At 43.2% G+C, this 59,114-nt stretch overlaps 1 long non-coding RNA gene across 2 annotated transcripts; it reads right to left on the bottom strand.

Moving 5' to 3' along the window:
• Window positions 1-2,078: 2,078 nt before the first annotated feature.
• Window positions 2,079-51,190, bottom strand: LOC117824950. 2 transcript variants are annotated; one of them, XR_004633749.1, is made up of 3 exons: window positions 51,044-51,190; window positions 40,118-40,288; window positions 2,079-2,933 (listed from the first exon to the last, which is right to left on the bottom strand). It is a non-coding gene; the product is annotated as an uncharacterized LOC117824950 (long non-coding RNA). The 2 variants fall into 2 exon arrangements; XR_004633750.1 differs by having other exon boundaries at window positions 2,079-2,566.
• Between the last annotated feature and the right edge of the window lie 7,924 nt (window positions 51,191-59,114).

Here is a 59,114-nt window from a genome sequence, read left to right as displayed (position 1 = left end):
TTTCAGAGTCAGGACAGACACGAGACTGGAGGAGAGGATCGCTGAGAGGAGGACTGAAAAACACAGAACTGTAAAAACCAAAAAATGTGACTGTGATTAATAAAAGTAATCTTGCCAACAGGTCCTTTTGTGTGCTTGTTAATCATGAAGTGACTTCTGTTGGGTTGAATTTGAAGGCATCTTTTGAGCACAAACTTATGCATGCACTGAGATGCCTTGAAAAACCTCACTCATTTCTAAACTTCAGTCCCATCTCATCAAAAAATGTATTATTTGCATGCAGTAAGTTATATTTGGTGGTATGTCTCTGTTCGGGGAGCTCCCTGCCCTTCCACATGCCTACGAGGAATGCCACAGCCTGGGGCGGGGAGAGCACACCTCCCCTCTCTCTCATATGCTAGGAAAACTAAAACTAGGAAGAGGGAGCACATCTCTCCAGCGTTAGCTTCTCTACACTGGCTCCCAATAAAATGTAGAATAGAATTTAAAATCCTTCTTTTAACCTACAAAGCTCTTAAAAATCAGACACCCTCGTATCTTAAAGAGCTCATAGTGCCCTGTTACCCCTCTAGAACTCTACGCTCCCAACATGCAGGCTTGCTAGTTGTACCTAAAGTCTCTAAAAGTAGTATGGGAGGTAGAACCTTCAGTTATCAGGCCCCTCTCCTTTGGAATCATCTACCAGTCAGGGTCCGGGAGGCAGACACCCTCTCTACTTTTAAGAGTAGGCTTCAAACTTTCCTTTTTGATAAAGCTTATAGTTAGAGCTGGATCAGGCTTGGACCAGCTTTTGTCATGCTGCTATAGGCCTAGACTGCTGGGGGAACTGGCACACTGACACACTGGGATCCTAGCTCACCCCCTTCCCCCCAACCCCTTCATCACTTACTTTAACTCTGCCTGTCCCATTAAAGTTACTAACCATAGACCTTTCTGGAGTCCCTGAGCTCCCTTGTCTCGTAGATTCCTCTGAGCTGCCGTAGACGTCCTCCTGCTGCGGACGATCTGGACTCCAGCTGATACGGACGTGCTGGACTCCAGCTGCAACAGCTTCTACTACTCGTCTCATCACTATCACCTCTCTCTCTTACTCCCCTCTATCTGTCTTTCCAGACCCAACTCGATCGAGGCATGATGGCTGTCTAACATGAGTCTGGTCCTGCTGGAGGTTTCTGCCTGTTAAAAGGAAGTTTGTCCTCTCCGCTGTAACTAGCTAAATACTGTGATGTGCAATGCTCATGGTGGATTAAGGTGGGGTCAGACTGAGTCTTACCCTGTCTTGGTGTTGGGTCTCTGTTCATAATTTGACATAGAGTGGTCTAGACCTCCTATGTTTGTAAAAGCGTCTTGAGATAACGTTTGTTGCGATTTGGCGCTATACAAATAAAGATTGATTGATTGATTGATATGCATACATTAGAAGCCAAGGAAGGGAGAGCAGCAGCAAAGACCCCCAGGGTACAGAACAGAACGAGCATCAGTGTTGATACATGTGACACAGCAGAGGAGGAGTTTGGGGTGGAGGAGGGTTGGAAAAAGGTTTGCAGAGGAAGCAGGAAGAGAAGGCAGGCAGAGCAGTTTAAATAGAACACACATTTTAACATCAGCTGATTGGATGGGTAGATGTAATCAGCTGATAGGGGCTGGTGTTAAGAGCAGCTGATGTTCTGCAGGCCGAGCTTGACTTCATGGCCTGTCTAATCTAACATGCATAATTCTGGTTCTGGCCTTGGTTTACAACAGGGCTTCCCAAACTTTTCACCCCGCGACCCCCACTGTCCCTCAAAGTGATTTAATGTGTCTTCATTTAGCTGGTCTGCAGAAAATGACCCTCCCTATATGAGCATGTGTCTGTGTTTCCTGTGCTGTTATGAATGAACCTGCTGCTACTGATGCTTTAGATCATTAACTGTTCACTAACCCTAAACATAGGAGTCATCTGGAAACAAAGAAAGGCAGAAAACTCATTACATTTTCTATTTCAAGGTTTTATTTCAAGTTAGCTACTATTTGTGTCCATATGTTTTACTTTAATGGGTAAAATGTACTATTTTTAGATAACTGAAAAAAATAACAGTCTGGAAGACATCTCATGACCCCCCAGGGGGTCTTGACCCACACTTTGGGAACCCCTGGACAATAAAAAACACTTTGAATAAACTGAAACAGCAGCAGCTTTTGCTCAGACACATTTCCATGATCCACAGTGGACCAAGACCCACTAAGACCCCGTGACCACAAAGCATTATTTCCACACTGAAAAAGCTCCAGTTCCTTTTTTTTTTCTGAACAGGCCGTTTGAAAGCTCTGACTCTCGTGTCTGCCCGCTTTGATAGAGCTATCTGAGAAAGTCAGCACAAGGTTGAAGTCGCACAGCGTTGGAGGACTGGCCTCTGGTTTTTATGTGGATCCGTGAGAGTTTGTGGGTGAGGAGTTCAGCGTTGATGTCGAGTGTGGAGGTTTGTGTTCGGTCACGCCTCTCTCCTCGTACGTGACTGGGCCGCTGTGTGGACAGTGACAGAGGCTTGTGCGGGGGTTTTGAGCCAAGATGAACATTTTTTTTTTACTGTAGGAAATCAGAGGAAAGCAGAACGGGCAATCAGAAGGAAAAACAGACGCTAGCTGGACATCAGCCTCAAAAAATCAACCCACTGAAGGACACAGAAGAAGACAGGGAAGCACAACAGGGTTAAAGAGTTGAGTTGAGCCACTATGGGGACACTTTGTCTCTTCCATTTTGACCATGACCACTGGTAAAAACCAGAACATCTGCATAATGCATCTCCTGGTGTGCTCGCCTTTTCACCAAGACCCCACAGGAGACAGACCCATCGTGGGACACCGCCTCAGGGACATGTTGTCACAGTTTGAGGCGTTTCGTGTGTGAGAGTCCAGAATCTGGGATGGACAGGCTGAGGAGAAGGATGCTGAGGCTGCAGAGATGAGAGCACAGGTAGCAGAGCCAGAGTGTGTGTGTGTGTGTGTGTGGGGGGGGGGGGCTCAAGAAAAAGAGTGTGTGATGGCGAGGGGCTTTGTGTTTACATGGTAGCAGTGTGAGCATGTGTGTGTGTGTGTGTGTGTGTGTCCATCTATTTAATGTGTATCATCTGCTGGCAAGGGGGGATCTGTTTTGCGGCTCAATCCATTTCTGAAGGATTTAGATGCCCCCGTCGGCATCCTGTTGTGTCTGATATGAGTGTGTGTGTGTGTGTGTGTGTGTGTGTGTGTGTGTGTGTGTGTGTGTGTGTGTGTGTGTGTGTGTGTGTGTGTGTGTGTGTGTGAGTGTGTGTGTGTGTGTGTAATGGGATTATTTGGCTGGATGGGATAGCGTCTGTCATCTCTGAGGATCCGAACCGAGGCTGCGGCTGAAATACATAAATTGTAAAGAGGGTGAATCACCTGGGATTGCACAATCATATTTCACAGACACACACACAACAAACACACACATGCCTGCGCACACACACACACACACACACACACACACACACACACACACACACACACACACACATGAAAACACACTAGGCGAAAGAGAGGAGCACATCCTTCACACCACTTTGTAGGTGCATGAAAAACAAAATGGCTGTGAGTTTTTCACTCTCACACATTAACCACACAGTCCCCTTTATTCTCTCTTAATTTGCTCTCACACACACACACACACACACACACACACACACACACACACACACACACACATTCCAGAAGACTCAGTACCTCTGTGCATTGAACCAAAGTACTTCTGCTCCCGCCTGTATTAGAAAGTGTAATAAAAACTGTCAAGAACAAAAAGATGGCTCAATTTTCTCTGAGATTTTGTAACACCCACTTCACATGGTGAACTTCTGGGTTTTTAGAAGTATTGAGAAAGTCTCAGGTGTAGGGTCAGTGACACAGCTTCAGCCCACCACACATCTTCAAATCCCACAAAGAGTGACTCAGAGGCGGGTGATTTCATAACCTCACTGAGATCGTTTGTATTTGGTCATTTACTGTCAGTTTTCATGCTTTCACTTCAGACTTTGCTGTGAAATGTAGATTCAGTGTTTTAATGCCAACTAATGGAAAACTGACTTCCTGTACCTGACTTCATACCTGGCTCAGCGGTGGTTCTCTGAAAGGTAGACCAGGAGCTGTCAGGTACCTCCTGTAACAACATGCATGAATAAGAGAACTGACCGTGACCTATGGCTGCAGTGTGAAGGACAAGCAGCCTCACCTCCTGGATGTGTCTCAATCAATCTTTGTTTTAAACTTAGGTAACCTTGTTGTGAATATTTACCCTCTGGTCTTATTTTTACTCAGCTATTATATGCATGTTATTTTAAGAAACCTTGACGCCTTTCTTTTTTATTTTAACTTACTAAAAGTCTAACGGCCAAATTCCGGTCCGTCTCCGATCCGTCACAGCACCGGATCTGATAGGTTTCTAATCTAGTCAATGTGTTAACTTCAACTGGATCCACTCCGTTGTGTTCCAGCTGCGTCTCTGATCCGGCAGGTCTGAGTCCTCCGGATCAGATACACAAGACTATTTTGGCCGGATGCCGGAGCACGACGCATCAATCTCAACAGAGCAGATGGAGTGGGACAGGAAGTCAGGTTTCACCAAAACAAAATGTAAACATCTGGTTAATTTTCAGAATCAAACACTCTGTGTTATCACCAGATCGTATTTCACTTAACTACAACAACAAACCAAAGTCATGATGAGCGGAGCCAGGACCTGGAGTCAACAGGTCAGAGGTTTTCAGAGGACCAGAAAGACAACATGGATGAGGAGAGGAGGAGGAGGAGGAGGATCCTTGATTCAGTGATTACAGCAGGGAAAACCTCGGTCACATGACTCCAGCTGTCCGGCGCTCCAGCTCTGCGCTGCGTTCTGAAAACACAACCTGTGGGTGTTGTAGACGAGAGAGCACAGAGCCGGACCGGACAGCTGATCGGACAAAACAGATACAGGTCTTGTGGAAGTCCTGTGTTATTATGGACTACAGTTTTGTGCAAGAAGCATATCGACCCTGATCGGCTGTAAGAAGCTTGAGATAGTCTTTACTTTCTGTTCCTTTCTCCTAAATGTCAGATTCACTGACCGTCTATCTTCCATGTTCAAAGAGCATTTCAGCATCTCCTTCATTCTCCTCCAACAAGCCTCACATTACCAACAAACTTAGCTAGCACTCTGTCTCAGTATGCAGCATTAACATGCATCCTGGGTGATTGTATCACAAGTGGATTTAAAGCTCAGCAGACAGTAGAGCTGCTGGTAGCTCATGATGAGCGGAGCCAGGCCGGGAGTCAACAGGTCAGAGGTTTTCAGAGGACCAGAAAGACAACATGGATGAGGAGAGGAGGAGGAGGAGAATCCTTGATTCAGTGATTACCGCGGGGGAAACCTCGGTCACATGACTCCAGCTGTCCGGCGGTCCTGCTCCGTGCTGTGTTCCGAAAACGCAACTTGTGGGTGTTGACGGACGAGGGAACACAGAGCCAGACCACAGCGGATTGGAGATGGACCGGACACGGATCTAGTGGAAGTCCCGTGTAAGTAGGGACAGGAGCTAGAAGCAAGCAATATCTGTTATCATCAGTTACTGCAGCTTGTTTTCAACAGGTAGAAGTTGTACTATGTCATTTGCATCGTCCCAACTATCAAAATAAAATGCATTCATTTAGTTCTAATTCACAATAAATGTTATCTTGAGACACTTTGCAAAAAGAGCAGGTTTAAACTGAGTTTTTCTTCATCCACCTTCAAAATATAACAAGGACAAACTTCCTTCCACAGGCAGAAACCTCGAGTGGAACCAGACATCTGCTATGACCGTTCTGGGCTTGGAAAGAAGGATAGAGGGAGAAACAGAAAGAGAGAGACGGATGGAGACAACAAAAACAACACGGTCTCAGCAGATGTGTGTCTAACATGAGTCTGGTCCTGCTGGAGGTTTCTGCCTGTTAAAGGAAGTTTGTCCTTGCCACTGTAACTTGCTAAATGCTGCAAAGTGCTCTGCTCAGACTGAGTCCTATCCTGTCTTGGTGTTGGGTCTCTGTTCATAATTTAACATAGAGTACGGTCTAGACCTGCTCTGTTTGTAAAAGAGATAAAGACTGATTGATAATTTGAAGAAAGAGTGGATTGCAAAACCGATTGCAGAAAAAGATCCTGCACGATAAGCATTCATTTACAAAAGCAGCCATAACAAAAGCTGTGGTCAGAGACTGAATCAGTCAGACTGCACTGCAGCTGAAGAAGCTAGCAGACTTACGTGACCCTAACGATGCAGACAGAAAAGTTCCCATGGTTGTGAAGTTCTCAGGGAACTCCTCAGTGGATAGTTACTCTTCCAAAAGTCCCCAGAACTGTTTGGTCCAAGCACCTTATGTGACACTTCTGGGCTTCTCCTGGGAACCAAGTCCAGAACATCAGAGTGCTGTGAGCTTCTATGCACTGTGGCAGAGTCTGCAGAAACACAGGCCGATTGAAAATGTCCCTGAGGCTGAATGCATCTTTACTTCAGTGAGCGTGGACGTGGATCAGGACTTCAGACTCATCTGGCTCATGAGTAAAAAAAGAACAAACTGTGGTGCATCTGTTCAGGAAGGGAACAGTCAGGACACAGAAGATCAAAAAGCAAAGTGAGCAGACAAAAGGAGAGGATGACAAACTAAAAGGTGTGTGTGGAATTAATGAAGACCAGCAGGAAGGAGGGATGAGCGAGAGAGGAGATGAAAGGAGAGGAGAGGAGAGGAGAGGGAGAGATAATTTGTGATGTTGTACAGAAAGGTGGCCAGGTGTTGCTGTCTCCTCGCTCAGTGGAACCGGACCCTCCAGCACATCCCTACTGTGTGTGTGTGTTTGTGTGTGTGTGTGTGTGTGTGTGTGTGTGTGTGTGTGAGGCCACTTCTAGCTCTGCTCATTACTCTCTTAATGGAACAGAGACATCTGCTTCATCCCTCTCTCCCTCTGTGTTCATCTCTCCAACTCATTCACTCTCTCCTTCTCTCTCTCTCTCTCTCTCCTCCATCCCTCCCTTGAAACTTTGGAACGAGGGAGTAGAGAGAAGAAGACGATAGAGAGAGAAAGAGAGAGTGTTTAGTGTTTTGCCAGAGTGCAAATGAAGGAAGGGAAAAGACGGATGATGGTGCCAAGAGTTGAGCAGGGACAGTGGTGAAGAGGGGGAGGAGGAGGAGGAGGAGGACAGGGTACCAGAGAGGATGGCAGATGAGGAGAAGAGGAGAACAAGAGAGGAGTGGAAGTGCCAGCTCTCTGCCCCAGGCTGGGTAATAATGATGCTAATGAGTTAGATCAACACAAGGTTTGAGTGCCACACATTAAGATATGTTCTGGCAAACGGCCGTTATGCTGCCACGCTGTAAAAAATGAGACCAAGTTTTGAAAACGAATCAATTCAGAATCATCTTTAGAAACAGAATCTGACATCTGCTCGATGCGTCTTTTACTGCACAAGCTTCATCCTGCAGAGCATGAAATCTATCTATACTGTGCTCCTTGTTAATATATAATGGAAGTCTGTTTACCTGCAAAAGTGCAGGCAGGATGTGAATTAAGATCAGCAGCAGACCTTGACTGAAACACGACAAAGAGGAATCGTGCTGGAGGGTTGAAATGCTGCAACTTCATCTGACACTGCAGAAAGAAAGTTTAACTCCCCAACAAACATCTCTGGTATTTGTATATAAACTCTTTGTCTCTCCTCCCCTCTTGGCATCTCAAACAGAAGCACCCTTTAATAATAATAATAAGGTGAGGGAGAAAAATTGTTGATTAGTTTTGGGGTTTTGTTTGACCCATGATTCAATCCCAACCCCTAACCAAATCAGACAGTAGCAGTCCTACTACCAAGTCACCTGAGATCTAATGCTGGATGGCTTGAGCGGCTCTGTTAAGAGTGGAGTACAGCAAAAGATGTGATTGAATCAGAATGAGTTGTCCAGTGTAGCCAACTGTTCTCAGTAAAGGTGTTTTTCAACCACAGGAACTTTACCCCGGAACTATGTGTGTTCCTACCGGTGGACCCAGGGTCTAAATTTAGTTCAGGGGTAGATAATCTCCCTAAAAAGCCCCTGCTAGGCGAGGTAGTACTTTTCAAAGGGATTTTGGGGGGCGGGGCCTGAAATGCTGAACGTGTCTGATTGGTAGATTAACCTCAGTGTTTTAATTCCACCCTCCGTCCACAATAACATCACACACATCTGTGATTCACTTGATTTCTCTTTCTTTCTTTTGATTTAGCAAGAGAATGTAGAAAGAGTTTACACAGCTGTTGAAACACAGGGTTACCAAGTCAACTTTTTTTTCAATTTTTTTTATTTATTTTTTTTTTCAATTTTTTTTTTTTCAATTTTTTTTTTTCTAAGATTTTTTTTTCACAATTTTTATTTTGTCAAATATCTGTTTTTCAAAAAAAAAAAATTCAATTTTTTTTTTTCAAAATTTTTTTTTTCAATTTTTTTTTTTCAAAATTTGTCTTTTTTTTCAAAATTTGTCTTTTTTTTCATTTTTTTTTAAATTGTTCAAAAAACCATTCACAGTCATTGTTTTTTCCATCTGTGATTCTCTTGATTTCTCTTTCTTTCATTAGTTTTTATTTGTTCTATCTTTTTTGTATGTGTGTGTACTTTTCAAAAGAAGAAGCTGTGATTCTCTTGATTTAGCAGCTTGTAACAGTAGTCTTCTCAGCCCACCGTGAATGCATCTCTCCTCCCGGTGTTCCGGTTTTAAAAGTGACCCTGTAAACTGGAGACCTTTAGCTGAACGTGTCAGTGTTTGTTGAGTTTACACAGCTGATGAAACACAGGCTTCCGGGTCAACTTATTTGTCAATTTTTCTTTTTCAATTTTTTTTTTCAAATTTTTTTTTTTCAAAAAAAAAAAATTCAACTTTTTTTTCCAATTTTTTTTTTCCTTTTTTTATTTTGTCAAATACCTGTTTTTCTTTTTTTTTTTTTTATCATTTTTTTTTTCAAAATTTTTCATTTATTATTTTTTTTTTTTTTCCAAAAACCATTCACAGTCATTGTTTTTTCCATCTGTGATTCTCTTGATTTCTCTTTCTTTCATTAGTTTTTATTTGTTCTATCTTTTTTGTATGTATGTGTACTTTTCAAAAGAAGAAGCTGTGATTCTCTTGATTTAGCAGCTTGTAACAGTAGTCTTCTCTCAGCCCACCGTGAATGCGTCTCTCCCGGTGTTCCGGTTTTAAAAGTGACCCTGTAAACTGGAGACCTTCAGCTGAACGTGTCAGTGTTTGTGGAGTTTACACAGCTGTTGAAACACAGGCTTCCGGGTCAACTTTTTTTTTGTCACTTTTTTTTTTTAAATTTTTTTTTTTTCAAAAAAAAAAATTCAAATTGTTTTTTAAATTTTTTAAAATTTTGTCAAACATCTTTTTTTCAAATTTTTTTTTCAATTCTTTTGTCAAATTTTTTTTTTTCAATTTTTTTTTTTTCAATTTTTTCCAAAAACCATTCAAAGTCATTGTTTTTTCCATCTGTGATTCTCTTGATTTAGCAGCTTGTAACAGTAGTCTTCTCTCAGCCCACCGTGAATTTGTGCGTCCCTCCCAGTGTTCCGGTTTTTAAAGTGTCCCTGTAACCTGGACACCTTCAGCTGAACGTGTCAGTGTTTGTGGAGTTTACACAGCTGTTGAAACACAGAGGATTCTTCTGTAGGTTAGAGGTCAAAGCTGACTGAGTGGTTAGTGCTGTCTGAAGGTTAATGATGAAGTGACCTCCTTGAAGCCATGTTGTGATGTTGATGATGTTGTGATGTTGATGATGTGATGTTCTCTCTCTGTGTTTTGATAATGATAATGTTAATAATGCTTTAGTTTAATGTGAGCTGGTTTCTGCAGACGTTTCCACACAAGCAATGTACTCAGAAATATGTCTGTGGTTGTGGCTCGGTGGTGATGATGGATTTTTCTTCCACTTGACTGAGAACTGTCCCGTTATGCACCCTGCATGGATTGTTTTTCCACCTGGCTGACACAGGAGGAAATCCGATTCCCCTCCAGGTCACTTCCTGACAGACTCACTCCCGTTTTCATCCCTCGGGACACTATTAGCTATTAGACCTCAGCCAGGGGAGATGGCAGATTCCATTCCTATTGTGAATATAAATGTGGACAACTGTTGCAGATAAACACCGACAAACTGCGAGATGGATAATGGGGGCCGTGACAGTTAACAAAACACAGGAAATGAAGTAAACCTGGGAAGTCTGGGAGGGAGAGAGAGGAGAAGCAGAGCCAGGTGAACGCAGAGAGGAGGTGAGCTGAAATTATTCATGCAAACTTAACAAAATAAGGAAGACACCAGGAGGAAAGCAGGAATATGTTTCCATATTTCACGAGTAAAATCATGCAAATGAATTAAAAACATGACTTGAATATCAGCATCAATAAAACGACTCTTCAGGAAGCCGTTCGACAGATGTCACTAACGCTGCGAGCGTCAGGAACAAAAACAAGAGGAGAAAATCAGCGAGGAACAAAAAGAGAGAAATTAAACCAGAGGAAATGACAGGATGGAGAGACGGAGTGGAAAGATGGAAACATTAGACCTGAGGGAGGGAGGGAGGGAGGAGGAGAAATGGGCACAGTGAACAGGTGTTGGATGGACGGATAGAGAGGCAGAGAGAGAGAAGGAGTCATCGGGGAAGCTGAGAGTGACGGGGAAGATGAAGGAGAGAGAAAGAGAGAGAGGGACGAGGTAAAATGAAATACAGAAAAACAGGGAACCCAGAGAGAGAGAGAGGAAAGAGAGAGAGAGAGACGGATTCAGAATAAGAATGAGGTGGATGATCGGCAGCGGCTCTGACACAAACAGAGCAGAAGAAGAGGGAGATCTGGAGCTTTAGTCATGTACATTTTATAGAATCTGTATAATAGGAGAGCCATCATCTGCTCCTCCACGCTTCATACATATGCATATGTATAATTAGCTTCATACGTTCATAACTAATGATTAGACATTATGGTCTGTTTGAAAGGAAAGGTGCAGAGACTGAGATGGGTTTGAAATGCACAGCCTCAGCTCCTGTGATCCATGGGTTTTTGGTGCGGCTGTATATTTGCGTTGTGGATTAATTTGGTCTGTTAAATGTCAAAAGATCCAATTTACTCCTTGTATGGGTTTACCCTCCGCGCCCCTCCAGCTTTTAATAGCTAATAAACTTGGTAAAAAGCTGAAGTATTGCCTTTTCTTGTGCAGCATATTACCAACAGAGGTCAACTCCAGTTTACACCTCAGGAGCACAAGTCTTTGGATTTAGTAAATTGGTTTCAGTGCTTTTCTCACACAGCCTCTGTGAAATCCTGTATTATAGTCATTTTAATTAACTTGCACGGCCCAGGGTTCAGTGGAGTCTCCTTTGGGGCGACTTCTGCTTTTTTCTGACATGAATAATCAGGATCATAAACACAGAGCCGATGTAGATGAGCATTGTGTTTACAGATGATGTTCTGATGCTCTGCAGTGCCAGCAGGAGTTACAGGAGTTCTCTTTCACACCTCCATCCACTCCAGAGTCAGAACTTCCTTATCAGAGGTTCTGATGTGACATGTGTGGAAAGCACACTGTAAACATTATCTCCACGTGGAAGCTCTGTTGCCTTTGCACTTTCATTGCCTCTTAACCTTTAACTGACATTTATGGACCGATGCTCTTCTGACGGCGACACTTCCTTTATCACTTGTGCAACATTAATTTGAAAGGTGTGATAGCAGTTGCGTGACAGTGTCTTCATTCCCACTGCAGTTAAGTACCACACACACACACACACATTGGTAGGTTGCTTGGGTAAGTTCAAGTTTTTTTCAGCTAGCATTTGTTACCTATAGAGGAAAAATCAATCACGTCACTGTTTCACTCAAAGGTGTTTCTGAGCTTTCATGCATGAACTGATGTCCGATCCACATAACCCTGTATCATCAACATGCCTACTTGTACCGTTGAGGTTAGTGGCTGTTGTGGTTAAAGAGGGAGCTTAGCTTATCAGTCTATCTACGTTCCAACTCTCAGCTGTGTTCATGAGCTGTGGGAAGTGAACAGAAGAATAAGATCACAGAAACAAGTGACTGAATTAAAGATGGTTGATGGAAAGATGGATGGCTGGATGGTAAAAGGATATAATGATTGCTAGATGGTAGATGGATGGGTCGCAGTTGGATGGATGCGAGATGGATGGATGAATAGTAGCTGGATGGATGGATAGACATCTGGCAGATGGATGGCTGGATGGGTGATGGATGGATTGATGGCAGTTGAATGGATGTATGGATTGTAAATAGATGGCAGATGGAGGGTGTGATGGATGGAAGGATGGACAGTAGATGGATGCATTGATGGAAGGATGGATGGCAGATGGATGGATAGTACATGGCTAGTGGATGCAAGGATGGTTAGGAGATGGATGCATGGATAGATGGATGGATAGTGGATGGAAGGATGGATGGCAGATGGATGGATAGTACATGGCTAGTGGATGCAAGGATGGTTAGGAGATGGATGCATGGATAGATGGATGGATAGTGGTTGGAAGGATGGATAACAGATGGATTGATGGATAGAAGATGGATGGATAGATAGATGGATGAATAGTAGCTGGATGGATAGATAGACATCTGGCAGATGGATGGCTGGATGGGTGATGGATGGATTGATGGCAGTTGGATGGATGTATGGATTGTAAATAGATGGCAGATGGAGGGTGTGATGGATGGAAGGATGGATAGTAGATGGATGCATTGATGGAAGGATGGATGGATAGTACATGGCTAGTGGATGCAAGGATGGTTAGGAGATGGATGCATGGATAGATGGATGGATAGTACATGGCTAGTGGATGCAAGGATGGTTAGGAGATGGATGCATGGATAGATGGATGGATAGTGGATGGAAGGATGGATAGCAGATGGATTGATGGATAGAAGATGGATGGATGGATAGATAGATGGATGAATAGTAGCTGGATGGATAGATGTCTGGCAGATGGGCGGCTGGATTGATTGGTGGACTGATGGCAGTTGGATGTATGCATGGATTGTAAATAGATGGCAGATGGAGGGTGTGATGGATGGAAGGATGGATAGTAGATGGATGCATAGATGGAAGGATGGATGGATAGTACATGGCTAGTGGATGCAAGGATGGTTAGGAGATGGATGCATGGATAGATGGATGGATAGTGGATGGAAGGATGAATAGCAGATGGGTTGATGGATAGAAGATGGATGGATGAATAGTAGCTGGATGGATAGATAATAGATGGATAGATGTCTGGCAGATGGGCGGCTGGATTGATTGATGGTTTAATGGCAGTTGGATGGATGTATGGATTGTAAATAGATGTCAGATGGAGGGTGTGATGCAGTTGGATGCATGGATAGATGGATGGATAGTGGATGGGAGGGTGGAAGGTAGATGGATGCATGGATGGATAGATAAACTTTATTTGAAAAGCATTCTTCAAAACCAGACCATGGATTATGTTAACAGGGTCAATGAGTTCAATGAAGGCTAACACTCACACGCTCACACTGAACACACTGAGGGGGTTGATGAACTTGCCTAATGTCACCTTTGGGACAGTGATCACAAAGTAATAACAAACACACACACACACACACACACACACACACACACACACACACAGGAGGAGGTCAATGGCATATACGAGCCCACCGCTGACTCTTACAGCTGGAGTCAGTGTTGAGGCTGTGTGAGCTTAAGAGGCAAAACGAGGATATGAGATGAAATATTGACACAAGGAATGAGGAGACAGAGCGAGGGGAAGGTTCGCCTGTTAGATAATTTTGACTGACAGGAAAGAAAAGAAAGGCAGAAGCTGAGAAAACAAACACAAAAAGAAAAATGAGAGTCAGAAAATGATGGAGGAGCGATCCAGCAGCTGATGAGACACAGAGACGAGCGAGAGGAGAGAGAGAGAGAGAGAGAGAGAAAGGGACAGAGAGTACGATCATTAGTCAACGTCTGCAGCTAATGACGTGCGTATCTTGTTGAGCGCTCTGAGATTAATTAAATAAATCAAATTAAGAACCCACAATAGGTTTGGATGTAAAGGTCACAGGCAGAGTTTGAACCTGTTCTATCACATTACCATCTGAGCTAAATTTATTAACCCGCGTGTTGATTACATGTTTCGGGACAGAGCGGGAGCACACACACTGCATCCACACCAGATCTGTTTAATTAAAAAGCCCATTCTGTTCAATTCAAGCTGCTCTTTCTATTTCTATCTGGAGTCATCACCAGACAAGATTTATATCATTCCCAGAACTACGCTCCCCTTCTGGAGCCCCATGAAACACAGCAGTGACCCACATGAGGCTGAACATCCTTCATACTACACACTACTGCTGAGCTGAGTTTACAGGAACAGATACCTGCTTTCATGACGACTCTCTCACTAATACTATGTTTACTTATTTGGTTGCACAATGGTTACATACAGGTATGCAAATATAATTGCATGACCTCTGCACAGACACTGTTGTACCTTTGACAGATTAATGCTGCAGCGTATTCAAAAAGGTCTCTTATATGCATTTCAAAGCAGTCTATTTATGTCCCTGATATGCCTCGTCTGCAACGTGCAACTCATGGAGAAGAAATGGTGCAGGTGACCACTGATCCCCCCTTAGAGTTTTGAGAATGACACAAATATTACATTTTCACAAAGTCTGCTGCTTCAGGGTTTTTAGGTGTTTTTGTCAGATGTTTCTATGGTATAATGAAATACAATTAGAAGCATTTCATAAGTATCAAAAGCTTTTATTGAGAATTACACAGAATTCATGCAATAAGTCAATATTTGCGGTGTTGACCCTTCTTTTTCAAGACCTCTGCAATTCTTCCTGGCATGCTGTCAATCAACTTCTGGACCAAATCCTGACTGATGGCAGTCCATTCTTACATAATCAATGCTTGGAGTTTGTCAGAATTTGTGGGTTTTTGATTGTCCACCCGCCTCTTGAGGATTGACCACAAGTTCACAATGGGATTAAGATCTGGGGAGTTTCCTGGCCAAGGGCCCAAAATCTTAATGTTTTGTTCCCCGAGCCATTTTGTTATGACTTTTGCTTTATGGCAAGGTGCTCCATCATGCTGGAAAAGGCATTCTTCATCACCAAGCTGCCCTTGGATGGTTGGGAGAAGTTGCTCTCGGAGGACGTTCTGGTACCATTCTTTATTCATGGCTGTGTTTTTAGGCAAGATTGTGAGAGAGCCCACTCCCTTGACCGAAAAGCAACCCCACACATGAACGGTCTCAGGATGCTTCACTGTTGGAAAGAGACAGGACCGATGGTAGCGCTCACCTCGTCTTCTCCAAACAAGCCTTCCTCCAGATGCCCCAAACAATCAGAAAGGGGATTCATCAGAGAAAATGACTTTACCCCAGTCCTCAGCAGTCCAGTCCCTGTACCTTCTGCAGAATATCAGTCTGCCCCTGATGTTTTTACTGGAGAGAAGTGGCTTCTTTGCTGCCCTCCTTGACACCAGGCCTTCCTCCAAAAGTCTTCGCCTCACTGTGCGTGCAGATGCACTCACACCTGCCTGCTGCCATTCCTGAGCAAGCTCTGCACTGGTGGTGGCCCGATCCCGCAGCTGTAACACCTTCAGGAGACGGTCCTGGCGCTTGCTGGACTTTCTTGGGCGCCCTGGAGCCTGTTTGGCAACAATTGAACCTCTCTCCTTGAAGTTCTTGATAATTGGATAGACGGTTGACTGAGGTGCAATCTTACTCGCTGCTATAAACTTCCCTGTTAGGCCCTTTTTGTGCAATGCAATGATGGCTGCACGTGTTTCCTTGCAGGTAACCATGGCTAACAGATGAGGAACAATGGTGTCATGCACCATCTTCCTTTTAAAGTGTCCAGTCACTCAATCATGACAGATTGATCGCCAGCCTTGTCCTCATCAACACCCACACCTGTGTTAATGTGTGTGACACCTGTGTGTCATTGAAATGATGTTAGCTGGTCCTTTTGTGGCAGGGCTGAAATGCAGTGGAAATGTGTTTTTGGTGATAAAGTTCATTTTCAAGGCAAAGAGGGACTTTGCAATTATTTTTCAGTTGAGCTGATCACTCCTCATAACATTCTGGAGTATATGCAAATTGCCATTATAAAAACTGAAACAGCAGACTTTGTAAAAATTAATAGTTGTGTCATTCTCAAAACTTGTGGCCATGACTGTAGGTGGAGCTTCCGCTGTTTATTTACTTGTGGTGCCTCTTGCCTTTCATGCAACGCTGGAGTGCGATGATCAAATCATAGAATTGAACACCAATATTTCACCGTTGCAGGGTTCAGTGTATGAGCACAAAGGTGCAGTGTTGCATGATTGCAATGTGTACAAGGCTTTACATTTTTTGTAGTTGTTTAAACTTTTACAGGTTTAACATCAAAACATCCCAACCAGGGGTGATCAATCCCCGGTTTGCATCCCAGCAGCAGTTGTCCACAGGGTCCAGCTGGAGCCACCTGTGACTCTCTCTGTGGCACTGATGTCAGATTTGATGACTCTACTCTTAGCCAGCTCCACAGTCCCTATACGCAGTGTCACGGCAACACAACTGTGGTCTAGGGCATCCAAGCGTTTGTTGCCAGTGTCATAATTAAAGGAAGAAAGTAGGTGGCTGTTGAGCGAAGGAAAGCGACCTATCTTCCCCGGCCACCATGCAGGTTCATGCTGCTTCCTTCTTATGACCCCTTAGGGTTTCAGATGACAGTTCACTTGTGATAACAGATCAGACACATGACCATAACTCAATGCACAGATGTGTACCTGAGCTAATCAAGACCACAGCGTCCCCGTCTCATTGGCCAATTTGCCGCGTGACCAGGAAAGCCCACCCACCTGTAGCTCGACAGCCATGACACCTATACTCAGGACGGTGTTATCGTAACAGTAGAATCATCATCTCCTCCAATTCTGAGACAAACCAAGATGGCATCATCAGCAAACTGGATGATGGTATTCCTGGAGTGGTGAGGTGCACAGTGATAACTACAAATATCATGCAGCATACTACATCATAATATAGACAAACATTCTCTCTGCACGCCCCAAATGCGAGTGACTTCCTGCACTCTTATGCTACACTTTAGAGAGACTGTAACTCAACTATTTTACACACAACATCCTCATCATGCATACAATCCACCCACAATGATCGGGCAAAACAGACCCATCAGAAACAGCTACACATTTACATCCTCACCAAATCCTATTCTCCCTCTGTTCATAACTTTCTCTTCCCCTCCTCTTTTGTCTAAGCCAGTTATCTCTCACTACTGGCCCCAAATCCCTGATCTCTCTGCGTCATTTTCAGCTCAATTTAATGCTCCAAACACTCTCTATCCATCTCTCTCTCTCTCTCTCTCTCTCTCTCTCTCTCTCTCTAATAGAGTGTGAATGAGTGAGGCAGTGTAATAAAGTTTGAGAGGAGCCGGCCAGCCACGTCTCCCACCTCAACAGTCACGCTCACCTCCATAACCTGGTTACTGTGTTTGTGTGAGAGTGTGTTTGTGTGTGTGTGTGTGTGCACGCTGCCTGTTTGTTGTGGCTCTATTACCCAACAGTTTAGTGTGTGTTAGAAAGTGTGAAGTGTCTATACGCCTCGGCTCAATAATCAAACTACACACACACACGCACACACACACACACGCACGCTGCAGCAGGCTGCACTTCCTAACTAGGTTAGTGTGTGTGTGTGGGTGTGCTGTCTGGCTCCAGCCTCCTGACAGTCACACACAACACACACACACAACTGTATAACCTGATTAGTGACTCTGCATGTTTGTGTGTGTGTGTGTGTGTGTGTGTGTGTGTGTGTGTGTGTGTGTGTGTGTGTGTGTGTGTGTGTGTGTGTGTGTGCTCGTTCCTAACATGATTAATGTCTGTCTGATATGTAATAAAACACACATAATAAAACCCGGGCAGGAGCTTTTTTCATAAATCTAAAATGACTTTATTTGACAAATACGGCACGTGTGCTCGAATTCATCATGTTGACTTCAGAGCACAGAAAATCAAGGAACTAACACAATAATGGTTCACACATCACACACACACACACACACATGATGTAGTGAGCGTACATAAATAAGGTTTTAAAAGCAGCCCTTAAGGAGTACTGTACTTTCTCATTTTGAGTTGTGCTCTATACTCCCCAACCTCTGGTGGTGAAAAATGAAGCCAATAAGGTGCAAAAAACTGCAGTTCCTCTAGTGACCACTTGGGGCTGGCTACAGAAGCCAATAAATCCCCATTAGGCCTCATGTTAAAATGCTCATTTGACAGCAGAAATAAACATGTCTGCAGGAAACCATTCCGGTCTCACTAGCTCCTTTCTTTCAAAGACAGGGTCAATTTCTTTTTATAGCTCATGCAGAAAATGCTACTTTTTTCTAGGGTGCTTAAACATTACACAGAAATGACAGCGTGGACAAAGGAGACAGTGAGAGAGTGATAAAGCAGCAGAGGAACGTCACGGCACCAGATCTGATAGGTTTCTATTCCAGTCAATCTGTTAACCCCCACTGGGTCCGCTCGGTTGCATTCCAACTGCAGGTTGGAACGCAAGAGTCATGTGTATATTTGCATAATTAGGCATGTTGCTCCTCTACTGAAAGGTAGGCGTGCTGTAGCGGTTTGTCAAGAGGCTTAAGCCCCGCCTCTTCCACTTTCTAGGTTTATCAAAAGTTAGTTGGAGTCTGAAATTCCAGTGGGGATTGCTTCATAGCAACTCTCCAGTGTCAGGATGCGGGGGAGTGGGACACAACTGCAGACAAGGAGTGGGGTTCTGAAAGTTATCCCAAAGGAATAACCACCAATATCACAAGGGGAAAGGGGAAAAAAGATCATGTTGAGCAAGAAACAACCAAAACAAAACTGGGGTAAGGCAAACCAAAGAAACTCTCAGAGAGACCCTGGAAACACTCCTTTAGGAATCACAAAGAGGCTTTCAGGGTGAAGAATAAATGCTTGGGTCCAGTGAGAACCAAACACTGTACTATAGAAACTAGAGACTGATCTCAAACCTGCAGAACAAGATCTTATTTTGGGTTATACAGAGACACACTCTGATAGTTCAAACACACAGAGGGAACAGGTCACTGTCTCTGAAGGTGAGACGATGAGTCAGCACTGAGCTCTGAAACTCAGGGTATATACTCACACCTGGACTCAATCAGGGCCAATCAGCCACACACTCACACATCTGACTGCTCTGGGATGATTCCCATGTGACATCCTGAAAACTACGTCTGCATTTTGCATGATCTATGATTTCTTCTTGGTTTTAAAATCTTGGCAAATGTGAGAAATGATGGCGTCCCTTTCTGATATATACTGAATCAAACATCTAAACCACCTCTTGTGTATCTACAGACTTCACACTGTTGTCTCTGTTTCATTTCAACACATTACTTCAACTCATTTCAGTGCATTAAGATCATCAGCACCTGCTTTGTTGTTGTAACTTAGGCTAGTTTGTTGTTTTTGGTTGTTTATACAGAAAAAAAAGCAGTCATTTGCATCGCCTTGTTAACTATTGGAAATTGCAAAATCAATAAAAAGGGTTAAAAATGTTTAAAGTGCTCAAAAAGAAAAAGATGGACACTGAAATGAATCTGTAGAGCACAACCTTAAAGTCAGGAAGACACTCAGAGAGCATTGAGTTCACTGTTTATGATGTAATATGATGCTGAATGGTGGAGGCCGGGGTCAGTGTGCAAGATTCAACGTTATTATAAATGCAAAAGGTGATCACAAACTCCAGTCCTCCATCATTCTCCCTCCTCAGCACTGTGAGTTACAGAGCGAGTGATATGTATCGTGCAGCCCCTCCTCTGAGAGCTGCAGGCACAAGTAGATACAGTGAATCCTCAGATGAGCATAAATCAGCACTTATCCAACTTCATCAGCAAAACAGGCAAACACAACAGCAACTTGGCAGCGCCGCTTGTTTGTCTTTGCCTTCAGCTCATTTCCATGGCAGCGGCGGCAGAGAGAGAGGCCTGTTAGCGCGCTGCAAAAAATGAAAGGCTTAGCAAATTATAGATCTGCAAGCATATTTTCATGGACATGAGGTAGACTGCCACCGTGGATATTTACACAGGGGAGGCTCACTTCTGAAAAGTTGCCTGGGAAAGAGAGAGTCCAATGAAGTGCACGGCAACAACGACAGAACAATGAGGAATGCTGGGAGTTCACTACCAATGCATGACACTGATTGGTCCATCTTCGTGTCAATCAAAGTACAGTTTAATTACCTCTTGTATTATGTTTTTCTCGCCTGGGTTACATAAGCAGCAGCAGCAGCAGCAGCTCTGAATAACAACACTCTGCAAGCTTTCTAATGACGGACTAAGATGTTCCTCAGTTCATTAAAAATTCTAAGTTTAATCCAAAAGCTAACTGGACGTTGTTGAAGCTGCTGAAGATGGTTTTTTTCTGTCTTCTGAGAGGCTTCTTGGTTTCATTAAAATGCAGAAAGACGGCATAAATTTAAATTCCTTCAAGCAGCTTGTTTTCACCCTCTCTCCTCCGTCTTCTTCTTGTCCAGCTGTGAGATTTCCTTTCCTCACATTTTCATCTGGTTATTTTTAAAGTTATTTGAGTTGCAAGCCTCAGAATATTTTAAATTCTAAGAACATCTAAATTTGAGTTTGTGTTCTAAAAAGAAAGAAAGGACATTATTCAAAAGTGTGGCTTTGACAGGAACAGGAACGGCTCCTCTCTGCAGACGGATATGTTGTTCACATCCTTCAGCAGCACAGTGAAAGCACCTGATGATGTTCTGCTGAAATAAAGCCCTTTGTGTATTTGTGCATTGCTCACTCCAGCTGTATTTCAGGAGAAGTTAAGATTAAAGCCATCCATGCACCATCCTGTCCTCGTCTACTTGATGCTCTTTAATAATCTCTGTGTTCTGTCTTTCAGTCGGTCCATGCTCCTCTTCCTCTGATACAAAAAGACACATGAAAGAAAGCTGCAGCTTGTTTTCATCTGTTCTCCTTCTTTAAAGCCTATTCATATCCCTCTCTCTGTTAATAAGAACGAGGCAGACTTGAATACTGATGATTGTACCCCTCTAATAATCCCATTACACTGCAAAAGATGGCACGGCTGGCATCACTCTGGCAATTTATCAGCAGAATAAGAACCATCTGCTCCGACTATCAGCCAGGATGAGAGGGCTGAGAGGAAGCTTGTAGTTCAGAGATGACGGTTGTATTTGGATCATGGTAGAAACATGATGCATGATGGGGAAGGAGGGTGGACTGTGTTTCTGTGTGTGAGTGATGTGTTCGAGCTGCAGCGCAGGCTGTGGGATTTATGGAAAGCTTCAGTTGGACATGTTGCCAAAGAGAGATGGTTTCTTAAGCAACAAAATTAATCTCCATATTCATCCTGAACCTCCACATTTTTAAGAGTTACAAGAAGAAGTGTCCTAGATAGACTTTGAAAACCTGTTGGAGTACCTGTTGTACTCCAAAGCTTGATCAGTAAGGCAACTGGGCTGGTAGAAATTCTTGAAGACGTTCACCTCTCCTCTGAAAGGCTTCTTCAGTTCTGGGGACGAGGTCGGAGATATAAGCCACTAACAGTCTTGGGTGTGTCCAGGAGTCACAAAGGGTCCTAAGTAGAGTCGTTAGTCTAGTTCCTGACAGCTGTTAGGGTGATGGGTCAGCTGTGAGTCATTAGAGTCACATGGTCTCTGGTGTGAATACGGTCTTACTAGTTTTGACAGAGAATTCAAAACAGCATTATATGTAGGAGACAAATGGTGTCTTAGTCCACCACCTCTGTTAAGAGAAGGGTGTTCAAGCTTAACATAGGTGGCTTCCTTCACCCCTCTTTCATACCAACGCTCCTCTCTGTCCAGGATCTGAACCGTGCTGTCCTCAAAGGAGTGTCCCTTGTCCTTGAGGTGCAGATGTACGGCTGAGTCCTGGCCTAAAGGCTGATTTATACTTCTGCGTCGAATCGACGGCGTAGCCTACGCCGTAGGTCCGCGTAGCTCCCGTACCTACGCAGAGGCCTACGCACGTAGCTGACGTGCACCTCCTCCAAAATGTAACTACGCGTAGAGCCGACGCGGACCGCAAGCTCTGTGATTGGTCCGCTCGACGGCTTGGTCTTTCCCGCATTCACAGCATTTCCGGGATCCCGGACATCGGCCACACATCGGCCGTGTATTTCCTCTCCTCCTCTCTATTCTTCATGTAATCATGTCTGTACGATAAACAGCAACATGTATCAGCTGTAGATTAACAGAACACGCTCTGAATCGATGTGGAAAAGTAAACAGAGATCGTAGCGGGACCGGAAGCAGGCGACCGGCTATCAGAGAGACCACACTGCCCTCAGGCGTTTCGGCGGAGAATTGCTGCGTGACAAGGACACATCGACGCACAAGTATGTGGGGCTCATGTCCGCGTCAGCCCCTGCTGCGTAGGGGCGACGCAGAAGTATAAATCAGCCTTTAGTCCACCACCTCTGTTAAGAGAAGGGTGTTCAATCTTAACATAGATGGCTTCCTTCACCCCTCTTTCATACCAACGCTCCTCTCTGTCCAGGATCTGAACCTTGCTGTCCTCAAAGGAGTGTCCCCTGTCCTTGAGGTGCAGATGTACGGCTGAGTCCTGGCCTGAGGAGCTGGCTCTTCTGTGTTGGGACATGCGTCTGTGGAGAGGTTGTTTACACAGATGCATGACCCTAACGGCTCTCAGGACCTAGACTAACGACCCTACTTAGGACCCTTTGTGTCTCCTAGACACACCCACGACTGTTAGAGGCTTATATCTTCAAGCTCTCCCCCAGACTGGTCAGAACTGAAGAAGCCTTTCGGAGGAGGGGTGAAACGTCTTCAAGAATATCTACCAGTCCAGTTGCCTTACGGATCAAGCTTTGGATTACCATGACCTGGGTCACAGTACAGATACAGTACTCGCTCTGTCTCATCCTAATCGACTGATCGCAGTGTTTACTCAATCAAGATGTCGCTACATCTTCCATCAACCAATCATCCCGCTGCCGTCAAACTGAAATCTGTTCTCTTTTCTTCTGATGTCAGTTTGTCACTTCAGTACTGATTGTTGCGTGATTGTCCACATCAGTCACCTCTAATCTAATCTCAGAGCCCATCGACAATCACCAGCTTTCATCGCCTGACAACGAGAGGCGATACATGCCTCTGGGAAGGGATGCCAACTTTTCAGTAATGCCGGTGTGACGTCGATTATCATGATTTGATATCTATCATGAAAATTATCGACATCCACTGATATGAAATATTTTATCGTGATAACATCATCTTCAATATCGCCCAGCACTATAGGTACTACCTGGCATCATTTCTGGATGCTGATGTGGTTTCAAGAGTATAAGAGTCCACCCAGGTGGTAGTTACATGACTTATGCACATAGACTAGTTAGTTGAAACCAAACTGTGACCTTTAACTTCAGCTAAACAGAACTAATGTTGAGAGACCTTTCCAAACTTTGACCCTTTTTGACCCTCCGTTGATTTTTTAAGTCATAAAATGGAACATGCCTTCGCGGCCCTCTTTCTAGCATCTCTCTGCAGACTCTTCTAACATGGCGAGAGTTAGTCCTCATCCAAAAAGCTTCTCGCTCTAGCTCTGCCTTCCCTTTCCTCCTCCTAACATCTCTCTTCTCTTTTCTGTTTTGGTGGGATGTGAGAGCTTGCATGGATGGGGGGTGGTTCCAGGATTCTGGACCTGTGGGCATAACTGAACTGAACCCCTGTGAAGGGAGCTGCCCACTTGAAAACTCCACCCCCTCTCTCAGCAGATGTGTGTCTAACATGAGTCTGGTCCTGCTGGAGGTTTCTGCCTGTTAAAGGAAGTTTGTCCTTGCCACTGTAACTTGCTAAATGCTGCAAAGTGCTCGGCTCATGGTGGATTAAGATGAGGTCAGACTGAGTCCTGTCTGTGAGATGGGACTGGATCTTATCCGGTCTTGCTGTTGGTTCCTCAGTAATAATAGAGTGGGTGCGGTCTAGACCTTCTCTGTTTGGAAAGAGTCTCCAGATAACATTTATTGGGATTTGATTGATTAAAAACCCTGGTGGTGAACTGGCTCTTGCTCCTGTCATAATCTACCTTTATGTTTTGGAGATGTTAGGGACCATGTGGTGGATCACAACCAGAGGTTGTTCTCTCTTTCATTGGAGCTCAAGTACTTTGTGTTCATTTGAAATTAAGATTTGTTATGCATGTCTGACTTGGATGTTTCTTATGCTCACATACTGGGAGATGGAGCGAGTGGAACAGCAGGGAGCTGAGGATGGAGCCCTGAGGTTCCTCAATAGACATTACTACACTTGATAATGTGGCTTCAGCCTGTTTTTTCTCCTCCGTCTGAACTTTCCTACAAACACAAAGTTCCTGCATGTCTGTTGACTTCAAGCTGATGTCATTTTTTACTTATTAATATATTTTCTGCATTTTGACCATGTTTATCTTCCTTCCATTCTGAAGCACTTCTTTCTGACAGACAGGTTCCTTGTAAATAAAACTCTGTTACATAATCATTTCTGCATTGCCAATTTTAGAAGTGCTTTTCTTGCAGACATCACATCAGTCCTAAAAAAAGACCTTACAAATCAGAGCTGTGAAAAGAAAGTCTGGCTGCTTGGAAGGAAAATAAGATGAGTTAAGACTCGTGCAACACCAATGCCTCCATGGCTCAGATATAGTTATCTGCCGTGCAATCACTTCAGTGTCCCACACCTATTGACTCACGCTTAATCCTGCTCATTCACACCCAAAGAGAGAGCAAGAACTTTTATTCAGACATTATCAAGAGGTTTCTCTCACATCAGAACTTCTGATATTTTTTTAGAGTTACATCTGAACACATGGGACACGGCATCAGACAGGCAGCAGCTTCAAAGTGAGCGATGCAAATCAGACGTTATTATTCACCTGTCTGGAATTCCTCACTCTCCTCTGATCTCTTCAGGGTTTGTAGCCTCACCTGAACTGCGAGCCAACACCTGCCCCCCACCTCCCCTGAAGCATCTGCAGCATCTGCATCCTGAGGTGCAAAACAAATCCTGCTTTAGGTGCTCCTCTGTGCCAAAAACCATCACAGTCACACAAGCCTCATTGAGCTGACAGGGAGCGAAGGCTGAGGGCCTGTGTGATGATATCCAGATATCCTACGTGTCACTGCTGTCACCTTGTTTGAGTTTTTTAAAGGTGACATATCATGCAAAATGGACTTTTTAATGGTTCTCTACCTGAAATATGTTTCCCTGGCATGTCTACAAACCCCCCCAGAATGAAAAAAATCCATTCTGTCCCTGTTCTGATTTCTCCACCTTTCTGTAAATGTGTGCTGAAACCAGCCGTTTCAGACTTCCGTGTTTTTGTTACGTAACAACAATATCCGGTCTGTAACAGGAAGTCAGAGCTCGGAGCTTGTTCAGCCCATAGACTGTATAAAATACAACTCAACCCCTCCTCCGTTTTTCATTACCTGCACACATGTGTGCTAACAAGGAGCTTAGGAGGGAGGCATGCTAGTTGTAGGCTGTCTTAAAGGGGACATATCACACTTTTTTCATCAACATATATTGGTCTAAGAGGTCCCCAAAACATGTCTTTAAAGTTTATGCTCAAAAAAACACTTTGAAATCAGATTCTGGCCTGCCTGAAAAACCCTCTTCTTCAGCCCTGTTCAGAACACTCTGTTTTCTCTCTGACCACGCCCCCTCAGGAAGTGGGTGTGGCCTCGGCTGTCCAGCACGTTGATCTAATGTTTACATGTTGGCTGAATATACACGGCTGCTCAGAGATCACGTTACTTCAACCCTCTGAATCTGATCCAGAATCTGATCCTGACGGAGAGGCGCCTGTAGCAGGACCTTTCTGAACCATTGGTCACAGATTTAGTGTTTCTTGTTGTTTTATTTGTCAGTATGTCGACGTGTGTCTTGGTACACAGCTACAGCTACAGCTACAGCTACAGCTACGAACATGTAGCTATGTGGCTATGCCAATTAGCGCTAGCACTTATCCATGACAAATAAAAATCATCCACTAGATCTTCAAATCTGCAGACGTGGGGAGTAAAACCGACCTTTGTGTTTATTAAGACAGCCTACAACTAGCATGCCTCCCTCCTAAGCTCCTTGTTAGCACACATGTGTGCAGGGAATGAAAAACGGAGGAGGGGTTGAGTTGTATTTTATACAGTCTATGGGCCGAACAAGCTCCGAGCTCTGACTTCCTGTTACAGACCGGATATTGTTGTGACGTAACAAAAACACTGAAGTCTGAAACGGCTGGTTTCAGCACACATTTACAGAAAGGTGGAGAAATCAGAACAGGGGCAGAATGGAGTCTTTTCATTCTCGGGGGGTTTGTAGACAGGGACACAGATTTCAGGTAGAGAACCATTAAAAAGTCCATTTTGCATGATATGTCACCTTTAATAAACACAAAGGTCGGTTTTACTCCCCACGTCTGCAGATTTGAAGATCTAGTGGATGATTTTTATTTATCATGGATAAGTGCTAGCGCTAGTTAGCATAGCTACATAGCTACATGTCGTAGCTGTAGCTGTGTATCAAGACACACGTCGACATACTGACAAATAAAACAACAAGAAACACTAAATCTGGGACCAATCCTTCAGAAAGGTCCCGCTGCCTTTCTGGTAGAGGTCGGTTTGACTCCCCACGTCTGCAGATTTGAAGATCTAGTGGATGATTTTTATTTATCATGGATAAGTGCTAGCACTAGTTAGCATAGCCACATAGCTACATGTTTGTAGCTGTGTACCAAGACACATGTCGACATGCTGACAAATAAAACAACAAGAAACACTAAATCTGTGACCAATGGTTCAGAAAGGTCCTGCTGCAGGCGCCTCTCCGTCAGGATCAGATTCTGGATCAGATTCAGAGGGTTGAAGTAACGCGGGTCTGTGAGCAGCCGTGTATATTCAGCCAACATGTAAACATTAGATCAACGTGCTGGAGAGCCGAGGCCACATCCACTTCCTGAGGGGGCGTGGTCAGAGACAAAACAGACTGTTCTGAGGAGGACTGAAGAAGAGGGTTTTTCAGGCAGACCAAAATCTGATTTCAAAGTGTTTTTTTGAGCATAAACTTTAAAGACATGTTTTGGGGACCTCTTAGACCAATATATGTTGATGAAAAAAGCGTGATATGTCACCTTTAAAGATGAAGAATGTGGTTTGTACCTACGACATCGTTGCGAGTGAGAACTTGTAAATGTAAATGATTGTGTTTTAAAATGTGTTGCTTCCCTCTCATACTGGGAACAAACAGAGCTATATTTGTACATCACTCCCAACAAACCTGCACAACTTCACACTAAATCCTATCAAGTTCACTGCAGTGAAACATTTGCAAATCCTAAAGTATTATAACTGACAGAGTCTAATTGTGTTGTGATGCCTCAGCAACACGATGCGGCTCTGACTGTAAATGGCCGGTCACTGTCAATCACCGTCACACGTACACGACTGAGCAGCTTGTGAGCAGCTTCTGCTTTATTTTCACTGCATCAACCATCTATTTATAGCTCAGAGAGTGTGCCCGTCAACCTCGCAGGAAAACATGAAAGCAGCCAAGTCTGCAAAGTTTTCCCAAGTTCTGTACCTGCTGTAATAAAATGAGGTATGTTAGATTTGGCACTTATAGTTCTGCTGGGGAGGAAGTCAAAGGCGGTAAAGGGTTCCTGTTTGATCAGCTGGTACCAGGAAGTAAAATCTGGAGTTTCTTTTTAGGATATAGGAGCTAATGAGGCAGCAGTGTGAGAGTCACTGTCTGAAGTGTTTTCTTTTCAGTGTTTAACTGTACAATTGTCTTTTTAACTTTGTGTTGAGTAAAAGGATCATTTTCCTGCAGCTGGTTCATGCTGTTCATCAAATGCCAGAAGAACAAAATGATTGTGCCCATTAGAGACTTTCTGCAGGGCTAATTTATACCGCGGGCTGCTACACTGACCTTTTCCTCCAGACGGACAAGATAATAATTCACATGTTCAGGTCAGGTTCCCTTAAGGTTAGTGGAAAGGTAAAGTTCCTCTATTTTAAAATCCAGGAACCTTTGTCCACAATTCAATCAATAACGGCCATATTCTTGCATATTTGGGAGTCTTAATGACTGAACTCCGTCAGGGACAGCTGTAGCTTCAGTATGATGCTACATATGTCCACTTCAAGTACTCAGTTTGGCCTCAGATGTTTATATGTATCACTAGCAACATTGCAGAAAGGATCCACAGACTTTATTTAAAACTGGTCCTTTAGATTTCAACCACAAAGAGCCTTTGCATCACTCTCCTCAAAGCAACCAAACATCTTTGACTCACCCAGTTATCTCACCTCACAGGGCTCAAGAGCTGCTGTCTTGACCTGTAGTTTTTTTGGGTGTAGGATCCTTTTACTCATATAAATGTAACGGGTGTGATTGGGGCAGAGCAGGAGCCGACATGTGGACTATATTCCAACATTTATTTACTCTGCAGAAGACAATAAAACACACAAAGTGGCTTCTGGTCTCTGGTTTCTGCACCTCTGCTCCCTCACGGCCAAATTCCACAGATCTGATAGGTTTCTATACTCGTCAATGTGTTAACTTCCACTGGATCCACTCTGTTGCGTTCTGGCTGCGTCTCTGATCCGGCAGGCTGGAGCCCTCCGGATCAGAGACGCAAGACTTGGGAGGATGCTGGAGCACGACGCATCAATCTCAACAGAGCAAACAGAGCGGGACAGGAAGTCAGGTTTCACCAAAACAAAATGAAAACATCCGGTTAATTTTCAGAATAAAACACTCTGTGTTATCACCAGATCGTATTTCACTTAACTACAACAACAAACCAAAGTCATGATGAGCGGAGCCAGGCCTGGAGTCAACAGGTCAGAGGTTTTCAGAGGACCAGAAAGACAACATGGATGAGGAGAGGAGGAGGAGGAGAATCCTTGATTCAGTGATTACTGAGGGAAAACCTCGGTCACGTGATTCCAGCTGTCCGGCGGTCCGGACTGCAGCGGATCAGAGATGGACCGGACACAGATCTGGTGGAAGTCCTGTGTCAGCATTGCAAAACAGAACTGACGGACCGACAGATTAACTGTAAATAAAAATAACTAACTTGGATAAAATCCACAATATGAATGCAAACCAGACTTATCTATAAAGTGCATTTTTTAGTCTGTTACAGACACCAAACCTGCAGCCCTGATGGAGATGATGACGTTCATGCTGTTCATCACCAAGTGACTGTGCCCATTAGACACTCTCTGCAGTGATCACTGATACCACACTGACCTTTTCTCCAGACAGACAGGATAATACTTCACCAGGCCTCTTCAGGTCATCTTAAGGACTCCTCTCAGTTCACAGTTTTTGAGTTTAACTGAGTCTTGCCTGAGAATTTTACTCAGATTTTCATTCAAAGAGTTTGACATCTTAAAAGGTATCCTTACTGAGATTGATCGGCTAATGCACCACTTATTTTTCAAAGCTAGCGGACTACTCTGACATGGAAGGTAGTTTAACAGCACAGACCTGCGAGGTGCTGAGCTACTCCTGCCTGGATTGGTAAGTCTGTTTTTGGTCTTGTGCGAGGGAGAGGAAGACAAGCAATTATTTTTCTGCCATAATGCATGAAAGTAAATAAAGTAAGAGTGCAGAGATCTTTAAAAACAAAGCACAGATACATCCAGTGGTTATTCTTGATGAGAGCATTCTGTTTTCATGTAAGTTGAGAAGAAAGACTAAACTTTCTGCACATCAGATTTCTGTCCGTACCCTCAAACTTGACGGGCAGGTTGTCATCTATTCTAGCTTGCTTCCTTTGAGGCTCCTGCTCCACCCGTGTGGGCTGCCCCGTGCTGAGAATGAAGCAGTTCCATTTTTCAGCCCAAGAGTCGGGGCGGTGATGCAGAGGAGGCTTCCCTGGGAGGAGAGCTGTGCATATATTAGAGCGTAATTAATCTGCAGGAGACAGAGGGATGAGAGGAAATGGATATAGAAAGAGAGGAGAGGATAAGAGAGGGAAAGAGAGAAACAAAGAAAAGGGAAGGATAAAAGTGAGGAGTGGATGGATCAGAGAGAGGAACAGAAAAACAAGAAAGGAGGGGGGGTAACATAGAGCAGAAAGAAGCCTTACTGTAAGTATGTATGTGTGACAGAGACAGAAAAGGCTGACAGAGAGTGATAGGGCGAGCTAAAGAAACACAGGGAGAGAGAGTATAATTACAGAGGTTGAGCCACAGGGCTTCTCTATGGATCATTAGCCAGCTTAAAGAGCCAGGGCTCGGCTCTGTGTGGAGACACTCTGCAGAAAAGGTCACAACTTCTCTGGATGAATACTCGGCAGTCTGTTCGGGCTAGTTTGCTTTATTTATCTTGGCAGTTAGGAGACACTGGCCTGGAGATAAGGAGCTACTAAACTGCAGCGAACAAGAACAAAATATGCAGACATGCAGACAGAGTGGGCAATTTAGAGAGCATGTTTGGCCCCATGGATGCTGCTGCTCCACTGCTGCACTGGGCCAGTAATGTGAGCCCGGTTTACATATTACAAGATGGCAGAGTAAAAGGTCAGCTTGAAGTGTTTGGACTCTACAACACATGTTGCCTGTATCTGCCGAGCTCGTACTGATGCCTTCAGCTTGTCGTTTTTATGCACCCTTATCCCGTCTGCTATCAGGCTTTTAAACTCAGATGGTAGTCGTTTCAGTCATTTTAAATAACATTGGTCGGACAAAGTAGATTATTATCTTACTGTTATTTATTACACTTCATATAAACTAAATTAACTTATTGCTGTCCTTCACAGACCCTCTGGTCTCATGTACAGATCCGGTGCTTGACTTGTAGCATGTATATATGTAGCTCTAGTTAAAGTTCAGACAGGAAGACTATAAAGCAATCACAGCAGTTGCTTAACTCTCCTCTCCCTCGTTCAATAGCTCACCCGCTTCCAGCTGCACGCTCCTGAGCTGTCATTGGTTAATCAGCGGCGGGTGTCATCCAATAGCTCAGTGGCACGCCCTTATCGTCAGCCTATCAACTCTCTGCTGTATTTTTAAATGTGTCTCTCTCTCCTGCTAGTTCCTTCATGCATTGATGGCATGCACCCCCCCCCACCTCTCTACCTCCACCTGGTCTCTGCAAAGTATTCAATTCCTGGAATTCATCAACCACTACCACCAGAGTCTGGACTCTAGGGGGTTTCTTCTGCTGCCAAATTCACACATCCTACACTCACATTATCCCCATAGAGTCCTTACGCCAAAGATTTCTGTCAAGTTTCATTATTCATTAAGTTGTAATAAATAACATTTAATCTTCACACACTGTCTCCTGTTTGAAATGATGGATGTGTTGTAAATGTTAAATGTTGTATGGTAAGATATAAATGAATTGCCCTTCTTGGAATCAATAAAGTTATCTGAATTAGGGATGGGCAATATTTTCGAATATTCGTTCATTTTATAAAAATCGAGTTTCTTTGAATATTTTCTCATTTTAAAAGTACAACTTTTCATCATTTTTACCAGTGCCTGGTTGCAATACGGTATTCCCGCCAGACGGTGGCGACAGAGCGTCTTAAAGCTGCTTGCTAACCGCATTAAGTAACAGAAGAAGAAGAATGCTAACTGCATTAAATAGCAAAAGAAGAAGAAAACATGAGCGACAGTCGCAGTGATTTTCTCTGTTCCTGAATCTCACACTACTACACATGTGTTTCCAGAGACTGAGCATGACTGTAACATGTAAACACACACGCAACGCAGCATCACAGAAACACCGACGTACAGATCAAGACAGACGCTGTCAGTGTCCCCTACTAGCAGCACCTCGTCCTGCTGCTGGTTAACGAGACTGACACACAAATGGGATGTTAATGGGACAGGTGTGTGTGTGTGTAGGGGGGTGATTATTCAAATAATCTGTGAATAGATGCCAATGATTATTGAATAGTGCTTTGGCTTGAAATGCCCATCCTTAATCTGAATCTCTTCTTCTTCTGCAGAAAATGCTGGATTTGCAGGATTTGTTGTGTTTACTCTGTGAATGCAACTCTGATCTCTGCTCTACCAGCACAACAGCTCTCTGACATTAAGAGGGAATGATACCAGGTAACTTGTTCAGTGTTTTTTCAAACCCACACACGTGTTTGAGAAGAACCCACTGAGTGGGATTATTTACATGCTGAAAATAATGTAAAACTTGCTGGCGCTGTAGATGTGCTAAAGTACTGAGTAAGTCAGAAAAAGGAAGAGGAAGAAGCTTGTGTGTTTGAACACACATCAGACAAAAACACCTTCAGAGCCTCAAACTTCACACAGTCATCGTGGCGTCAGCACCACCCATACTGTAAGTCATGCTTACTTGTTGAAACTTCAAAGCAGCGAGCACTTGGCATCCCAGTAAACCAAACTAAAAAAGAAAACCTTGAGGATTTGCATCCTACATGTGCAACACATGCTGTTTATGTATGCAACAGGGGGCTTGGAAGGAGTCCATTAAACAGCTTATGTTGCAGTTCTCTTCCAGGTCTTATATGCAGAAACCACAGAGTCCACGCGAGATGAAAGAGTGAGCCGTGTGACGGCTACATCAGCATGTCTCAGAGCGCCTGTAATGATATGGTGCCTGGCACTGGTTTTCCCTCTTTAAGCGGAGGATTACAGCATTAAAGAGGCTTGTCAGGGCTCTGTATTACCAGACTCAAAATCAGGTTTGAAGTCACACCGGCTGCAGCTCTTGTTAGGCTGAAGCAAGCTGCTGGAGCACAGTCATTATCAGACAGAACTCCTGCTGATCTGCACACACACACACACACACACACATGCACACATGCACACACACATAAATGAGTCATAAATGGACACCATTAACGATTTGCTGAAACCATCACAACCCATGGACACTGGTGAAACTCAACCATTAGCGAGTCATTGTGTGGAACACAACGTTAATTGCCTGTTTGGCAAAGACTCCCCAAAGAAACACTAGAGCTACTGAATGAGCACTGAGGTTAGCTCTATTGTTTGCTTCAGTCTTTTTTTATTGATCTTTAAGCAGAAAACAGACCATTATCTCCACACACAGACTCATCAGAGCAGAATGTGATGCTGCATCGTGACCAGAGAGGTGTGAAGTATTTACTGACAACATAATTAAACAAAGTTAACTACAATAAAACAATGCAAGCTTCGATTTTAGAGCCATCTGTACCACATTAAGGTAAGAGGTCCAACACTCTGTGAGACAGTGGTGGACCACTGCATTAAAAACAGACATGACTCTGTAGTGGAAGTCACTGCATTAAAACTACAGGCATGACTCTGTAGTGGAAGTCACTGCATTAAAACTACAGACATGACTCTGTAGTGGAAGTCACTGCATAAAACAAGACATGACTGTAGTGGAAGTCACTGCATTAAAAAACAGAAATGACTCTGTAGTGGAAGTCACTGCATTAAAACTACAGACATGACTCTGTAGTGGAAGTCACTGCATTAACACAGACATGACTCTGTAGTGGAAGTCACTCCATTAAAACTACAGGCATGACTCTGTAGTGGAAGTCACTGCATTAAAACTACAGACATGACTCTGTAGTGGAAGTCACTGCATAAAACAAGACATGACTGTAGTGGAAGTCACTGCATTAAAAAACAGAAATGACTCTGTAGTGGAAGTCACTGCATTAAAACTACAGACATGACTCTGTAGTGGAAGTCACTGCATTAACACAGACATGACTCTGTAGTGGAAGTCACTCCATTAAAACTACAGGCATGAATCTGTAGTGGAAGTCACTGCATTAAAACTACAGGCATGACTCTGTAGTGGAAGTCACTGCATTAAAAACAGACATGACTCTGTAGTGGAAGTCACTGCATTAAAACTACAGACATGACTCTGTAGTGGAAGTCACTGCATTATAAACAGACATGACTCTGTAGTGGAAGTCACTGCATTAAAACTACAGGCATGACTCTGTAGTGGAAGTCACTGCATTAAACACAGACATGACTCTGTAGTGGAAGTCACTGCATTAAACACAGGCATGACTCTGTAGTGGAAGACACTGCATTAAAACTACAGGTATGACTCTGTAGTGGAAGTCACTGCATTAAAACTACAGGCATGACTGTAGTGGAAGTCACTGCATTAAAACTACAGGCATGACTCTGTAGTGGAAGTCACTGCATTAAACACAGACATGACTCTGTAGTGGAAGACACTGCATTAAAACTACAGGTATGACTCTGTAGTGGAAGTCACTGCATTAAACACAGACATGACTCTGTAGTGGAAGACACTGCATTAAAACTACAGGCATGACTCTGTAGTTGAAGTCACTGCATTAAACACAGGCATGACTCTGTAGTGGAAGACACTGCATTAAAACTACAGGTATGACTCTGTAGTGGAAGTCACTGCATTAAAACTACAGGCATGCCTGTAGTGGAAGTCACTGCATTAAAAACAGACATGACTCTGTAGTGGAAGTCACTGCATTAAAAACAGACATGACTCTGTAGTGGAAGTCACTGCATTAAACACAGACATGACTATTTAGTAGAAGTCACTGCATTAAACACAGACATGACTATTTAGTAGAAGTCACTGCATTAAAAACAGACATGACTCTGTAGTGGAAGTCACTGCATTAAAACTACAGGCATGACTCTGTAGTGGAAGTCACTGCATTAAAACTACAGGCATGACTCTGTAGTGGAAGTCACTGCATTAAAACTACATGCATGACTCTGTAGTGGAAGTCACTGCATTAAAAACAGACATGACTCTGTAGTGGAAGTCACTGCATTAAAAACAGACATGACTCTGTAGTGGAAGTCACTGCATTAAACACAGGCATGACTCTGTAGTGGAAGACACTGCATTAAAACTACAGGTATGACTCTGTAGTGGAAGTCACTGCATTAAAACTACAGGCATGACTCTGTAGTGGAAGTCACTGCATTAAAAACAGACATGACTATTTAGTAGAAGTCACTGCATTAAAACTACAGGCATGACTCTGTAGTGGAAGTCACTGCATTAAAAATAGACATGACTCTGTAGTGGAAGTCACTGCATTAAAAACAGGCATGACTCTGTAGTGGAAGTCACTGCATTAAACACAGACATGACTCTGTAGTGGAAGTCACTGCATTAAAAACAGACATGACTCTGTAGTGGAAGTCACTGCATTAAACACAGACATGACTCTGTAGTGGAAGTCACTGCATTAAACACAGACATGACTCTGTAGTGGAAGTCACTGCATTAAAAACAGACATGACTGAAGTGGAAGTCACTGCATTAAAACAGACATGACTCTGTAGTGGAAGTCACTGCATTAAAACAGACATGACTCTGTAGTGGAAGTCACTGCATTAAACACAGACATGACTATGTAGTGGAAGTCACTGCATTAAACACAAACAGACATGACTCTGTAGTGGAAGTCACTGCATTAAAAACAGACATGACTCTGTAGTGGAAGTCACTGCATTAAAAACAGACATGACTCTGTAGTGGAAGTCACTGCATTAAAAACAGACATGACTCTGTAGTGGAAGTCACTGCATTAAACACAGACATGACTCTGTAGTGGAAGTCACTGCATTAAACACAGACATGACTCTGTAGTGGAAGTCACTGCATTAAAACTACAGACATGACTCTGTAGTGGAAGTCACTGCTTTAAAAATAGACATGACTCTGTAGTTGAAGTCACTGCATTAAAAATAGACATGACTCTGTAGTGGAAGTCACTGCATTAAAAATAGACATGACTCTGTAGTTGAAGTCACTGCATTAAAAATAGACATGACTCTGTAGTGGAGATCACTGCATGGGATCAAAATCACCTCCAAAAATCACTGCATCTACAAATACAGGTCAAAACTGATCCATTCAAACAAGAAAATACATATAAAGTTTAATTTTCAACACGTCTTCTCACTATTTTCAACTAAGTAAAGGCTTTAAAAGACAATCAAATTATTGTTTTATCAACAATAAACAATGCATCCCCCCTTTTGGAGAATTGGGGTTGCAAAAAAAGAGTTGAACCAAATTAGAATAAATAGATTTAAACTAAAACAGCCCTGGCAGCAGCAGAAAACAGCACCTATTGATGAAAACAAAACATGCCATTTCCAGCTGATTGAGTCCACTTGGATTCAAGTGTTGGACACAATGGAGACTGATGGGATAGCACTCTAAACCACGCCCACACCAGGATACAAATCAACACAAAATATGCAGGCCTTCATTTTCAACAAAGTGCTTTATGTTTATTTGTAAAGGGTGCACATTATCACTGCTTACTTTATAAAAACAAACAAACAATAACAACTCTACCAGCTGCAGCAGAGTCAGCTGAGGACACTGATGAGACATGTGCCTGATATAGAAGAACAATCTGAGAGTGACTGAACAGCAGGTCTCACAGGTGGAGTTCCCTGAGGCAGGTTACAGTGAGATGTTCTAAAATGTAAAACTACTCAGACCACTGTCGATGACTGCGGCGGATAATTAGCGTGTGACGGCTCCTAATTGGTGAGTAATGCTGAGTCATCTTCTCAAAGTTTGGTTCCTGTGGCTGCAGGGAAACTAAGTTGGCCGAGCCTTTGAGGAAGTGTTTGGAACCCCCAGCAACATCTTTGATGCTGACTGCAAACATGAGCGCAGAAAGAAAACTGACAAACTGTACACGCAGAATACTGAAGACCTGTGTGAGCACAGCTCAGGATGTTAGAACAGGAGACAGCAGCCTCAGCACGGTGTCCCACTTTGACATGTGTTACTTTAGTTTTCTGAGCAGGAAGAAAGTCCAGAGTTCATATCGGCTCAGCTTGTGGACTGTCAGGAGTTATTCTGAGGACTTACATCAGTAAAGTTGAAGGCTTTGTCCTTATTCAGTTTATGTACATCCATTAAAAGTTATGCATTGTCATTCATTCATAGCTCATGTAATCAGACAATGTGGACTCATCTATGATAAGGTTAGGGGAATGGACTTCTCAGGCCTTACAGCATGTTTCATTATTGGTCTGAGGGCCATGGACATGACAAACATTTTCATAACCCAGACCAAGTTGTGTTTTCTAAATGTGTCCAAGAGGTTTAGTTTTAAAAAATTACTTTTCAACAGTAATCCATAAAAAATGAGGCAAAAAATTTAGTTAGATAAATGAATAAATCAAATTAAATAAAATACAATTAACCAAATACAAATTAAATTAAACTGAATTAATTAAATAACTTAATTTATTAAATACATGAATGCATAGTGAATAAAATAAACAAATTCAACCTAACTTAACTAACTAAACTAAATGGAATATAATTAAATTAAATGATATAAATTAAATACAGTAAACAAATTAAATTAAATTCATTAAATTAATGAATGGATAATAAATACAAAAATAAAACTTTACTAAGATAAACTGAGTAAAATAAAATTAATTGACACAAATTAAATACAAATAAACAAATCAAATTAAACTTAATAAATTAAATAAATGAATATATAGTGAATAGAATAAATAAATTCAACCTAGCTTAACTAATTAAAATAAATAGAATATAATTAAATTAAATAAATTGATATAAATTAAAAATAGTAAAAAAAATTAAACTACATTCATTAAATGAATTAATGAATAATAAATACAAAAATAAAACTTTACTAAGATAAACTGAGTATCATAGAATTAATTGACACACATTAAAAACAAATAAACAAATCAAATTAAACTTAATAAATTAAATAAATGAATGAATAGTGAATAGAATAAATAAATTCAACCTAGCTTAACTAAAATAAATAGAATATAATTAAATTAAATAAATTGATATAAATTAAAAACAGTAAACACATTAAATTAAATTCATTAAATTAATGAATTAATAATAAATACAAAAATAAAACTTTACTAACTAAGATAAACTGAGTATCATAAAATTAATTGACACACATTAAAAACAATTAAAATAAATAAATAAAACTTAACTAAACTGAATAAAATAAGTTTCTATAAGTTAAATTAAAGTACAATGACTCTTAGAAATTACACTTAACAGACTTAAGAGTATTCAAACACACTGCACATTCATGAGATAATAGACAAAACTGTGAACTGTCATAGGAGGGTGTGTTGCAGGGTAACACTTGAGCAGTTAAACATCTGAACAATATTTAACTATTTACACTTCCCTTTGAAATGCTGGAGTAGTTGTGTTTTGCTGCCTGAAAATGGAAGTGAGTGTGTGGTGAGTCGGTGGCAGAGCGGTGTGGAGGGAACATGGTCCCTTTACTCTGTTGTGTATTAAATAACAACAAAGAGGGGATAAAAAGAAACCAGCTCTCATTTATATTATTTACATACAGAGCCAAAGTCTTAGAGCGAAGTCGTTGACACATCAATGCATAGAAATGATAAAAGCTGCAGCTTCAGAGCCCATTGTCACTAAATGGATAAAGGAGGTTCAACTGCAAAGTTGTGTCAAATAAAATAAAACAAAAACACATCACAAGGGAGATTTTAGAAACCAGGGAGTTCTGATCAAAGAGGTTAAAAGATATAGCAGCGCTTTGAGAAGAGAGGCCACAATAACAGACGAAAACAACGTCCAGAGATCTGAAAACTTTCACTCTCTAACAGAGAATGTGCCACAACTCCTCAGCTTATCATCTAAAATATAATCTAGATTAAAGAGCAGCAGTGGAGGTAATGTGAGGGATGAGTGATCCTCATAAAGTAAAGACAAACGATGGGTTTAAATGTCTGATCAAATTGAAATCATAGCCCAAAGAAAAGGGGCGTCTGATGTTAAGTCCATGTTTCTCTTGACCCTGTCCAAAGCATTACATCACTTAGGAGAACCACCAACATGAAAACTGTCAGCCTCTCCAAACAGGAGCCATGCTGACTCTGATCAGCTGTACGTAATACCTATACTCTCGACAAGTCCCTGAAACAACCCCACTCCAAAACCCCAAACTCCCCAATTGAACCCCTAAATGTCTGAAACTTAAAGCACACCCTTCCACTGGAGAGGCGATTTGGGGCTTTTCTAAGTGATGTTTCACATCAACTTGACAACAAAACCTAAGGTCATTGTCTTGATGTGAAGGCAAGCAAAACTTTCCCACTGTCACATAGTTGAGACGCTGTGTGTGTGACTGTGTGTGTGTGTGTGTGTGTGAACAGCAGCTCTGTGGCCCTGTGCAGCTGAAGGCAGCAGCAGCCTCTGCATGCTGCTGATTGACAGCAAAGTGGATGAGAGCTGAGTGTTGGCGCAGCAGTAGGGGGTGTATAGAGAGAGAGAGAGAGAGAGAGAGAGAGAGAGAGAGAGAGAGAGAGAGAGAGAGAGAGAGAGAGAGAGAGAGAGAGAGAGAGAGAGAGAGAGAGAGAGAGAGAGAGAGAGAGAGAGAGAGAGAGAGAGAGCAGCTCTGCGAATGTGTGATCTTTCCAGTTTCAGTTTCAAAGGCTTGTTATTGGCTGTGCTCAAGGTCAGGGACCCTGTTATGCAGAGACTTTGAAGTCAGAGCGAGAGAGCTGAGAGAGCTGCGAGGGAAAAGGTAAAGAAACCGACATGTGTGGAAATAAATGAAGAGCGCTGGTGTAAAATGAGTTACAGATCCATAATGACCAGCGCAGTGATTTGCTGGATAAAAGTGAGCCTTTAAAAGAGCAGCTGCTGAGTAATTGGTTGACTAAACGCTGTCAATGCTCATTGAGACTATTAACAATTAAATGTGTCTGAATGGATTAAAGCTCTTGTTCTGGGTTAGAAGTAATGAGCAGCCGCTAATAAAAATCTAATGCAATAAATTAACAGACATTTACTGCAAACACAGAAATCAAACAAGACTCCAAACTTAAACATTAACACTCTACATACACTACGAACATTCTCAAATCTTACTCCGGGCCTTTTTGGATCATTAAAAGGAAAGTATGAGTCAGGTAATGATGAGTGATGTTATGGCTAAAAATGTTACCTGAACAGGTGAGGTCCACGTGAAAGAGATCAGAGTCCAAAGCAGCAAACGTTGAAGGAGAAGAATGAAGCCGATGCATCAGCGCCCAAAGCTGCAGTTCGCTGAGTGGCCACTAGAGGCTGGCTCCAAAAGTGAGTCGATTCCCATGGACTCCAATGTAGAAACATCCATCTGTAAAACAGAATAAAACATCTGTATCAGAATCAGAATCAGCTTTATTCGCTAAGTATGCTTGAACACACAAGGAATTTGACTTTAGTAAACTGTGCTCTCTTTGTACAAGGCAGAATAGGAATAAGAATAAAAACTACAATAAAAAATAAAATAAAAATATAATAACAATAACCTTAGCTATAAATACAAAGAAACAACAAATAGGCTTGACTAATATGTACAGCCTAAAATAATATGATAAAGTGCAGTGGTGAGTAGCAGAGGTAGTTTTACATTATAAAATAGAAGTTAAATAATACAAAAAATAGAAATATGGAATTCTGTTTTGAGAATTGTTGCATTGTATATCTACATGTATATTTACAGAGAGTATTTATCTGACAGGTGTGACACTGTTATGGTTTAGTGTTCATCAGAGTGACAGCCTGGGGGAAGAAGCTGTTCTTATGGCGGGTTGTTTTGGCGCACAGTGATCTGTAGCGCCTGCCGGAGGGGAGGAGTTTGAAGAATTTGTGTCCAGGGTGTGAGGGGTCAGCGGTGATGCTACCTGCCCGTTTCCTGGCCCGGGACCGGTACAAGTCCTGGATGGGGGGCAGGTGGACACCGATGATTTTTTCTGCAGTCCTTATAGTCCGCTGCAGTCTGTGCTCGTCTAGTTTGGTTGCAGAGCCAAACCAGACAGTGATGGAGGTACACAGAACAGACTGGATGATGGAGGTGTAGAACATGATCAGCAGCTCCTGGGGCAGGTTGAACTTCCTGAGCTGACGCAGGAAGTACATCCTCTGCTGGGCCTTTTTTCTGATTGTGTCTATGTGGGAGGTCCACCTCAGGTCCCGGGAGATAGTGGATCCAAGGAACCTGAAAGAGTCCACAGTAGACACAGTGCTGTTCAGGATGGTGAGGGGGGGGAGTGGGGGGGGGGGGGGGGGGGGGGGGGCTTCTCCTGAAGTCCACTGTCATCTCTACCGTCTTGAGCGGGTTCAGCTCCAGATGGTTCTGACTACACCAGAGTGCCAGCTGTTCCACCTCCTGTCTGTAAGCAGACTCGTCTCCGTCCTGGATGAGACCGATGACGGTGGTGTCGTCTGCGAACTTCAGGAGTTTCACCGAGGGGTCTCCTGAGGTGCAGTCATTGGTGTAGAGGGAGAAGAGCAGTGGGGAGTATGAGAGTGACATAATAACTGCATTGACCATTTGATTCATACGGCGGCTACAAGTCATCGATAAGAGATCTCGGGGCACTGGTGGCCTAGCGGTCTAAGCGCCTCACTTATAGAGGCTAAAGTCCTCATCGCAGAGGTCGCTGGCTCCACTCCAGGCCGGTCTACCCCCACTCTCTACTCCCCACATTTCCTGTCTCTCTTCATCTGTCCTATCAATAAAGGCAAAAAAAGCCAAAAAATATATTGGGAAAAAAAAAAGAGAGAGTTCTGACTGTGGGTGGTTTCATGATGAAGCTGATCCTTCCTCTTCAGGTCCTAACCTGACCTTGTGGAGTGTCTCTGTGAGCACCGAGCTGTTGTTGTAAATATTGTAAAAACATCATCAGAGTCTAAAAAACGAGAGTGAGGAGAGAAGATGTTTCTTCTGATTTGATTTGTTGTTGTTTTTGTTGGAGAGTCAGAAAATCTCAAGGTCAGCCTATTTTCACTTGCGCAATATTTCTAAAATTAGACACTTCCTGTCTCAGAGCGACGCAGAAAAACTAGTCCATGCATTTGTTACCTCCAGGTTAGATTACTGTAACTCCCTCTTATCAGGCTGCCCCAATAAGTCTCTGAAGACTCTTCAGCTAGTTCAAAACGCCGCAGCTCGAGTATTGACTAGAACTAGGAAGAGAGAGCACATCTCTCCAGTGTTAGCTTCTCTACACTGACTCCCAATAAAATGTAGAATAGAATTTAAAATCCTTCTTTTAACCTACAAAGCCCTTAAAAATCAGACACCCTCGTATCTTAAAGAGCTCATAGTGCCCTGTTACCCCTCTAGAACTCTACGCTCCCAACATGCAGGCTTGCTAGTTGTACCTAAAATATCTAAAAGTAGTATGGGAGGTAGAACCTTCAGTTATCAGGCCCCTCTCCTTTGGAATCATCTACCAGTCAGGGTCCGGGAGGCAGACACCCTCTCCACTTTTAAGAGTAGGCTTCAAACTTTCCTTTTTGATAAAGCTTATAGTTAGAGCTGGATCAGGCTTGGAACAGCTTTTGTCATGCTGCTATAGGCCTAGACTGCCGGGGGAACTGGCACACTGACACACTGGGATCCTAGCTCACCCTCTTCCCCCCAACCCCCTCATCACTTACTTTAACTCTGCCTGTCCCATTAAAGTTACTAACCATAGACCTTTCTGGAGTCCCTGAGCTCCCTTGTCTCGTAGATTCCTCTGAGCTGCCGTAGACGTCCTCCTGCTGCGGACGATCTGGACTCCAGCTGATACGGACGTGCTGGACTCCAGCAGCAACAGCTTCTACGACTCGTCTCATCACTATCACTTCTCTCTCTTACTCCCCTCTATCTGTCTTTCCAGACCCAACCCAGTCGAGGCATGATGGCTGTCTAACATGAGTCTGGTTCTGCTGGAGGTTTCTGCCTGTTAAAGGAAGTTTGTCCTCTCCACTGTAACTAGCTAAATAATGCGAGGTGCAATGCTCATGGTGGATTAAGGTGGGGTCAGACTGAGTCTTACCCTGTCTTGGTGTTGGGTCTCTGTTCATAATTTGACATAGAGTGGTCTAGACCTGCTCTGTTTGTAAAAGCGTCTTGAGATAACGTTTGTTGTGATTTGGCGCTATACAAATAAAGATTGATTGATTGATTGAGAAAAGATCCCTCTTTGTTTTTGGATTTTATTGAGGAAAGGTTGTTTTCTTACTATTAAAGCGTGTCTTGTTAGTTGTTTTGGCACAGCTCTCTCTCTCTCTCTCTCTCTCTCTGAAGTTTGTTTTCCTCTCTGTAAATTAGCATCAGGACCGGCTCACAGAGAAACCACACCACTGTCAGTAAACAGATGTCACCATCAGGTCTTTGTGAATGAAGCTGATGTTTGAGCGTTCATTATAAAAGGTTTCGACTGTCTGAGCAGAAAAGAAAGCATCGCCTCTTCAGGACTCTTCCAGAAACAAACTCCTGAACTTTCCTTCTTGTGTTTGTCCTCAGACGACTTCTCTCCCAGACACAAACAGACTGCAGCTTTCCAAAAGATGAAGTAGACACAGGCAGCAGCAGCAGAAGCAGCAGCCGGTGTTTGCCTCCAGATTAAACCTGAGTTGTGTTTTTTTTTACTGATTCACCTCCTTCCCTCTGGAGGTGTCTGTAAAAAACTTGGTCATGTCTTCTTTTGACACACTGTGTGGTTTTCATCGATTCTGCTGCTCTGGAGGAGAAGACAGATTATGGCTCCTCGGCCTTGGCTAAAGGGATGCCGTGATGATGCACAGCTATTAAGGTGTGATCGTAGCTCAATGCTGAAGCAGTTGTTCGACATGCATCACGCTGTAGGAATGAAAGAAGTCAGATTCTGAGGAAGCTTTAACTGCAAGACATTAACAACAAAGTGATTCAGCTAAAGAGGCTGAAGGTGAGAGATCAGGCAAACATCCAACACCCACATTATGTCTCTATCTCTGCTTCTAAACCTACAGGAACCCTTCTGATTAACTATGCAAGTAGAATAGACTTCACAATAAAAGTCTGCAGTTATTTATTAAAACTCAGCCGCTCCAGGGTTTACACTTTGGCAACACCACACATCAGATCTCCTGCTTCTCTAAACTCAGAGGGAGAGACTGAAAAAGTACATCTCATGAATCTGTGGTGATATTTCCCTTCAGGGCGGCTGTTTCCCTCCTCTCTCTGTGTGTGTGGATTTGTGGTTTGTATGTCCTTTCTGGGGGGGGAAATATCCACTGTGCACAAGTACTTTTGAATCTCATCCACGAAATGTCACACGCAACGCATAATACCAACACATCTGAGACAAAACAAACCCCACGACTGACCTTTATGGCGAATAAATACTGTTGAAAGTCACAGAAGTATTATAAACTCCATAAACATCGCCACTAGAGACACATAAATATGGATAAGTCAGGACATCATGCAAAGCTGGAAGGTCATCCTGTGTGCATGTTTCTGATTCAATGATTTTCATTTAGAGGGTAGAGTGAGCTCTTTCTATGTTTTTACACCTTAAACCCTCGCCTACTCTTCCACACACACACATCCCCTCCTCCTGGAAACACAACCTGCTGTTTCAGTTTCATCTGAAGTGCAGACACAAGGCTGTTTATGTGTTTTAATAAGGCCGACCCAAGAGAGGAGAAACCTTTGACCCTGGCAGTGCTAGCGCTGCAAACACAAACCCTTCCGCTTGCAGCTGTAATCACACTCTGAGCTCTTCTTGGACACACGTGTGGAAACCAACAGATTTAGGATTAACGTGAACAACCACCAAAATATATATCTACCGTTAAATATGGAATATAGATCAGATTGATGTATAAGAGGCAGTCTGATTCAGAGAGCAACGGTCAAAGGCTTTCCCTTATCCTGCTAACTACAGGTATGCTGGATGATCTACTGTAGCATTGCATACATTGCACGGCTCAGATCCTCTCTCTCCTCCTGCTGCAGAAACCCTCATCCACGCCTTCATAACCTTCCGACTTCACTATTGCAACAGCATCCTCTACAGCCTCCCCTCCACCGACCTTAAAAAACTTCAATATGTCCAAAATTCAGCTGCCCGATTACCCACCCACTCCCACTCCAGAGCCCACATCACATCCATCCTTCAGCACCTCCACTGGCTCCCCATTCAGCACCAAATCCACTTCAAGATCCTGCTCATCACCTACAAAGCCCTCAATAACCTCGCCCCCTCTTACCTGACCGACCTCCTCAAACGCCACTCCCCATCTCGCCGCCTCAGATCATCAGATGCCGACCTCCTGTCCCCCTATCACCAAGTCCAAGCACCACACCTTGGGGGACAGAGTCTTTGCCATCGCTGCCCGACTCTCTGGAACTCTCCCTCCACACATCCTCAACTCTGACTCTCTCCTCTCATTTAAAAACCACCTCAAGACCTTCCTGTTCCAAAAAGCATACAACACATGACCTCTAACCCCACCCCACCTCTGTCCCTGTTTAGAAAAGCGTTATATCAATTATAATTATTATCAACAGTGGTGAGGTATGGAGGGATTTTGCAGAGACCACCCCATACACTGGTCACTTTTTGTTTTATCCACAAGACTTATTTACTTCTTAGTGCACCACTATTTCCTGTAAATGAATTGCTATGATCTAACAAGGGAGAAAAGCTGTTAAAGAGGACGCTGTCAGTCTGATCCACCTCACTTGTATCCAGCATGCTTTGCACGGCGAAGAGGCCTCTTGCTGCAGGACGATAAAAACACCCATCTCTGCATTCTACACTGGTGTGTTGACCGCATCATTGCACAACAGTTGTGTAATAGTTGCAGCAGACGTAGTTTAATTGCAGATAGTATGATGCACAAACATCTAAAATCTAACAAAGCTAACAAGTCCAACATGAACTCATCGCAGATCAGAACACTGAGTTCTAATGAAGTCGGCAACTTTTTAAAAGACATGTTTGATGGCGACCAAGCCAAACATCAACACTCCTTTGAAAGATGTCCTTCAAAAAAAGAGCTAAAAGGTAAGACAAGGAAGTCCTCTCTCTTTCCAAATATGATGAAGCTTGGAAGCCAAGTGGATCAGCATAATGTCTTCACTTTATCCAAATGTCTTGTATGTTTAAGTCAGGTGTGGTAGAGGCAACCATTACTTTCCACGAGCGCCAAAATATCATTATTTCCAAAGCTGTTCTTTTATAGAAGCCCAGACTGTCAAAGTTTTCAAGTTGTTTAAAAATAAATGAGTTAAGACCTGCAGAAACTGATCCCAGGGAACAGAAGGATGAGTGTCTGAAAAGCAGACTAGACTTAAATCCACCAAAGCATGCCCTCTGAAGAAAACCGGACCAAGCAAAGAATCCACACTATCCCAAAAAGGCTTCATTTTTAAGGTTTGAAACACACTGTCCTCACAAAGATAGACACATAAGAGCAAACACACACACACAACACAGTCAAGGAGTTCACTTTCAATGCCTCAAGTGAATAGAAGTTGACTGGAGGCTGATTCGTGTACAAACGCTCCACTAGGCCTGCCTCTCTGACTTATAGGAAGGATAATGAATGGAGCACAATCAGCCGGCCTGAAACCTCCCAACGCCGAATCCTTCCTGAGAGAGAGAGACGCCGAGAGACGCTGAAGCTTTTTGATTTGAGAACGGAAACATTTGTACATTAACTTTTAACAGCGTATGGATCTCTTTTTACAGCTTGACAGCGCAGAGATGGAAAAACTGAGAAAAGGGAAGAGTTTGAGGAGTTTGAAAAAGTTCTGGTTCTGTAGTGTGAGGGCTGAAAATTAAGAGAGAAGAGAGGAACTTTTTAGGAAACACTGGAGCTGAGGTAGCTGAAGTAAACAGGATGTGAATGCACACACCAGATCTCTTTGTTGAAAGGTGTCTAACTTAAAAAGGACCTATCAGACCAAAACTCTAAACCACAGTACAAACAGGTCGATCACTACTTCACCAACAAGTCCTGAAACCATCACATGGACTGTTACATCATGCAGGTTCACGGCAATCAAAAACAGCGCCACGAAAAAGAAGCATTCACACTTCATCTGTGCCACAAGGTGTTATTAAATCACAACATTTCATCAGGTGACGATTTGAAACAAAACCCTGAGAGGATCAGGAGGTTGAGACGTTGTCATTTGTTGTGATAATTAACTTCTCGTGTCAGTGAGGACATGTGTTGACTTTGATCCTGAGATGAAAAATGTAATTCAAGTATGAGACATTAAAGTAGTGATGGGGAGTTCGGCTCTTTTCAGAGAGCCGGCTCTATTAACTCGGCTCCCGAAGAAGAGCCGTATGTTTTACCTTAACTTTGCAAAAACTAATGGTTTGTGTTGAAAACCCTTTAACAGTGTTTTTATGAGAAGCCTTATAATTGCCTAATTTTGTGCATTTATTCTGTTAAAAAAACATTCTTACCTTTGTTTAGTATTTTAATCAAACTTTTTCATTTTACAGATTAACAAGAAAACTGCAAACATATCCACAGACCAGAACCAGGGGTTAGGGTTAGGGCTAGGGCTAGGGCTAGGGCTAGGGCTAGGGCTAGGGCTAGGGCTAGGGCTAGGGCTAGAGCTAGGGCTAGGGCTAGGGCTAGGGTTAGGGTTAGGGTTAGGGTTAGGGTTAGGGTTAGGGTTAGGGTTAGGGCTAGGGCTAGAGCTAGGGCTAGGGCTAGGGTTAGGGTTAGGGTTAGGGTTAGGGCTAGAGCTAGAGCTAGGGCTAGGGCTAGGGTTATGATTAGGGATAGGATTAGGGTTAGGGTTAGGGTTAGGGTTAGGGTTATGATTAGGGTTAGGGTTAGGGTTAGGGTTAGGGTTAGGGCTAGAGCTAGAGCTAGGGCTAGGGCTAGGGTTATGATAAGGGATAGGATTAGGGTTAGGGTTAGGGTTAGGGTTAGGGCTAGGGCTAGGGCTAGGGCTAGGGCTAGGGCTAGGGTTAGGGTTAGGGTTAGGGTTAGGGTTAGGGTTAAGGTTAGGGTTAGGGTTAGGGCTAGAGCTAGGGCTAGGGCTAGGGTTAGGGTTAGGGTTAGGGTTAGGGCTAGAGCTAGAGCTAGGGCTAGGGCTAGGGTTATGATTAGGGATAGGATTAGGGTTAGGGTTAGGGTTAGGGTTAGGGTTATGATTAGGGTTAGGGTTAGGGTTAGGGTTAGGGCTAGAGCTAGAGCTAGGGCTAGGGCTAGGGCTAGGGTTATGATAAGGGATAGGATTAGGGTTAGGGTTATGATTAGGGTTAGGGTTATGATTAGGGTTAGGGTTAGGGTTAGGGTTAGGGTTAGGGTTAGGGTTAGGGTTAGGGTTAGGGTTAGGGTTAGGGTTAGGATTAGGGTTAGGGTTAGGGTTAGGGTTAGGGTTAGGGATAGGATTAGGGTTAGGGTTAGGGTTAGGGTTAGGGTTATGATTAGGGTTAGGGTTAGGGTTAGGGTTATGATTAGGGTTAGGGTTAGGGTTAGGGTTAGGATTAGGGTTAGGGTTAGGGTTAGGGTTAGGATTAGGGTTAGGGTTAGGGTTAGGGTTAGGATTAGGGTTAGGATTAGGGTTAGGGTTAGGGTTTGATTCAGAACCGAACAAGCAAACAGAACCAGAACCAAACTACAACAAACTGAACCAGAACCGAACCAGAACCGAACCGAACCAGAACCAAACCAGAACCGAACCAAAACCAAACCAGAACCAAACCAGAACCGAACCAGAACCAGAACCAAACCAGAACCAAACCAGAACCAAACCAGAACCAGAACCAGAACCGAACCAGAACCGAACCAAAACCAAACCAGAACCAAACCAGAACCAAACCAGAACCAAACCAGAACCGAACCAAACCAGAACCAAACCGAACCGAACCAGAACCAGAACCAAACCAGAACCAAACCAGAACCGAACCAAACCAGAACCAAACCAGAACCAAACCGAACCAGAACCGAACCGAACCAGAACCGAACCAGAACCAAACCAGAACCGAACCAGAACCGAACCAGAACCGAACCAAAACTGAACCAGAACCGAACCAGAACCAGAACCGAACCAGGACCAGAACCGAACCAGAACCGAACCAGAACCGAACCGAACCAGAACCAAACTCCAGCAAACAGAACCAGAACCAAACTCAAACAAACAGAACCAGAACCAAACTCAAACAAACAGAACCAGAACCAAACTCAAGCAAACAGAAGGATTAGGGTTCGGTTTAAAAGCGACTAGGGAGCTCAGGGACTCCAGAAAGGTCTATGGTTAGTAACTTTAATGGGACAGGAAGAGTTAAAGTGAGAGACAGGCAGAGAGAGGAGAGAGAGGGAAAGACAGGATCCCAGTGTGTCAGTCTAAGCCTATAGCAGCAGAACTAAGACCTGGTCCAAGCCTGATCCAGCTCTAACTATAAGCTTTATCAAAAAGGAAAGTTTGAAGCCTACTCTTAAAAGTAGAGAGGGTGTCTGCCTCCCGGACCCTGACTGGTAGATGATTCCAAAGGAGAGGGGCCTGATAGTAAAGTTGTGTTTCCTGACAGAACATCTCATCTGTGTTCCTTTAACGGTCAGACGTTTCTCTCACTTTGAACATTTCCTGTTGAAAGGTAGAAAAAGGTTGTTTCTTCAGCAGAAATTAAAGCCTTGTTGCAGATGGTCTTGTTTGCTCTTGTAGGTCATAAAGAGTCATCACTGTCAGCATCACTCACAGGAGCTTTAATTATGTTTACTAGCTTTATTATTCCATTACTTTGTCTTCCTCTGAGGAGATTTTGCCTTTGATTCCACCTCAGTGATTGTTCTGTGAGAGTTTAACTCTGACTTTAATTAGAGTTAGTAAACATTGTACATACACAGCTTTTATTTAGCTCAACAGATGATTCCCAGCTGGGTTTAAATCAGGTAAAGGCATTACATTGACCTCCAAAGGAATGCATTTTATTCTGAGAAGTGGACATAGTTCCCATTACACTCCCCTTTTCTTAGAGTATCTTAGCACCGTGCAGATAAATTCACTTCAGACAGACTCTGAAATTACTCGGCAGTGTTGTGACCCAGGAAATTAGAAATTGAACCCAATTGCAGACGAGCGGGAAAGGCAAAGATTCCATTAATTCATCGCGAGAGAAATACTAACCCTGACAGGCAGTCAAAGTGAGGGTGGCAGAAAGGCAGGTATCAATACAGGCGGCAGGCTCAGGTTGGTTCAGGTGACACAATGCAAAACTCAAGGAGAGATTGCAAGTAGGGAAAGCTGAGAGTGTGTGAGTTTAAAAGTGCAGACGGAGTGTGTGCAGGACTGATGAGAAAAGTTTGAACAGGTAGGTTGAGAGGAGGTCAGGTGACTGGGAACGAAGGGAAGGGGTTACTGCAGGACAGACCGGGTGCTTTGAGGTACCCTTCGTTGAAAAAGCAATACAAGGAATCGTTCAGGGTGGAGGTTTTGTTCTCATCAGAGCCTTTAACTGTGTGTCTGACTGTTTTACGCCTAAAATAGTGAAGAGGGGTGAGTTTCAGAGACGAGGCGTCACTCACTGTCACTCATGGAGACGGAAATCTAATTTGTCAGGGTTCTGTTGGCACTCCTTCAGCATAACATGTCATAAACAAAGAAACACGTGCTCTGATGCCAGGCATATTCCACCTGTCCCCCAAAACAACAACAACAACAACAAACAGGGAGCAGAGACTCTGAACATCTAAAAATATCTGCCGACATGTCAAAATCAAATGTCAGAGTTGATCTGATCCATTCCAACATGTTCTCCCTCCTGATTCACTGCTGCCATTTTAGACTTAACATTTGACATCAACATTACTGGAGATAAAAACTCTTGGAATAATAATAACATTTAATATTGTTTGTCTTTGCAAAAGAAGCTGCAGCAAAGGGTCAGGAAAACTACAATAAAAACAATATATAATATGTTCAACCAAAGCTTGCATAATCAATGCATTTAAAACACAGAACACACATCCACAACATGACATGCACATGCTCATTTGCATAATAATGCAGAAGTGATTAGCATAACCGTGCACACCTGTTTCAGGTAGGAATCTACATTTCAACACAAAGCAACAATATAAACTTCAATCTCACCTCGCAGGCTGCTCACCTTCTTTTCACTTGTAGTCCTTTTAGTTTCTTTACAATAAACATTCATATTTAAATGAACGTAGTCCTCTCTAGACTTCTCTGGAGCTTATTCTAAGGTGCTCTCTGTTTCCATGCTGTCTGGAACACTAATTAGTGATCATTAGTTCCACTCTAGTGCAACGAAAATAAATGGATGGACAACCAAAAAATAACACTAGGACTGATAATGAGGGAATGATAGTGAATAAATCACATCAAAAAATCTCCACAGGAACATCATTAAATGCCAGAATGGTTAAAAAAAAGATAAGCATGCAGGTGTTTGAAAAAAACATAAAGGTGGATCCATTTATAATTTTGAAATCTTTCAGTTGAATTTTTCTGTTTTTTGTGTTAGACATCAATTCACACATCACAACATGTTTCAACCAAAAAACATCTGCAAACAGAAAAACAACTTAACAAGGCAATCCAAGCCTAACAATCTACCAGGAGTCAAAATAAAATATGCAGAGTATAACAACATAATGTATTTTAGGCAAAACAAAACAGCAGAAGAAGAAAATTAATAAATACATAAAAATAAGGGGTGGGGGGGGGGGGGGGGGGGTTGCAGATACTCAAAGAGGTTCAGGGGACCCAGATATAATGTTCACTGTTTAGAGGTTAAAGTTTTTTTCAAAGTAAGAGAGGAAGGGTTTCCAGACTTTAAAAAAAGGTGGGTCAAACAAAAACCTTCCTACAGGAGAACAGGGTTCAACAACCCTAAGATACTTACAGTCAATAATGATCTCTTAAGCTAGGAAATTAAATATGCAAGATGCATACATACATACTTTAGTCATGTGATGTACCTTTTTGCATAATGTCAGTCAGACAACTCTCTTTTAATAGTTTGAACTTTTTAATGCAGCAGCAGAACTTTGTTTTCGACGTAAATGCTCCGCTCTAATCACTCCTCACAGTTTTATTTTTAAACACAGAAATTTGAGTGATGGGACAATATGTCAGACACCCAAGGGTTAGGGTTAGGCCTGCAGTTGGAAACTGTATTGGTGGTGATGGTGCAGCACATGTGCATGGCAGTGCAGAGGAGGAGACCGGAAATCTTGCAGCTTAAATAAGATAAGATGAGATATTACTTTATTGATCCCCCGGGGGGGAAATTCAGTTGTTACAGCAACCCAGACATAAGTACAACCAAGAAAGAAGTTTCAATAAGTACAAAATAAAATAAAAATAAGTAAAATAAAATAGATAAATAAAGCTAGAGTACAATTTAGATATATACAATGTTACAAATGGAATTTAAATTAAATAGAAGTGATTACTGGCAGTATTAAAAAGTAGACTGTCAAACAGGGAGGGTATGTTTGTCATGTGATTTTGGGAATGATGCATGTTGAGTGTGAAATCAGTGCAGATGTCTGAATTAGCTCACAGACTTCACTCCATTACTTCTACAATAAAAACCTCCACGTTTTTACATAAGTGGTTTTTGCTACAAAACCTTACTAGACTGAAGGTGTCCTACAGATCAGACTATCTTTAGATGCTTGTTGCATGTCCAAAACATAATCCCTCACCCTAACCACACAAGGTGCTGCACATACAGCCTTCTGCCTGGTGTCATTGTCTTGCATTTTTATGCCCTTCAGTCACGCTGGATATCCTTACCTCCCTTCTTCATTTTGCATGGGACAACATTTAGCAAGTTCAAGATAAAACCCATGCAGAAATTAAACCTTAGTCTCAAAGCATTTATCAAAACAAGATCTCAGTTTGAAGTGAAGAACATTTAAAGAGACTTCTGTAATTAATCTGTTCAACAAACCAGTGGAGGAAGCTGTTTTTGGTTTATGCTTGTTCTAGACATGTAGGAGCGTCTTTTAATAAGTTTACCAAGTTATGGAAATGAAGATGTAAACAGTGATCACATAATGTGAAACCAGATTCTGCTTTGAATATTAACACTTCACCCCAGGTGTGAAACCTTTCTCATTACAGTCTGAGACCGCCTGGATGTGGAGTGGTTTATTTCCTCTCTCCTTGTGTCCAATTTACTCACTGAGGAGAAAAGAGTTTTATCTGTGACTCCCAGAGTGAATGAATTATCTTTAGGAGGATAAAATGTAGGATAAGAAATGAGAAGTAATAATGGGGTAGAAGAAAAGGGAAGATGGTGCAGTGCTGTTTTTGTTGAGGCTGAAGAAAAGAGGACTGATAAGATTAATGTCATTTACTTACTTCTTTAGCCGCCGGGCTCCACCGGGACGACAACACTCGTTTTAAAGGTGAATGCATCCACCGAGGAGTTCTCCTTAGAGCATTAACTTTCCTCTCATTATGTTTCACTTCAGAGTCACGTGAGAGAGAATGTGTTGCTTTAGTTTCAACCATGTAAGACCAAAAGACCTCCCACCTTTGCTCCCTGAAGAGGAGAGCCTGTTTTCCACTTGATTGAAGAGGCAATGAAGAATGAAGAACCTCAGAGACGGATTCAGAGCAAAGGAAACCTCATGCCCAGCTGTGGTTATTACCTCTGAACTGCTGGGTTAGGAAGGGCTCAGAAGTTTAGGGTTAAACACTCGTGTTAAGGATGACATATCACAAGGCGATCATGGTCAGTGCTACTCTTACATCCCATCAAAGCCTGATGAGGTTATTCTTGATTTTTCCAGTGTTGCCGCTCACTGAAACATCAAATTAGAATTGTATGACTTCTGTTGAGCTCTTAATGTAGCGTCCAGTTCTCATCAGGTCAACAGGCCTTACTGTATGTTTCAAGCATGATTAGAGCCTGATCCAGCAGACATGGAGTTTCAGGACAGCTCTATGACGAAGTGAGAGTAAAAAAGTGAAGTTGGTGCCACAAGGACCATCAGACCTCCACCAGATCAGTCTCCGGTCCGCTGCGGTCCGGCTCCATGCTCCCTCGTCCATCAACACCCACTGGTTGAGTTTTCAGAACGCAGCACGGAGCAGGACCAGCTGGACAGCTGGAGTCATGTGACCGAGGTTTCCCCTTAGTAATCACTGAATCAAGGATTCTCCTCCTCCTCCTCTCCTCATCCATGTTGTCTTTCTGGTCCTCTGAAAACCTCTGACCTGTTGACTCCAGGCCTGGCTCCGCTCATCATGACTTTGGTTTGTTGTTGTAGTTAAGTGAAATACGATCTGGTGATAACACAGAGTGTTTTATTCTGAAAATTAACCGGATGTTTTCATTTTGTTTTGGTGAAACCTGACTTCCTGTCCCGCTCCATCTGCTCTGTTGAGATTGATGCGTCGTGCTCGGATAACAGAAGTCTTGTGTATCTGATCCGGAGGGTTCTGACCTGCCGGATCAGAGACGCAGCCGGAATGCAACGGAGTGGATCCAGAGGAAGTTAACACATTGACCGGAATAGAAACCTATCAGATCTGGTGCTGTGACGAGTCGGACACGGGCAGGGCCGGCTCTTCCAATAGGCAATATAGGCAAATGCTAAGGGCGCCGTGGCCTCTAGGGGGCGCCACAAAAGAGGGAAAAAATACCTTAAATATAATTGAATTAAAACTAGTTATTACTATTAACTCTTCAAATGGAAAAGCTCACATTGGGTAGAGCCGGCTCTGGACACGGGTCATCCCTGCCTTTATGTAGAATAAAACTGGTTCCAGTTTTGAGCCCTGAGGCATCCCAGTTGACACATCAGGAGAGGTCACTGTCATCGTGCACAGATGTAACAGAAGCAGTCTGGAAACAACAGACAGTCTCAGGTGTGTTGTTCACTGCTCCTGATGTGTGTACCCGGCGCTGACTTAATGTAACAGCAGCAGTCAGACTTCCTCTCTGTGGTCAGACTGTATCAGAAGTGGCTGGTGGTAATTTCACACCCTGTAAACAGGACAAGCCTGCAGACTATTCCCTTCAACCCAACAACAGAACATTTCTCACTGCGATTGCTCATACACATCTGTAATGGTCTACAAAAGTGTGAACAGGCAGTCAGGTTTGTAAAGTCACCGGTGGAGAGGGGAGGGGACACAACGGAGGAACTGAATCGTATAAAAAGCATCAGAGTTATGTTGCATTTTTGAGAGTACATGAAAATTAAACAAAGAGCAAAATGAGTCAGCACAACCTCAGGAGACAGTTAATCAAACATACAGGATGCTTATTTTCCACCTGAGAAAACAAATCCATTCCTCAAATTACCAAATGAATGATTCAGAATAAACATGACTCTTCATCTTTAAGTCAGGAGAGTGTGGAGGATGAGCTCATTCTCACTCCACCAATGGACTAACGGAGGCCACAGTGAGGAAGGAACCCTTAATGCATGTGAGGATGCAACAACTCTGTCCTCAGTCATCTCGCAGGCTCTCAGGCTTCCTTTTGGTAACATGAAGACAAATGAAGGAGTTCAACATCTGATGATGAGCCTACTTTAATGCCCCCTTCTTGGATCCCAGATTCAGGATGATGCCCAACCAGAATTCTGAACCACTGAATGTCCGTTGGGTGCACAATCAAAGATAATGAACAGAAAATGTCAGAGAAAGGATAAATGCATCATGCTTCCCCCTCTGTAGGTTCATAAATGTGGATACAGAAGGTAATGCTCTTCCCTTTAGAAGAGCTTGAGGCTGCAGAGCCAACAGAGGACCGTACTTGGAGGAGGTGGGCAGCATGTCTACATAAGCTAATGATTAATAGCCTAATTATCTTCTGTTATCCAATTAATGAGTGCTAATGAAATCTTGTAGACAGAGCTGCGTCTGCGCTGACATGACACTCTTTAAAAGAAGAAGAAGAAAATCACACCGGTCGTGTTTGCTCATTTTTCATAAGGACTTTGGCGCACACACACACTCACACACACTCACACAAAGAACTTGTGATCCGTCTCTGTGTGTCTCACATGGACACATGAACGCTCAGCATACACTTATAACATACTGCAGGTTCATTAGTGCCTGGTAAGGGCGACAATTACCCAACATTAAAGAGAGAGAGAGAGTAAAAATATCACCTGCGATCCAAGAGAACTGACCTCCTTCATGGAATAATGAGAGCTGCTCTCTTCACAAAGAAACAGATGTCCATTAGTGCATTACTAAAAGGAGGGTTATTAGGATCATTAAAACCAATTAGTGACTCAACTCTAATGTTCACATGAGTGGATGAAAAATTCATACATTGAACTAATTGCATGGAGGTAAGGGAGAGGGACAAAGGGAGAAAGATGGTGTGGTATATGTTCAGAGACGATGCAGGAGGGTCTGATTCAGCCGAGTAGTTATAAGATAAGATAAGATAAGATCCTCCTTTATTCGTCCCACAACGGGGAAATTCATGGAGTTACAGCAGCAAACAAGAAGGTGTACAGTACAAGAATATATATATTAACAAAATGTCCATCAGAGACGACAGCTTGGCCATAATCCTCCTGTCAGCCACCACCTCCACAGAGTCCAGGACTGAGCTGGCCTTCTTCCCCAGTGTGTTCAGTCTTGCTCTCCTGTATCCTGTCCGCCCACAGCAGGTGAAATCCTTCCAATGTGGCGTTCGTGTCCGTTGGAGGATGAGGAGAAGGAGGAGGAGGAAGAGGAAGAGGAAGAGGAAGAGGAAGAGGAAGAAGAAGAAGAAGAAGAAGAAGAAGAAGAAGAAGAAGAAGAAGAAGAAGAAGAAGAAGAAGAAGAAGAAGAAGAAGAAGAAGAAGAAGAAGAAGAAGAAGAAGAAGAAGAAGAAGGATTTGTTTTTTGGAATAAACATACAATGCACACACATGCAGTGGATATGCACTTGGGGAGAGATGTCAGAATGAGGATGCTGCCATCAACCAGCATTCCCCAAGCAGTTGGGGGTTCGGTGCCTTGCTTAAGGGCACATCGGCAGTGCCCAGGGAAGTGAACCAGCACCAGTCCACTTGCCAAACTTCGTCCATACTGGGACTCGAACCGGCGACCCTTCGGTTCCCAAGTCAAGTCCCTATGGACTGAGCTACTGCCGCCCCCATAGCTAGTTAGTTAGTCAGCTCTGTTAGCATGATGCTATGGTGCTGGGTTAGCTCGTCCACCTTATCGTAGATATATCTTACATTCCACATAACGGTGGGTGGAAGGACAGGTCCATGTTGTCTCCTTTAGCTTGCACCTCAGTACCAGCACGTCGTCCTTGCCTCCTTCTCCTCAGCTCGCCGGGAACATCGGACCTAGCATTGTTTAGCATCAACATGCTACGGGATGCTAACAGCTGATATCATATGTAAACAATGCAACCATGGTTACACAGGATCTCCGGACACACACAGGAACAAAAATAGTAAAAACACCCCTGCAGACGTAGTCAGTTTGGTGTCTATGGCCAACAAATGAGTCCTTAAAAGTCCTGACAGGCTCCAAATACAAAGAGAACTAAACAGATAGAAGAACAACCAAGAGAGAGCTGCAGCAACAACAAGCAGCCATTCAAGCAGCGCTAAGCAACAAAGAGAGAACAACAAGGTGTACTTATTTAAGAAAATGATGATAATGGAAAAAGGTTTAAAAGCTGAGTGCAGTCAGACGTAATCAAAAGGTGTTGCTTGTCCACAAACTGCATGATCCTGTCCTGCTCTGGATAAGTGTGCTCAGTATAAATGTCACAGTTTTCTGAATTGTCCTATTTTTGGAGGGTTAACAGTTAGAGACCAAGATGCGGTGGGGCGTAATTTCCTTTAAGTGTCTGCACTACACCAGGTTGCAGGTTTATTATTCATAGTTTTGCCATTACTGTAAGCAGTGTGAAGATGATGCAAGATGGCAGTGACTCATCCTCTCCTGAGTGTTGAGGATCTCTAAGTGTTCATTTGACGCACAGAGAGTTATCCATTTAACATTTCCATAAACTGTATAAAATGAATTAACAGCTGTGATAAATTATGTTAATAAAATGGAAATTATTTCTCACTCTTTCTCTTCCTTTAGAGGTGTATAAAGAAACGCAGCCTGAGGGCAGAAGTTCTGCCGTAGAGGTACGATGAAGCCTTGCACAAATAAATTACAACATAAAGTGTGTTATCATTTAAAGATCATTTACCTGTTTTTATTGTCTAAGTTATATCATTGCATACAATTGGATGTGTTTATTGCATTATCAGAGATAATGATCAAAGATGAATTGCATTTTAATTCAAACACAGCTGTGTGTTGATTTAAGAAGCTACAGCGCTTTGCTGAAGTGTCCGTGAGCATCCTGAACACCTCACTGGATCAGATGAAGTCACTTTGAAAGACAGACTCCAGGAAGTCCAGGATGATGGCCCTAATTACAAATTACACTGGTTTGAAAGTTAAATAAACCACCGTATAGAGTTAGAAGCATTAATGAGCTCACACACAAGAGGCGATGTAAATGGAATAACTGTTGAAGCTGTTTTCAACCTTTCACCCCCCTCACACCCGGACACCACAGACTGGATCGTGAACTACCTCACTGGACGGCCGCAGTACGTCAGAGTGGATGGCTGTACCTCTGAGGTGGTCATGAGCAGCCCTGGCCCCCCCCAGGGGACTGTTCTGGCGCCATTCCTCTTCACCCTCTACACCTCCAACTCCGGTTCCTGCCACCTCCAGAAGTTTTCCGACGACTCCTCCATCGTTGGACGCATCAGTGAAGATGATGAGGAGGAGTACAGAGGACTGATAGAGAGCTTCATCGCGTGGTGCGACAGCAATCATCTGAAGCTCAACATCAGCAAGACTAAGGAGCTGGTGGTGAGCTACCGGAGGAACAGGAGGCCCCCAGCCCCAGTCCTCATCCAGGGGGAGGAAGTGGAGAGGGTGGACTCATACAAGTACCTTGGGGTCCAAATAAACAATAAACTGGACTGCTCCACCAACACTGATGCCATCCACAGGAAGGGACAGAGCAGACTGTTCTTCCTGAGGAGACTCAGGTCCTTCAGTGTCTGCAGTCTGTAACCGATGCAAGAATTCCCCTGCTAATCCCTCCCATATGTTCTGGTCCTGCACGCAACTAAAATGTTTTTGGAGTCAAATTTTTGACACACTGGGAACAGTATTTGATACAGTCCTTCTCCCTGAC

The sequence above is a fragment of the Notolabrus celidotus genome, chromosome 14 (genome assembly GCF_009762535.1).
Source record: "Notolabrus celidotus isolate fNotCel1 chromosome 14, fNotCel1.pri, whole genome shotgun sequence".
In the NCBI taxonomy this organism is placed as follows: Eukaryota; Metazoa; Chordata; class Actinopteri; order Labriformes; family Labridae; genus Notolabrus; species Notolabrus celidotus.
The sequence above is the reverse complement of the archived record's forward strand: the minus strand, read 5'-3'. Positions and strand labels throughout refer to the sequence as shown.